The 72,089-nt window shown below is 38.6% G+C and overlaps 3 pseudogenes; 2 read left to right on the top strand and 1 right to left on the bottom strand.

Moving 5' to 3' along the window:
• The first annotated feature begins 13,973 nt into the window (after nucleotides 1-13,973).
• Nucleotides 13,974-71,074, top strand: LOC139040364 (mitochondrial adenyl nucleotide antiporter SLC25A24-like; annotated as a pseudogene).
• Nucleotides 19,317-21,103, top strand: LOC139040416 (transcriptional repressor CTCF-like; annotated as a pseudogene).
• LOC123277568 (small ribosomal subunit protein eS6-like) lies at nucleotides 51,740-52,480 on the bottom strand (annotated as a pseudogene).
• Nucleotides 71,075-72,089: the final 1,015 nt, after the last annotated feature.

The following is a 72,089-nucleotide window of genomic DNA, read 5'->3' as shown; positions in this document are numbered from 1 at the left end:
GATGTGTGTGTGATACCAGCATCTAGTGGGTGAAGGCCAAGGGTGCTGCTACTCCAATGGAGAGGATGACAAAGAATTGTCTGGTCCCAAATGTAAATAGTATTGAGGTTGAGAAACCCTGATTTATCCCAACCCCAAGCCCCTATCATTCCTTGCTTTTCTCTTCCCGTGGCTGGACTGCCCTTCACTTCAATGAGTAAGCAGAGGTGAACTGCCTGGAACGCCTTCAGACTTCTGGCCCTCTCATAAAGCTTCCTCAGCTGTAAAATGGGGATAGTAGTAGTGCATATCTCATAGGATTGTTACAATGATTAATGAGCAAATAAATGAAAAATGCTTACAATTGTTTACTGAGCTTAAAGCAGTTAGTAAGCCTCCATAAATGTAATACATTGACTATAACCTTACCATTATTTACACCCATATTTACTTTCTTTCCTCCAGTCTCAGGGAATGAGGTGTTTCTTCTCATTTTCTAAGTTGGTTCTTCTAGTAACATTACTGACCTCATATCGTCCGTCTCCTTTAAAATAGGAAAAGTACAACTTCTATTATTCCCTTTCTTTGTTCTGTGTTTTCAAGCTTTTTCTCTCTAATAACAGTGATCCTCCTGTGGCTCTGGCCCCCTATCTAGATATTGGCCTATCTCCCCTCTGTGCAGTCAAGGTCTTTGACAGCTAAGTCTATGCTTTCTGCCTTGACTTCTCTTCCTCTTCTCTTGTCTGTGATGAGGCTTCTGCCTCGATTCTTCCCCTCTCTGAAAGGTCACTAAAGACTTCTGCATTGCTGCACCCAGGGCCTCTTTCCAGTTATTTGTTCAGCCTATCTGCAATGTGGAACACTGACGATGACTCCCATATCTTCTCCCTTGGCCCTCTCTCTCTGCCTTCCTACTATTGCTTTTCAGATCCCTTTATGGACTCTTTTTTGGTTCACTCCTCAATGTGAACCAATGTGAATGAGCTCCAAGGTGACTTTTCAAGGCTCCAGCTAGCATCTTAGTGGGGTGACTTCTGAGTCTCTCCACTTCCTCTGTGATCATGGTTTTGGTTAAGTGTTCCACCGCCAAGTCACTCTAGATTCCTCCTTTTCCTTACCCCAACGTCCAGTTAATCACAGAGTCCCGTGTAATTCCTTAATATGTCTCATAACCAGTTCCCTTCCTCTCCATACCCGTTGCTCCTGATAAGCCCATGCTCCCACTCTCTCTCGCCTAAGTTACTGTGACTGTCTTAGAAGCAGTCTTCCTCCCCTTCCTCTCACCATTTCTTCCTCCACACTGACACTATATGACCCTTCTAAAAGGTACATCTGATTGTTTCATGATCCTGCTGAAAATTCTTCCGGGGCTTGACAATGTCAGTGGGAAAAGTCCTAGCCTCTTAGCATGGTATATATATACGGCTCTTACTGATTTCTCGGTAGGTGTTGAGGTTGGTGGGGCAGTTCTCTGCCTTGCAGTTGTTTGGGGATCCAGGTTCCCTCCCTCTTGTGGCTCTAACATTCTCAAGGGTTTCATATCATTTGCATTCAGCTGGTGAAAGTGGAATGAGCATGAAGGAGTACATGTGAGAGGATTTTATTAGCTTGGCCTAGAAGTGATACACATTTCTTTCACTCATATTTCACTGGAGAGATCTTCATCACATACCATGCTTAACTGCAAAGGGAGACAGGGAAATGTAATCTAGCTGTGTGCCCAAAGAAGGCGAGAAGGAATTTTGGTGGCTAGCTAGTGGTCTCTGCTACATCCCTCACATCCTTGCTTCTTCATTTGCTCACCTTTTGCTATTCATTTTTACCCTCGATCTTAGCCAAAAAGCTGAGAAGCGATTGCTATTCATTTTTAAAATATTCCACTCGAGTCACTTCTATGAAGATTTCTCTCATCCCCATCCCTCCTTCAGAGCACTCGCATCTTTGTGAACCTTGAACATTTTCTATCATAGTGGCTTTAGTATCTTCCCTATTAGCCTATGCTTCTCCAGGGCAGGAACTATAGCTGATTCTGTTTCTCAAGCATTTAGAGCAGCTCCTTACACATTTACTGAGCGAATGAGTAAATGCATGAGTAAAAGGGCATTCTGACCTTTCTGCCTCTGCTCCCCTGAAAGCAGGAAATAAACCTCCCCTGTGAAGGGTGCTCTCCCTGCGTGCTCATCAGCGGAGCTAGGGGATTCATGGCCCAGAAGGCTGTGTAAACAAACCTTGCCCATTGACCACCTCAAGCCTAAACTCTGCTGAAATTCCTCACTAATTACATCCCTCAGATCTAAGTTTCTTTGCCCTGTCAATTCTTCACAAATTTACTGTTTCTTTGTGTAACAGATATATACACTGCCTGCTTTGTTCACTCTCTGAGCATCATTTCTTTATGATCCCCAATAGGTACGTATTAAACTGTTTTTTCCCATCAATCTGGTCTTGTGTCAGTTTTACTGTTAGTCCAGCCATAAGAGCACAACAAGGGAAGAAAGGAGATTTTTCCCCACCCCAAGAGTTTAAATGTTTAAACACTATAATTTGTAATCTAGCTTGTCTGAATCTGTGTCTCTAATATAATTTTTCTCTCTTATAGATAATTTTAAAATCTATTGATATTAACACACGTAATCTGCTGAGCTTTGGCACATTTATCCAGTACCTTAAAGATAATGAGAAAAAAATGAAGTTGACTTTTAGGAGTTTGGACACAAGTAATGATGGTTTGTTTTTATACGTTTTCAAATAAATATATCCAAGAATTAACTATGCTGTAGTAAAAGTTTATTATTATATATTTGGCTTCCCTGAAAGGTTATTAAAAACTCATTTATTTAGTTCTGTCATTTGTTTTACTGTTATTACTTCTAAGGTATAATTTTAAATGTTGTAGTTTTTATTTACATACTATTTTTCAAAAATAAAAACTACCAACAAAAAAGGCTGTACCCTCTGAACAATATGCTTTTTAGCTAAGGGTCTGAGGGATATTTATAGCATTTCGATAAGGTTTTTACGTGAAGCTCCAAGTGGCAGTGGTGGTTAAGCTGAAAAGATCTTTTATTCATCTTTCAGCTAAGTGAAGAGTGGGGAAGAGTGTTCCCGGCAGAGGAAAGAGTTTATTAGGAGGCTGTGGTCACCCCAGGGAGCAGGTCATGTCTGGGGAACTGGAGGAGGACCAGTGAGTCTGAAGCCGAGAGCCAGGGGAAGTGCCAAAGATGAGGCTAGGAGGCTGGCACCGGCACCGTCTTGGAGGGCCTTGAGGCCTGTGAAGGTTTTTGGACTGGATCCTAAAGGGGAATGAGGTGGGAAGCCACTGAAGAGTTTTCAGCAGGGGGAGTAACACCATGATATTTGTGTGGAGCATGGATTGGCAAATGTGAACTCCGAGGGGACTGTGGTGATGAGAATAAACGAGTTGGGAGATATTTAGGAATAGAACAGATCACATTTGCTGATTGAATGTGTGGGGTGAGGGAAAGGAAAGAGGCAAGAATAACTGGTTTGAGCAATGTTGGAGCAATGTCTCCAGTCTCTTCTTCTTGTCTTGGCAAGTAAAGAAAAAATTGAGATATTGGTGTTTTATGAAATGTTGCAATAATGCACTAAATACTGCTTGACTATGTGCCTCTGCATCTTTTCACACCTTCTAGTTAATCCTTATTTTCTTCATTGCTTTAAAGGACTGATTGATACTTCAGAAATTATAGATGCTCTCAACTTAATAGGTACATATATTTCTGAAAAAAGAGGCAGTGAAGATTCGTGAAAGGTCAGTCTGTATATATGTATATACATTTTTAAGTTATTTTTTATTTTCTTTAAAACCCTTTTCGTTATAAAAGTGACAGCTGTGGAAAATTTAGGGAAATGTGAATAATAGCTTATAATTATTGAGCACCTGTTTGCTAGCACTCTTCTAAGTACTTCACGTATTTTTTGTTGTTGTTAAAGATTGGCACTGGAGCTAACAACTGTTGGCAATCTTCTTTTTTTTCTGCTTTTTCTCCCCAAATCCCCCCAGTACATAGTTGTATATTTTAGTTGTGGGTCCTTCTAGTTGTGGCATGTGGGATGCTGCCTCAGCATGGCCTGACGAGCGGTGCCATGTCCATGCCCAGGATTGGAACCAGCGAAACCCTGGGCCGCTGAAGTAGAGTGCGCGAACTTAATCACACGGCCACGGGGCAGGCCCCAAAGCACCTCACATATTTTATCTCTTTTAATCCTCACAAGATTTTAGAGGCAAAGTCTACTATTTTCCCCATTTCACAGATGAGGAAATTGTTGAATAGTAGAGTTAAGTAACTTGCCCAAGATCACCATAATCCACTACCCATATGTTAACCCACTGATATAATTTTAGTGCATATATTTCTTGCTTTTTGTAAGATCATATACTTTTATATTATTAGTCAGTCAGTCAGTCAACCAATCAATCAAGTTATCTATCAATCAAATATTGACTGATCGTTTTTGCCAGGCACGTGGAAGCCAATGAGGATTCAATGGTAAACAAGATGGTCCTGGTGCCTGCCTTTGCAGAACCAACAGTCCATGGTTGGGGATTGGGGGAGTACAAACAGTAAGTGGGCAGTTGCAGTGTGGCAAAGGTTATGATAAGGATGTATAAGAAAACAACAAGGAAAGCTATCTTTTATCCAGAAAGAGTACTGAATTTTATCAAACTGTACTGCTTTTTTCATCTGACCTATTTATATAATGAATTATAATAATAGATTTTCTGACATCAAACATTCCTGGGATAAGGCTAACTTGTTGTGAACTTATGAATTACAGCAAAACATACAGAACAATAGAGAATAACATAGCAAACAACAATACCATCCCTGGGTTTGTCATATTTAACGTTTTGACATATTCGGTTCAGAGTTTTTCAAATGAATAAAATATTATAGACAGCTGACATTTTCAGTTTATTCTTTAAACCCATTTCCTTCCTCCTGCCAGAAGTAACTACTATCCTGAATTTATCATTCCCATACAGATTTTTATCTTTGTGCATATTTTACTATATACAGACTCTTAAAATATGTGTTATAGTTTCTCATGTTTTAAGACCTTATGTAAGTAGTGGCACACTGCATATTTTTTAAAATTACTTTTTTCTAAACCTTCTATTTTTGAGATTTGTTGATGTTGATGCATGTAGCTCTAGTTCAATCATTTTAGCCACTGTATGGGTTCTATTTAATAAATATAATTCAATTAATTTACTTATGAGTTCTCCTGATGATGGTTATTTAGGTTTTGAAAAAATTTTGTTACTAGTACAAAACAATGTTGCCATGAATATTCTTGTGTACATTTCCTTGTATATTACTTGCCCTGGAGTTGCTTATAGGGTATAGGGTATGCAAATAATTGACTTGAATTGGATATTCCAAATTGTTCTTCAAAGTGATTGCACCAATTCAGTGCAATACTTTCCAATACTTGATACTGTAGTATTCTAATATTTTAATGTTTTCCAAACCTGTGGGTCGGAAATGTTGTCCTGCTGTTTTAACTTAGTTTGATTTAACTTAGTATATTACTCATTTCTAGTGAGTCTGAGTATCTTCATATATTTGTTGGCCACTTGGATATTATTTTCCTATGAATTATCTAGTAATGTCTTTAGCCTACTTTTTAGCTAGATTGGTTCTTTTTCTTAATGTCTTGTAGGTGTTCTTTCTAAATTCTGGCTATTAATCCTATGTTGGTTATATACGTTGCAAATGTATTTTCCCAGCTTGTTTCTTATTTTTAAATTGATTTTTAGGTTTTTTCTTGTCATTGTGCAGAAGCTTTAAATTTTAATTTAGTCATGTTTGTCCGTCTTTTTCTTTTACAGATAGGCTTTTAACATCTTGAGAAACTCTTCCTTGGGACATAAAGATATTAATCTCTGTCTCATTTAAAAAATTTTGTATTTTGCATTTACTTCTTTAATTCATCTGTAATTGATGTTTGTGTATGGTGTGAAATAGGGGTCCAATTTCACTTTTTTCCGTGTAGCCAGCTGTTCTATCACCATTTACTAACTGGTCCATTCTTTTGCCACGGATTTGAAATGCTTATTTCTGTCATATATTAAGTTTCCATATGTGTATAGGTGTGTTTCTGGTCTCTTTGTTCTATTACATTAGTTGTTGTATATTATGCACCATGACCAATGTCTTAATTACTATCACTTTAGAATACATCTTTGCTATCTGGTCTTACTTTCTTCATCTTCAACAGTGTCAATGCTATTCTTGGCCGTTTGCTCTTCTATATGAATTTTAGAGTCAGCTTAATTAGTTATGTACACACATGTGCACATGCACACACATACCCACACCCACACACTCACATAACCCTTTTGGAATTTTGATTGCAATTGGATTGAATTTATAGATTACTTGGCGGGGGGAGAGAACTGATATATTTATAATGCTAAATCTTTTGTTCCATGGACATTATATATGTCTTCACTTATTTAGATCCTCCTTTATGTCTTTTAATAAAGTCTTATATATTCTCTATAAAGGTCTTGTATAACTTTCATTGGGTTTATTCATAGAAGCATGGTTTTGTGGCTATTATATGTATATTGATGAATTTGATTTGCTATAATTTCATTTAGAGCTTTTGTATTCATATTAATAAGTCATGCTAAACCAAGGGTTCAGATGGAGCACTGAAACCTTTCCGTGGTCTACAGGGCTCTGCGTGGTCTGGTCCCTGCCTACCTCACTAGCCTCATCATCTCTACAACTCTCTTTCCACTCTGTGCTCCAGGCCAACTGGGCTTCTTTCAGTCTTTAAAAAACTGTGGTGTCTCTTTCCTCCAGGCCTTGTACAAACTGTTCTCTCTGCCTGAAAGACCCTTCCCAGCTTCTTCATTGACTATCTTCTACCTATTTCTTAGTCTCAGTTTAGATGTGACTTTAATCTCTGGAACTTCTTTATTCTTGCTGGCGTTTGCTTTTACAACAATTTTACACAGGCTTGTTTGTCATGCTCCGTGTTCCCACCAGACTGTAAGCTTCATGAAGACAGAGACCAAGAAATATCCCTTGTTTTACACTCGGTGCCTAACACAATGTGTGGCACATACTGACAGATCAGTATGTACATGTTTTCTGATTGATTTAATGTTGTCACAAAAGCCAAGGATGGAGAGTGTCAAATTTAACAGAGAGGACCAGCAACATAAATAGTGAAAAATATCCATTGGATCTGGCATTTGGAAGATTTCCGGGGATCTCAGTGAAAGCAGTTGCAGTAGGATGATAAAGGGTTAAGTCAGATTGCATAGGGCTATTGAATGAGTGAGAGGGGAGGATATGGGGACTGTGAATGTGGTTTGCTGATTAGGGAAATTTAGATAAGAAGGAGAAGACAACTAAGCAAGTCTTTAAAAAATTTCTTTGTATTGTTTTTTTAAGGATAGGACAGATTTGTGGAAAAGTGGCCATCAGAGAGGGACCTGTTGGATGTGTTGTAGAGAGAGGAGATACTGATTGGGAGGGAATGAGACCAACAGCTAAGAGAGAGAGTTAGAGAGAGAGAGAGAGAGAGAGAGAGAGAGGGAGTCCTTGAATAGGAGTCAACATTTCATCCTCTAAATCTAGAGCACAGGAGGTAAGGATGAAAGTGGGTAGAGAGAAATTTATTCATTCACTCAACGAATATTTACTGAGTGCTCGACATTCATCTAGCTGCTAGGGATATAGTAGAGAAGAAAACAGGCAAAAATCCCTGCGCTGTGAAGCTCATAATAAATAGGAGGAGAAAACAATAAACTAGATAAACAAACTATGTTAGATGGTGATAAGTGATAAGGGGAAAAATAAAGCAGGGGAGGGAAACAGTATGTGTATGTGAGTGGTAGGGGGCTGCAATTTTAAATACGGTGATTAGGAAAGGCCTTAAAAGTGACATTTGAGTGGAGATCTGAAAGAGGTGTGAGAAGGAGCCATGATGATCTTTGGGAGAAGAGCCTTCCAGGCAAAGGAAATAGCAAGAGCAAAGGCCCAAGGTGGGCAGTGTATCTGACAGGGTTAGGTCATTGAGAGGAGGCCAGCCTGTTTGGAATGTAGTGAAGGAGGAAGAGGGTAGGAGCAGATGAACTCTAAGAGGTAACGGGAGTCAAATCACATAGGATCTTGTGGCAAATTGTAAGGACTTTGGTTTTTACTGTGGTAAATCATTGGATGGTTTTAAACAGAGGTGTAACAGGATCTATCTTAGGTTTCAGCAGTCTCGTTCTGGCTGATGTATTGAGTGTAGTTTGTTGGGGACAAGGGTGAAAGCAGGGAGACCAGTCAGGACAGTTTTGCAATAATACAACATTTGAGGGTGGCTTGTACCAGGATGGAAGAGGTAAGCAGTGATTGGAGTCTGGATGCATTTTGAAATGCCAACAGGATTTACTTCTGGATCACGTGTGGGGTGTAAAAGAAAGAGAGTAGTTCAAGGATAATGCCAAGATTTCTGACCTGAGCATCTAGAAGAATGGAGTTACCATGTATCGAGATGGGTAAGACTGAGAAAAGCAGATTTGGGATGGGGTGGGTATCAGAGTCCAGGCCTGTTTTTGTTAGTTTCAGATCATAATCAGACATCTAAGTAGAGATGTCAGGTAGGCAACTTGAAGTAGGAGTTTGGAGTTCAGAGGAATGCTCAGGCTAGAGATTTGGGGGTCTAAAGCCATGAGACTGGAAGAGATGACCAAGGGGAGAGTGTAGTACATGGAGTCCTGGTATTCTCTAATGTGAAGAGGCAGGGGATGTGAGAGGAAACTAGTAAAGGAGACTGAGAAGGAGCAGCCAGAGTGAAAGGAGGAGAACGAGGAGAAAGGTGTTCTGGAAGCCAAGTGAAGAAAATGTTTCAAGGAGGAGACAATTCTCTTTGTCAAATGCTGCTGATAGACTAAACAAAAGGAGAACAGAGAATGGACCAGTTATTTAGCACCTTTGAGGCCACTGATGGAGTAATGGTGTTGAGAGCCTGATAGGAGTGGATTCAAGGGAGAAGGAGCGGAGAAATTGGAGACAGAAAAGCAAAGAGAGATAAACAGTGATAGTGGAGAGCTTCAGGTCAGGAGATTTTTTTTTAAAGATGGGAATGCTTGAACACTCATGTTTTGGGGAGAAATAGAGGACAGCATGGCCTGAGAGTATCAGGAATTGATTTGGTGGCTTGAGGAGATGTAAGAAGGTTAGCAATAGTCATTGAGGAAAACGAGAAAGGGAGCTGGCTGAGACAAGAACTTGAAATTTTGGGAAGCTCACACTTGGCAAGCAATATATTTCACTATCTTTCTTCAAATCCTTAATTTCATTCAGGGATTTGAGAAATTCTTTGATAAGAATTCTTAAAATTCTTTAAAATTATTAAAATTTGCTTGATTACTATTATTTCATATCAATGGAAATTATCTTTCCATGGATATTTGGATTTCTTGCGATATTTTTGGTGTTGGATGTTTCATATCTATAAGAATGGAAATTGTCCTTTAAGATCCATAACCAAAAAGGTTAATTGTCAGTCATCATTCTATTGCTAGAGGAGTTACAAGATGAGGTTACAGGATAGGAAGAAGGGGAACTGTTTAAGAAGAAATACTAGAAGATTTGGATGCAGTAATACTGACACACAGTTTTTCGGTTCTTTATAATTTACAATGCCAGTGTACATGTAATTTCATTTAATACTCAAATAGCTCTGTGTTGTAGAAATTATTCCCAATAAATTGAAGTTTAAAGATGTAAGAGGCAATCCCTCCATCTCAAAAGTATCAATGAGCAGAGCTCAACTGTAACCCAAATTTTCTGACTTTAAGAATAGAAGGTGTCATTTTGATAATGCTTTTTGAAATTTATGAATCATAATTTATATTTGAGTATATTCTTTTTTAAATATACAGTATGGATACTGATGCATCAATGACAGTAGACTGGGATAAATGGAGGAAGTATTTTTTATTTAAACCTGCAAAAAATGTTGAGGAAATTGCCCGTTACTGGAACCATTTTACTGTAAGGGGTCTATTTTTAAATATTTGTATATTTTATGCCATGAGTCATGGGGATAAAATGTAATCCATTATAAACTGTTAGAAATTATGGGGCCAAAAAGTTAGCTAGTGAGGTTTTGTTGATTAAATAAGTGATATTATAGAAGGCTCTTTCCTCAGAAATTTGTATGATGTCAAATGTCAGAAATGGCATATAATATCTACTTTAACCAAAGTATTAACTTGCTAAAGGCACCCATGTGTTGAGAATAACTGTATGCTTAAGCTCCTGCTCAGCACCATCATTCTGCATTATAACTGCTTATTTTCTTGCCTGAGAGTGGGGACTGTGAATTGCTGATTGCTGTGTCATACAGTACTTTCCTGATAAATATTTGTTGAGTGAATGAATAAACTATAACCGGAATTCTTTTGAAAGAATGCCAAGGTTCTAGTTTTTCTCATATTCAAATATATATCTCATAGTTTGCATAGCTCTTTTCTACCAGTGTACTTAGAAATCTGTGCTTCATAGTTTTTTAAAATTCTCAAAATTTCTTGCAATTTTTGTTTCGTAACTCCAAATTATAATCTACGCTGTTCTACAACTCTTTGAGGTAGGGATTATCTTTCCTACATTATGGATAGGAGAGGTTAAGTAATTGACTTTCTTAGAGGTAAGGAGGCTAGTGTAACATTTAAAGATCATGAGCTCTAGAATCATATTATCTTGGTGTGCTTCCTAGTGCCCCACCTTATTAGCCCTGTGACTTTTGGGAACATCATTTAACCTTCCTAAGCCTCATTTTTTCAGCTATAAAGTAAGGATGGTAATCATATTACGTACCACATACAGTTGATGTGAGGATTAATGAGACAATCCATGTAAAATACTGATCACAATGCCTGGCAAATAGGAGGTCATCAATGAATGCTGGTAGCTGGTCAAGAATAAGGACTCGAGCTAGTCTGCTTGGGTTCAGAACTTGGCTCCACCCTTACAAGCAAGGTGATCTCTCCACCTTAGTTTCCTAATGTTTGTAAAATGAAGCTAAGGATAGTACGTACTCCTTAGGTTGTTGTGAGGGTTAGCCTAGCTAATATACGTAAAGCACTTAGAACAGCATCTGACATATATTAAGCACCGTATGCATTAGCTGTTGTCTTTATTATTGGTAGAAAATAAGGAACTTTGAAACGTGTATTTCAAAGCTTGTGACGTCTATTTTTTTTTTTTTTAACCAAATCTCTATATTTCTTTCTTTCATTTTTATTTAACACTTGGACTTTCTTTTAATAGTTTGTGTGTTTAAGAAAAAAGTTACAGTAAATAGCAATCTGGCCCATTCCCTCTCTCAAAAGCCCCTCAATCCCAAGATGCCAAAATGAAATGTACAAAAGCTAAGTCTAATCTAACTGCTTTCACCTGCCTTCTAAGGAAGTTGAACTAAGTGAAAGAGTTTTGTATGAGGCTCTGCAGCTTTTCCTGTGTCTGTAAGATTCCTAAGTGAATAATACACATTATGATTGTTACGCCATCTTGATGACTCAACTCTCCTAACATTATAAAATGTCTTCCTGGTCTTGAAGTCTACCCTGGCTAACGTTAATTTGGCTATTCTTGTGTGTGTGTGTGAGGAAGATTAGCCCTGAGCTGACATCTGCCACCAATCCTCCTCTTTTTGCTGAGGAAGATTGGCCCTGAGCTAACTAACATCTGTGCCCATCTTCCTCTATTTTATCTATGGGACACCTGCCACAGCATGGCTTGATAAGCGGTGCATAGGTCTGCACCCAGGATCCAAACCTGCAAATCCTGGGCCACCAAAGCAGAGCACACAAACTTAACCACTATGCCACCGGGCCAGCCCCATCTTTATCTATTCTTTTACTTTTAACATATTATGTATCTTTATATAGTCATGTGTCACTTAATGATGGGGAAACACTCTGAGAAATATGTCAGGCGATTTTGTCATCATGTAAACATCATAGGGTGTATGTACACATACCTAGATGGTATAGCCTACTACACTCCTAGGCTGTATGGTACTAATCTACTGGGACCACCGTCGTATATGCTGTCTGTAGTTGACTGAAAAGTCATTGTGGAGCACACGACTGTATTTTATTTTTATAAAAAGTATATAGTTGGGTCTTCTCTGTTTTGTCTTTGAATTGGAGTGTACAGAATATTGTATTTAATGTAATTATCAATATGGTTAGCTTTAAGTCTAACATCTTATTTGTTTTGTTTGTCTGAACTGTTCTTTTTCCTTTTTTCCCCTTACAATGTTTTGGATTAATTTGGTATTTTTTAGTATTCTATTTTATCTCCTCTTTTGGCTTATTAGCTACAACTTCATGTTTTTTCCAACGTTTGCTCCAGGGTTTCTGGCACAGATTTTCAGATGTATGCTACTTCACATATAATACAAGAGCCTTTAGCAGTATACTTCCATGTCCCCTCTCTTATCCTTTTTATTATTGCTGTCAAACATTTTACTTCTACATGATATAAGCTCCACAGTATATTATTATATTTACTTTTGACAGTTAATTATCTGTTAAAGAAAGAAGTCTTTTATATTTATAAGTGCCCAGCACTTACAATATTTTCTAAATGTTTTTTAGTAGCTTTCTGTTGTATCAATTCTTAAAACGCATTCATTTAAGTAATACATATTTTATGACATTTGCTCACATCTTTATTGCAGCACTTAAGTTGAATTGTATTTGTTTACAAACCTAGAGCACACTAGATGGTGAGAATCTATGAGAGCAGGTTCAACGTTACTTTTATATCTCTAGCATTTAACAAAATATCTGGTATAAAAAACTATATGAAATAAACAACATCTTAAAATATATCTAACTGTTATTTTAAGCAATAAGTGAACTTTACTCTGTGGTCCAAGATTTGGGGTTTTATAAGAAAAAGTATTTTTTAAAACACTGATCTGGGTCTGTCTTTAGACTGTGCCACTGACTTTCAAAGGATGTGACCAGAGATTGAAGACACAAAGGTTCACTGCAACAAATTACACACAGAACTAGGTTTTTAGATGATCTCTCAACTCTGTTTCCTGCAATTCTCTAGTGCCTCAACTTGAGAAGATCTCAGGTTCCTTTTCGGGAGCCTGTAGGAGAGGCTGAGGAACGGTAGAAATGTGTGGTGTTCCAGAAGACAAAGGAAAAGGTGATTCAGGACGGAGGGCCTGGTCAACAGAGTCTACACAGGACTGGGATTAAATAAGGCAAGGATTTTAAAGTGTCCTTGGGATTTTGTGACAAGGAAGTCCAGTAAGGTAGTGATGGTGGTGGTGGCTGAGATGAGACTGCAGCGAATCTAGGAGAAAAGTGGGAGGTGAGGAGGAGGCGGGTTCTTGGGTTTCCAGGTTCGGTGAGGCAGGGGTAGAGAGAGAGATGAACTGAGGGCGGAGGCTCCTCTGGGCGGGCTGGCCTCTTCAGATCTCCCCGCAGAGTCTGCGGGATCCCGACTGCAAGGCGATGACCTTCCCGGAGAGGAGGGGTGGCCCCAGGGCACTGGACGCTCACCTCAGGGGTCCGGGCCGGAGTAGCCGGGCCCGCCGCAGGCGCTGAGTTTGCGCCCCCGGGAGATCCTAGCCACCCGAGCGCTGTCTCGACGCCGCCTGGGGACTGCGCTCCCCTTCCCCGCACTCCCCTCGGCTCCCGGGTTGACAGCCGCATTGTCCTGCGTGCAGGTTGCCACCACGTTTGACGCCCCCACTTCCAACATCCAGGGCGGGCCGACCCCCGCGTGGCGCCTCGGCCGGGGTCCACGAGGCGCGCCCGAGAGCCCAGAGGCGCGGGTCCCCTTGCCCCGGGCGGCTCCGGCTGGTCGTTGACCCGCCGCCCTGCTCAGCCGGGGCGTGGTCAAGGCGACCGTAGCGGGCGCGGCCGGGACGCCCGCGCTTGGGCTGGGAGGGGAGGGGAAGGAGGCCTTGCGGCCCCCGCCGCCGCGGGCCAGCCCCGGCCGGACCATGCTGCGCTGGCTGCGGGGCTTCGTGCCCCCTGAGGCGGCCTGCCAGGAGGACGATGACTCCTTCCGCTACGAGAGCCTCTTCCGAGACTTGGACCGCCACGAGGACGGGGTGGTGGACATCGTCGAGCTCCAAGAGGGGCTGAAAAACTGGAGCTCCTCGTTTGACCTGCACTCGGAGACGGTGAGTGACGGAGAGAACGTGGCCCCGGGGACGTGGAGAGACGCCCGGCAGAGGGTGAAGCCTAACTTGCGCTTTCCAGAGCATCTTTCAAAGCCCCATGGTGTAAGGGTGGGATTCTCCTCCGTGAGCCTACTCACGCAGGATAACGCAGCCCGGAGAAACACATTCTCAACTTTCTCCACAACGACCAAAGCCTTCTCCTGGGCTTTTTAGGAGATGCTGAGTGGGTTTCTGGTGGCTCTTTCAACACTGAGCCCGCACGGAATTTCAGGGACGGTGCTAGCCTTTGTAAATGCGGGAGGAAGAGACCACCTCTTTTCTCAGGACGTTCACGGCCCAGGGCTCATGCTTCGGGGTCTTCTCCAGAAGACAGGCACAGATGGGTGACCCAGGGCTGCTCTTTCTGACGTCCGCACCTCAGGTCTGGGGGAGACGGACCTTGATCCATGGGCTTACACCTCAGCTGATGTTTTAGCGCCTCCCCTAAATTAGGGATGTCCTCCTCTAGACTGGTCTTGACTTGATTATTTTAAAACTATTTAGAAGGAAGTTTCACGATATCAAGAGAAAACAATTATTCTATTTCTCCTCCATCACTGCTAAACAGTCTTCAGATAATACCCGACTTGTTTCAGCTTTCTGCCAGTGAGGTTTTTGTGTATGTTTGTGTTAGAAGTCCAAACCATTCCCATTGCTTAGGAAATTCCTTATGAGTTCTGTGCTCCAAAATCTATTGCTCTGATTTGACTTTTATCTCATCTCCTACCTGTATCCTCCCACTCTGCTTAGTCCCTTCAGGGTGATGACTTAATCAAACCATCTACATGGTTTTTATTTTTATTTTGTCCCTGGGCCCTGTCTCCGGTTCTGCTTCCTCCTCTTAGCCCGGAATTACAGGACACTGCACCTCAGCCGGTCAAGCATCTCAGGCTCCTGCTCACCTGAGAAGGGACATCAGAAAAGAAACCTGAGAGAGAGGCAGCAATCAGACAGAAGTGGTAGGGATATCGGAACGTTAGCACAAATACTGACTTAGGGTGTCTACTATGTCTTCGAGAACTGGATACCATTCTCAAAGGGTAACATCTCTAAGCTTCACTTGGAAGAAAACCACTTATTTGTTCTGTCACTATATTAGGCTAGCAGCTTCTGGTTGGTGCTGTATGTGATAGGACTGGTGAATCCTATCGTCATTCTACATCCCTTTTGCTGTATAATAGGACCTTCAGTCCAATGCAATGTAATGCATGATCCTATGTCAAAAGATCAAATACTCTTTAACGGTTGAGTTGTCCTGCTGGCTGAGGCTCTGCAAGCAGGTGAGGCAAAGCCATACCTAGAATATGTGTCAATTCCAGTCACGATGACACACTGCACCTTTCAGGGTGGAGTCATTTCCGAGTAATCAACTTGCTGCTTGGTGAGTAGAAGCTCCTGCTGTTTGGGGCTTGGAGAGCCTCTGTCTCCACCACCATGGCTGCTCCATTCATGAGCCCATTGTGTCAGCCCTTGTGTTCCTTATGTCAGCTGATGAAAGAGTCGGGCTGACTTCAACTGGCTGAGGCATTCTGTCTACTTGGTTGTTGGGTACCTCTCCCATATAGTGACCATACAATATAAAAATACTTTTACTTTGTGTCTATTCCCATGGATCCATCTTCATGCATATTCCCCAGATCTCTTTGTGTCTGATCTTACAATCTTTTCCTTTTAGGCCACTGATCATCCAACCAAGCTATTCCTAACTGTCCATGAGTCTATATGTATTGTTATCGCTGGCCACTTCTGTTTCCACACAATGTGCATGGTCAGATACATCACTTGAGATTCTTCTCACTGGGCAGATTTCCCCTCATTGCTGTCTTTCAAGATTATTCCTGAGTGGTGCTGTAGTGCCTAACAGGCCATTTTCAATTTGCACTCACATACTAAGTAATCCGTGCACAAACCAAGCTTGTCCTTTTTCCTCCTGTGTTGTCTGGTCATGCTGAACCCCCAGGTAGTTAAAGGTGTGAGTTTAGGGAGAGGTGACGCTATAGCAGTGGTGGGGCATGGAGATCTGGGCCACTCTTTGTGTAACCTGCTTGTGCTTGATCTCAGATGCATTATTCCATCACACGGATCGCTGCTGAGTTCACCAAAACTTATGATTGGGTGGGTCTGAGAGAACCCAACTCATGACAGGCAACTCTGGCTGTATGGTCATTTGATGTCCCATATTTAAGCACTCTGTCTGTCAGGGCCCCATAGCATGCTAGGAACTGTGACAGTCTTTTGCTGCATATTTTGCTTCTGGGGCTTGTGGTAAACTCTATGCAACATCTTTTCCTACCTCTGATACTTTTAATACCAAAGAGTCTGCTGGATCAGGTGGCCCAAGAGGCAGGGCTGCTTGCATCGCTTGGACCTGCTGAAAAGCTCTCTCCCACTATGGTCCCATTGAAAGCTGTCAGCCTTTCTTGTTTCTCAGAAATGGGTCAGAGCAGTTTTCTCAGTTTTCAAATATATTACCTCCAGAACTTAAAGCGACCTCAGGTGTTATGTTTCCTTTTTAGGAGGTGTGAGATCGTTTGCCCTTTATTTTGGTGGTGCGGGAGGGCGTGTCCTGACCTGCCCCAGACCACTACTCCTGGAAATACTTAACTGATGCAGTAGACCCCTGAGTCCTCATTGATTCTGGAGTGCATGTATCTTACTAAGGCCTCCAACATATTGCTACTTCTTGTTCATCTAGTCCAATTAACATCATGTCATCAGTATAGTGGACCAGTAGGATGTTCTGTGGATGTGTGGATGGACCAGGTCCCTTTATGACAGAGGGAAGATTTAAATGTATATTACTGCCCATCCCATGTGAATGCCCACTGCTTCTGGTCCTCCTTCTTAGTAAATGGAAAATAATGCATTCACCAGCTCAATGGCCATATTCTATGTCCCTCAGGCTATGTTAATCTGCTCTAGTAAAGATACCACATCTGGATCAATAGTAGCAATTGGCTCTTCTACTATGAGGTTGAAGTAGTGCACTGTCACACTCCACTATGATCCATCTAGCTTCTGTAAGGCTTAGACTGGTGAATTATATGATGGGAAGCACCACCCCTGAATTTTTTTTTTTTTTCTGTGAGGAAGATTGACCCTGAGCTAACATCCATGCCAATCCTTCTCTATTTCACGTGGGACGCCGCCACAGCGTGGCTTGACAAGTGGTGCTAGGTCTGCACTTGGGATCTGAACCCGTGAACCCCAGGCTGCTGAAGCAGAGTATGCAAACCTAACCACTACACCACCCGGCCGGTCCCAACCCCTGAAATCTTTAGTAGGTCTTTAAAAGTGGCACTAATCTCTGCTGTTTACTCTGGGATGTGATATTGGTTTTTTTTTTTTTTCCAATTTTTTTTCATTGTGGTAAAATACAGATAACATGACATTTACCATCGTAACCATTTTTAAGTGTACAGTTCAGTGGTATTAAAACATTCATAGTGTTGTATAACCATCACCAGCTTTTCTCTTCAGAACTCTTTTCACCTTGTAAAACTGATCTGCACAGTTCTTCCCTCCCTCCAGCCGCTGGCAGCCACCATTCTACTTTCTGTCTCCATGATTTTGACTATTCTAAGTACCTCATATAATTGGAATCATATAGTATTTGTCTTTTTGTGACTGGCTTACTTCAGTTAGCATAATGTCCTCAAAGTTCATCCATGTTGTAGCATATGTCAGAATCTTTCCTTTTTAAGGCTGAATTATATTCTATTGCATGTACATGCCACATTTTTGGTGCTATTTCATTCTCAGCCTTTCACTGATGGCCTCCAGCAACATCCATCCAATTCCATGGTTCTTACAATCAGTATTTCTCCTGAATTTCTCAAAAGCTGAGATAGTGCATCAGCCAGTGTGTTCTCTTCCCCACTCACCATCTGTCACAAATGATGGTGTCTCATTGTGGAGACTGCTTCCTATGACCATTTCTGGTGCCAGGTGTCATAGGTTGTGTTCAATGAGAACAACCTCTAATACTCAGGCTCGTGTGCAAGAAGTATATTAGGGAGTGCTCCCAGGGATAATATCTGTGAAGGCTGAAGGAAGCAGGAGTGGGCAGAGGGAAAAGTTGAACCTTGATGGAATCACAACCAAGGCTTCATGCAATTTAAGAGGAGCTCTGGATCTGGGATAGCCTTTCAGAGTTGTCCTGCCTTTACTACCTGCCTCCTCCCTCCTTCACTGCCTCCCCCCAATTATTAAACATAGGCTGCCTCCAGGAAGTGACTTTTCAGCCCAGGGCAGCACGAAGGGAGGGGCTCAACTGAGAGCTATCAATCACCAATACTCCCAGCTACTCTCAGTCCTGGGGAGATGTGGGCAGTGCATCACAGAATCTACTAATAGAGATATATAATAGTGATAATAGTGAAATATTTTGAATGTAGTACTGATAGAACTAGTTGATTAATTGGATTTGGAGTGTGAGGTAAAGGAAAAATTCAAGAATGACTCCAGGAGTTTTGGTTTGAACAACTGGATGGATGGTGGTGCCATTTGCTGAGATCAGGCAGAATTGGAGACTTGTGAGGTGGGGCCAGTGGTTAATCAAGAGTTCTTGGTTTGGACACTTGAGGTTTCTGCTAAACATCCAAGTGGATATATCAAGTAGTAGTTTTGTATCTGGGTCTAAATGTCAGGGGAGATGTCACGGTTAGAGATATGCATCCCCAGCATTATATATGTAAAGCTTTGACACTGGATGCGGTTCCCTAGGGAGAGGGTGTGTATGGAGAAGTGGTCTGAGGACTGAGTCCTGGATCACTGCAACATTTTGAGGTCGGGAAGAGGAAGAGCCCACATAGGAGACTGAATAAAAGCAATGAATGAAGTAGAAGGGAAATCAGGAGAGTATGGTCTCTTGGAAGCCAAGGAGGAAGTTATTACATAGAGGTCTGCTGAAAGGTCTTGTAAGACGAAGACTGCATTTAACTGTGGGATTTGTGGAGATGGAGGAAGTGTCCAACCTTGAGTAATTTTGTGTATGTGTGTACCTTATTGTTGGTGTGTCTCTGAGGAAAGTGAGAGGGCCAGGATCCTGAACTGCTGAACGCTTGGCCACTTCCTGTGCTAGTATACACGTTCAAGTCATGAGGGATAGACAATGCAGAGGACTCTCCGAGCTGGGGCTTTGGTCCCAGATCCCTATTCTATTCCTTTCTGTGATGAGAGAAGCTGTGCTGGACTATAGGTGAGCTTCCATCTTCTTGCCTTCTGACCTAAATCTAGGCCAGTGTGTCTCAAAACTTGAATATATATGCCTATATAATACCTTTTAAAGAAAAACTATTCTTGTACTCCCAAAGGTTGAGTTAAGTAGTTCTCACTTTACATCTGTCTATAAATATAAAAGAAAGTATTTAATGAGGTAAGACTTTTAGTACAGTGAGGACACATAATAATTGTCACTTAGTAAATGTTAGCTGTTATTATTGCACCAATTTAGATCCCTAGGATTGGAGGGTGGTGGAAACAGGGCAAAAAGATTTCCGTTTTTACAGGCTTTACCGGGAGTGTGGGAGATTCGGAGATACTGGAGAGGGAACGTGGCTGGGGAGGGTCGGAGAAGACGGGCGGTGAGCGCGGCTCCCTCCCTGCAGCGCTTCCTGGGTGCCGCCGGGAGGCGCTCGGAGTCCCCGCCGGGCCCCGCGCAGACGCGCTGCGTCGCTGCCGTCTCGGTCCGCAGCCGCCGGGCGGCAGAAAGGTGCGCAGGGTGGCTGGGCTCGCGGCGGCTGGAGCAGCCGGGTGGGCGTGGAGGCGCGCGCCCCGGAGGGTGGCGGGGTGAGGGGGTGGCGGGGTGAGGGGGTGGCGGGGGGCGCGAGGAGCGCAGGGTCGTCCCGCCCGAGGCCGCGAGATGTCTAAGTGAGCATCAAGACCCCTTCCACCGTGTCTTCCCTTTCCACAGAGTAACTTTGCAGGCGTCGAAAGGTAGTGCTCCTAAAAGTTCCCGCTGCGACATGGCCTTGGGGATCAGGGGGCAGGCCACGTGCCCGCGAGAGTGCTTTCAAGCGCTACGAGTGCCGCACGCCCTTGGGCGAGAGGACCTCCTGCCGGGCCCTGGGCTGCCACGCCGGCAGGGACAAATGCAAGCTGAAGAGGCACATGGTCACCCACCCGGGCGAGAAACCCGACGAGTGTTCCATTTGCCACACTTGGTTTACCCAGAGTGGTTCCATGGAAATGCACATGGCTCAGAAACACACTAAGAATGTGGCCCATTTTACTGTCCGCACTATGACATAGTCTTAGCCCGAAAACACGATTTGGGCGCCCATTTGCGAAAGCAGCATTCCCCGATGGAGCAGGGCAAGAAGTGCCCTGACTGTGCTTCCGTGTTGCTCCAGCTACGGGAATGCCTTCTGCCAGCACCAAATCCCGTGAAAACGAGGAGCGCTTCAATTGTGACCAGTGCCATTATGCGTGCAAACAGAAACGGCACACGGCCTTACACAAAAGAACCCAAACTGGGGAGAAGCATCTTAACTGTGGTCATTGTGACAAGGCCTTCCACAATGTCAAGCTCCTCAGAGTGCGCATCAGACAGCACCACGGGCCCGCATTTACCCCTAGCCGCTCCCCCTCTGCTGGAAGTGTGGAAAAATGTTTACATCCCGGAGCAACTTGGCAAAACACGATTGTATTGGCCCCCGTGACATAGAAGGGGAGAATGGAGGAGAAAATAAGAGTAAGTGTGTCACAAAGAGGAAAATATCCCCTAAGAAGGAGGTCTTCTTAAAGAGTGACAGCCCTGAGCCGGTCCTGGCCCACAGTGAGGAAGTGGTTATGTTTGAGCAAGTGGGAACCACAGGTGCAGCCGGGGACTCAGTGAAAAGGGATGCTGCCAGCAAAAGCCGCTTTCCCGCTTAGCCCTAGCCCATGGATGTTTTTTCCAGGCTGAAAACCAGGACTCTGAGGCAAGGAGAGTGTAATAAAAGAACCTGATGCAGAGACGGAGGTGGTGAAGAGGCGTAGCCTCATGGCGGAGATTTTTAACCCTTCTCTCCAAGGCTTCATGGTGAAGGGGCGGTGCTTGTTCGTTGATACGGGGGGGATTGTCTTTAAAGAACTCAAACATAAATTATTTTTCTTTCCTTTTTAGCTTTGGTAGATGCATCCTTTAGTCTGTTTTACCAAACCTGCTGAGGTCTGTTAGAAAAATGTGACTTTTCTAAAGTTTACTCTCTCATGTTAGCAAATAGCCTATTAGGATAACCCTTTTACTTAATCATTTACTGTGAGTTGCTTAGGATAGCAGTACATTGATCAACCGATGTGGAGACATTTATAGCAGCCATTCCATACAGGTGAACTGCTCTGTGACTGACACACAATTTCCCAGATATTTACTTCTGCTTCCCAGGACAGTTCCTGTTGGAAAATACAGACTTGAGAATCGTTACACTTTTATTTTTTTAACTTTTAATTTGTGTACAGACACTTAAAATGCTTTCTTTATCCTAAGCTGTTAATTTTTTGTGTTATTGATGTTCATTGTTTACCCTGTTTCTAAATGACTCAGAGTGACTACAAAAATGATTCTTATGGGTACCCTGGTAAAATAGTGGATCCATTTCTAAAACCGTAAATTAACTTACAATATTAATTATTTGATGCTAAATTCCAGAATTAAAAAAAGATATCTTACAACTTTTGTATAGCTCTTGTTTATCATCTTTTTAATTCTTTTAAGGAAATTTCAGGTCCTGAGAGCCTTTGATTGCATACACAATCACGTGCACACACCACTTTAAAATTAGTTGAGTGTGAAAAACTCACCCACAACTTCTTGAAATGACATACATGGTATAAAATTTTGAATTAGGGCAGCCTCTTGTCCAATAATGTTACAAACCATACGGATAAGCCACTGGCTAGTCATATGACCATTGACAAAGCAGGCAGAAGAGTGACAGAACTAGCATTTATTGGTCATTTACTTTGAGCTAGGTACTGCCTTAGGTACTTTATTTACAATTTCCATTTCATTTTAAATTTATGTTTTCTGTGCCTTGTGTAAAGAATGAGAGAATAAAAGAGAGTGTCTAAGTTTGCCTTTAATAAGAATTCTGATTCTACGGGGCTGGCTCCATGGCCTAGTGGTTAAGTTTGGTGTGCTCTGCTTCAGTGGCCCGGGTTCAGTTTCTGGGCATGGACCTACACTGCTCATCAGTGGCCATGCTGTGGTGACCCACATACAAAATAGAGGAAGATTGCCATAGATGTTAACTCAGGGTGAATCTTCCTCAAGCAAAAAGGGGAAGAGTGGCCCTGGGCTAACATGTGTTGCCAATCTTCTTCAGGAAAAAAAAATTCAGATTCTAATTTGAATTCTCAGAATAATGTAAATCACCTGGAGAAATGAACCTCACTGACCCTTGGAGAAATTAGCAAACTCTTATCTTAAAAACAACTTAAACTTCTTCATTTTTATATGCCTTAAAAAAGTAAAACTGTTGTCCTTCACAATAAGATTTTCTTGTACGACTTCAAAAAACTTTCCTCATTTTATCCTCTAGTTTTGTTTCTTGTTAGCAAATGTAATGGATAGGAAAGCATGTGGTTCCCATACGTGTATTCTTAGCATTGATGTATGACTTTATTCTACCGTAAAAATGTGTTGAGGGAGAGGTGTGATTATCAGTGGAATGCAAATAAGGTATGACAAAAAATTACTCATTGATTAGAATAGTTTCTGGAAATTTAACAGTAGTAGAATAAAAAAGCATTTATTGGCAAAGGAGGAAGTTGAAGCCAGTTGGTAGAAGATGCTACTTAACAATTCTGATATAAAAGCATTTAAAAGGTTCCAGTGAAAGAAAATATGTTTTGATCTATCTTACTCCAGCAACCTCTATGCCCATTTAAATTCCATGGTGTTTGCACAATGTAGCATCTTGGGAATGCTACAAATTGACCTGCTTTCCAAAGGAAAAAATATATGTACATCTTGGAACTTCATTAAACAAACACTACAGCAGAAAGTTGTAAATTGCTTTGGAAGACTTGTCCAGCAAAAGAGATGGAAGAGGGCTAAGTGAAATTGGTAGAGGAGGCTTAAAAATTACAGGAAAATGAACAAATAAATGGAAGAAAAATTCCAATCTTATATAATACTATTTTCTTTCAGCATTATAAATATATCAAGCATACATTTATAAAGTATGGCAGAATTTAGGGACAAACTTTAAAGTTTGGCTGTGATATCCTAAGAGTTAATGTGAAATTTAAAAATTTGAGAACTTTAGAGTGACATATAATGGTAATTTTGCCAATTTATTTTTATGTTTTTCTAGATGTTTTGGATTTCTAAGAAGTTTGCCGAAATTTAAAGCAAAGGAAAAAACTAGTTGAAATGTGTTTTGTTTCACTTAGCAAACAAGAAACAAGTATCATGATACTTACCATATCATGATAAGTAACAGGATGCTTCGCCTCTTTAAAATTAATTTTAGTAGTATATAGCATGAGGAATCAATGAAAGACATTCTAAATAATAAATCTCCTCCCCCTTCACCTCTTAAAAGTAGAAAGACTTAGTTATCTTCTTATGCTATGAGAACAAAACATTATTCCAACAAACTTTCCTACTATATAAATGATGTGTACAATTTTTTCCCCCTACATCTTTGTTTTCCTTAGAACAAATTTCTAGGTGAATAATTCAAAGATCATAAGGTATGAATATTTTTAAGGATCTTAATACATAATGCAAAATTATTATCTAGTTAGATTGTACCTATTTGTTGCCGTTTTTGAGAGTGCTTGTTTTCCTACACTCCCATCAACAATGGGTAGTTTAAAAAAATTATTTCCAATTCAGTATGACAAGCAGCATGTTAATATACTTTATGGCTATAATTTCAAATGATATAATTACTTTATCATGCCATCTGGTCTTAATAGCAGAGGTTACTTTTTGCTTATAATGTTTTTTGACCTATATTTTTTTTTCTATTCTTCTGAATATGCTCAAATCTATCAGTCTTTTTGATTTGGTTTCTTTTGTTTTATTTTGGTTCAATATAGTTAACTTTAAATGTCAACAGTAGTTTTTAACCTTCCTGTGTAATTTTCACCCTTAAGTGCTTTGCATCCAATTTCTACCTGTACAGGTTAGTAGGTTCAGGTATGGGAAATAATATTTAAGCCAACAAACATGAGAAGATGTTTGATTTCATTAATAATGCAAATTGAAATAAGGAAACACTTTAATTTCTCCTTCCTTTCTCCCTTTCTTGTCAGTAAGATTGGCAAACATTTGAAAAGTTTGCTAGTGTTCAGTATTTGTCATAATATGAGGAAGCAGGCACCCTAAAATTTTTGAGAGGAACATAAATTGGCATTCCCTTTTTGGATGGTAATTTGGCAGTATCAAACTTGAAAATGTACATATCCTTTGATTCAATTCTCTTTCTAGGAATCTATGTTACTAATAATTGAAATTCAAAGATTGTAATTTCACAAAAACATTCATTGTAGCATGTTTTGTAGTAGTAAAAATTTGGGAATAGGTGAACCATTCTTAAAATGATTAAATAAAATCCACAAAATGTATTTTCTTTATACTGTGTCTCCCTCCACATTTTAAAACTTTATCCAACAAGTGTTTATCAAGTGCCTGTTGTGTGTTGGAAGCTGTTCTATGTGCCTGAGACGGAGCAATGAACTAGACAGACAAAGTCCTTATTTCTTGGAGCTTCTGTTTTCGTGAGAGAGGCAGGCAGTAAACAGATAAACAAGGTAATTTTATAATGCTGTCTGACTACATATGCCTCTCTGACCTCATCTCCTGTTATTCTTCCATCTCCCACTCACTCTCTCCTTTGCTCACTTATTACTCTGCTCCATCAGTGTCGACATTCTTGGTGTTTCCAACACATACTAGGCAGGCTCTTGCCTAGAGGCCTTTGCAGTTGCTGTGCCGTCTGCCTGGAATTGCCCTTCCCCAGATACCTGCACCGCTCTCCTCTCTTTCAGATGTTTCTTTAAGTGTCACCTTCCTGTGGAGTCCTTCTTTGACTCACCATTTAAATTGCTAGTCCCCTTCCCTCTCTCTGTTCTTTCCTTGCATTATTTTTCTCCTTAGCACCCTTCGTTGGCTAGCATACTATGTATTTTACTCATTTACCTTGCTTATTGACTGGCTTCCCCATTAGGATGTAACCTTTATTAGGGAAGGACTTTTTGTCTGTTTCGTTCGTTGCTGTGTCTCTAGCACCTAGAGCAGACCCTTGCACATAGTAGATGCTGAATAAATATTTGTAGAGGGAATGAAAAAAAGCCAAGAATGTAGTGTAATACAGTTGAAAGGGACTGGGAGGGATGCTGTTTACATGGGGTGATTATGAAAAGTCTCAACAAGAAGGTAACCCTTGAGCAGAAGGCCGAGTGATGACAAGGAACTGGTGGTGTGAAGATTTAGGGCAATCGTCTCCAGGCAGAAGAAACAGTGCAAGTTCCTGAGGTGGAATGGGCTAGGAGGGTGTAATAATGAGGGGAAAGTGGTAGGAAATGAGGTCAGAGAAGCAGCTGAGCTTTTTGGGTCATGTAAAATGATTGGATATTGTTCTAAAATCAAAGCTCTTAGGGGTGAGGAGACTGACATACTCTGACTGGCATCTTTGAAATATTCTGGCTGCTGTATAGAGGATAGATTATAAGAAGGAAATGAGTGTATTGGAGGGGAATGGAGAGAGACGGGAGAACAGTTAGGAAGCTGCTGCAGAAGTACAAATGAGATGATGATGACTCGGACACAGGTGGTGGCAGCAAGAACGGAGAATGGATTCAGGATATATTTTATAAATATGGCAGATAGGACTTACTGGGCTTTTTTGAGGCCAATTTTTTTTTCTTTGAGGAAGATTAGCCCTGAGCTAACATCTGCTGCCAATCCTCCTCTTTTTGCTGAGGAAGACTGGCCCTGAGCTAACATCTGTGTCCATCTTCCTCTACTTTATATTACTTTATATGTGCGATGTCTGCCACAGCTTGGCTTGACAAGTGGTGCGTAGGTCTGCACCCGGGATCCGAACTGGAGAACCCCGGGCTGCTGAAGCGGAATGTGCATACTTAAGTGCTGTGCCACCGGGCCAGCACCAAGGCCAATTTTTTTTTTACTGGCCAATTTAATCTCTATATATGTACAGTATTTCACAAATTATAAGTGGATTGACAATTATATTACAAGCTCATGAGAACTTACATAAAGCTACTGCTCTAGATTTTGGTGCATTTTGTGCCAGGTGCTTTAGTAAATATTACAAACATAAAGGAACTCACTGCTTCAATTCATGAGCATCAGCTTTGAAAAAAACCGTATGTGAGCCAATCCTGATGGCCTAGTGGTTAAAGTTCAGCACACTCACCACTTTGGTGGCCCAAGTTCGTTTCCCAGTCATGGAATCAGACCACCTGTCTGTTGGTTGCCATGCTGTGGCAGTGGCTCACATAGAAGAAGTGGAAGGACTTACAAGGATATACAGCTGTGCACTTTGGGAGGAAAACATGAAAAAAGAGGAAGATTGGCAACAGATGTTAGCTCAGGGCTAATCTTTGCCTGCCAAAAAAAAAAAAAAAAGCATATGTGTCATCTTGTAGAAGATTTAATATGTCAAACCCAAGAAAATCAATAACTAAACTAGAAAAGAAACACTATTAAAGAAAAGTTGGTAATAAAAGTGTTAGGTTAAAATATTAGGTTTAAAAATTTAGCAATTGGACTTAGGATCCAGAAAGTGTATGCATAGGATCCAGAAAGTGTATACGAATTGGGAATTTTAAGAAAAGACCCCCAAGTTCTGCTTCATGATTACTACTACAGTCCAAAAGAATAATTCTGGGTTGCTATAGTGTCTTCCCTGCTAGTATAAACCAGTGTTTCATAGTTCTAAAGAAACAAGATGGTAATTCACATAAATGGGTTTTAAAATAAGATTCTTCTCATTCAAAATAAAATAAAACTAAATGTGACCTCCAGCAAATTACAAAGAAATCTTATCAAAATGTTGACCAAATAAAGAAGTCAGACCACCCAGTTACCTTCACTGACTGCCTCAGAGCGCAGAGCTGGCACAAGGAAGGGGAGACATGAGTGGAGTTGTGGCTCTGCCCCTACCCAGCCTGCAGTGTGAGGGGGACAAAAACCCTTCAGCTTCCCTGGGGTTTTGCTTCCTCAGGGATAGAACTGTGGGGAGAGGGCGGGCTTGATGACTTTTAAGAGACCTTTCAACTAGAAGGATCTAAGTCAGCTTGAGATCCCATGTTTGAGCAGACATTTAAGGTGGCAAAGAAATGGATTAAAACTGGTGGGTGAAGAATTTCTTACCTTTTGATCCCATCACTCAGAATGATTCTGCACTACAGTCCAAGGAAATCTTTGCCAGATACTTTCATCTAATGGCTGGTACTGCTAAAGGGTGAGCAAATGAGGCATCTGACAATGAAATGTTTGATAAATATATATAAAGGCCGTGCCAAGTTTAGGTGGAAAAATAATGCACCACCACGTCACATCAGCAGTCAAGACTTCCTGCCTCTGAATTTTGAGAACCATGAGTCTGGTCAGGAGATGCACCTTCAAGCTATTCAACAAGATCTAATGAGTGCACACCTGTTAACAATACGTTTCCTGAAATCCTCCCAGGAAGGCAACTTGAATGAAACTGATTCTAAAAGCAAGGATGCAAGAGACTTAAGTGCAGGGTAGGATTTTTTTCTTTACAGAACAGAAAGATGACCCAAAGAGAGTGATGGCTTCTCATTTTCTGTCCCCTAAAAAGAATATAGGCATAGTCTTCCTCAAGCAAAAAAATGAGAAAGGTTGGCAACAGATGTTAGCTCAGGGCCAATCTTCCTCACCAAAAAAAAAAAAAAAAAAAAAATCACTTAAGGTACTTGGCCTTGCAACTGTGACTGAAAAACTAGGACAATGGATGCCCATGGAAATCATAATTAGTATGAGTGAAATGTGCCAATGTTAGCATGGTATAGTGACTTGACTTGCAGTATGTCTCTGCAATGAGTTTCTTCTTTCTTGTAAGACATTTTTAAAGCTGGAGATACCAACAATGATTCAAGATTGGACTTTGAAGAATTTGTGCAGTACCTTCAAGACCACGAGAAAAAAATGAGGCTGGCATTTAACAGTGTGGACAAAAATAATGATGGTGGGTGTGCGTGTTTTATCCACAATTAGCTTAACACGAGTAATAACTGTCAGTACTAAAGAATAATTTTAATATTCCTTAATAGTCTTTAACTCCTATTTTCAAAGAGTCAGTTATTTTCATTACTTGTCTACCAGTAATTTTTTAATTTCTAAGAATAATATATATCGTATTTATTAGTATTATAATTTATTACCATCTTTTTAATATAATAATTTTTGTCCTCGGAATTTAAAGCTTCTTGGCTTAGTGAGTAGGCGTCTCTACTCTTTTGCAATATATTAGCTGAAAGTATCATGGTAATTTAAAAAATTACGTTTATTGTTTTTTTGCTGATTTTGAAAATATTTCAGTTTCAGGAAGGTTAGATAACACAGAAAAGCTCCTGAAAGAAAGCAAAAGTTACATGTAACCTTGCTGTCTAGAGATAAACTTTAGCATTTGAATATATTTTTATATTTCCTTCTAGACTTGTTGTCTGTTTCTTTCTTGGTTTCTCTCTTTTTCTTTATTGAAATTGCAATCACACTCTACGTATAGTTGGGTGTCCTACTTTTTTCTTTTAATGTCATAATGTAAGCATTTTTACTTCATTTAATATTCTTCACAAACATAACTTTTAATGACTCTGACATATTCCATTTATGAGTAGACTTATCTACTCATTCTCATATTGTTAGATATTGGATGTTTCTAGTCTTTTACTCTTATGCTAGTACTGCGATCAGGATCTGTGCTGATCTGCAGAGGAAAGGTATACTCTGTTTTGTTACAAACCCTTAAATCAGAGAGACTGAATGTAAAAGTAGAATACCACTTCTGTATCCATAAGTGGCTAATCCACTGTGGGTAATTAGAATCTAATTATACCCTATTTAAGAAACATATATGTTAATTTTTAAGTTTTATGAAATCTAATTTTTATTAATTGAAAAATTCGAAGTGTACCAAAACAGCTATTTAAAGGATTCTGCTGATGGATTCTGGGGTAAAACAAAGTGTAACCTGAATGTCAAGGCTTTAGTGTACCTGTGAGCATAAAAGTGATTACATTTCTCTTATTGCAGGGCTCTAAGCTTCCCTTTGTTTTCCAGAAGGAAGTTGAGGCCTCTCTGGGCCCTCGTGCTGAAGCAGTACCCAGAAGCTTTAGAAGTACTGCTTACTAATGTCTGTAAGCTAGACCTGGTCATCCTTTGCTGCTGATCTAAGACTGATAGTTCTGCTCTTGTGCTCTTCTGGAATTTCACTCTGTTGTTGATGGTTACCACTGTGATCATCATTTGTAAACTGAAAATCCACTTGGTCAGATAATCAGTGAAATCAGAGTGCTATCAGTAAAAGTATAATGCTGCTATTGTCCTTGCTAAAACTGAAAATCAGTGCTTGTAGGTCTTGGTAATCATAGAGAATATTCCTTCTGAGGCAAGATGGACATCCCAAAGTAATAGTGATTAGCAATATAGATCTTTTAATTGCTGCCTCAGCTAGTCACACTGGAACATCACAGCTCAGCCCCCAAAGTCCTGCAGAAGTACTGTTGTGGTATGGCTACTGTCCAGATTCCCGCGGGCTTCATTTGTTTGGAGCGCCTGAGCTGTGACAGTAGCTATGAAGCTCTCCTGTTGCCTCACCTGCATGGCAGAGCTAGGCTCTGAAGCCCTGCGGAGGCGCTGCTCTGGTTGAGCGGCCTGCTCTCTGTGTCGTCATTGCTGCTGCCTCAGTGACCACCTTTGTGCAGAGCTCAGTCGATTCACCTTGGCCAGCAGGCTTTTTGTGGGTGGGAAAGGCAATACCTCCTCTGTTATGGGTTGAATTGTGTCCCCCTAAAAAGATATGTTGAAACCTTAGCCCCTAGTACCTCAGACTGTGACCTTCTTTGGAAATAGGTCTTTACAAAAGTAATCAAGTTAAAATGAGGTCATTAGGTTATGCCCAATATCTAAAATGACTAGTGTCATATTCAGGGGAAATTTGGACACAGAGACAGACTCGCACACAGGAAGATGATGTGAAGTGGCTGTTTGATGATGGAGTCAGGAATGGAGTGAGGCATCTACAAACCAAGGAAGATGTAAGGCTGCCAGAAGCTGGGAGAGAGGCATAGAACAGATCCTTCCGCAGCATCTTCAGGCGGAGTGTGGTGGCCCTGGTGACACCTGCATTTCAGACTTCTGGCCTCCAGAACTGGGAGACAACAAATTCCTCCTTTTCTAAGCTACCCAGATTGTGGTGCTTTGCTACAGCAGCCCTAGGAAGCTAAGACACTCCGCCCTCTTGTCATGCTTAACCAGAAAGTGTCTATTTAATATCAGAATATTTTGGTCTTCAAAGTACAGCTTTTTCAATTCATATGAACATGCGGCCACTTCCTCCCAGAATGTACAAGCGTATCCCGAATTGGCTGGGATAGGGTAATTTCTGGTATCAGGTGTGTGTCGTTGACCTTGGAGCCATTTCCCCCCAAATCCTATCACTGGATCTGGCTCACTGCGTCAGACGTTTTCCCCTCTTGTCCTTTCCAACATCACTGTTCCTCTTAGGACTCTCCCAGTTCATCACACGTTTGTATATGTTAAATATTAATATAGACAGGATTCAGTGTTTACCACCCCCTGTCTATCCCCCAGGAGGCTTTCCAGGCCTTATGCCGATCAGTGGAGGCAAGAGGATGCATGTGGGCTGGTTTAATATCAAACTCACTAGCTGGAAGCGTTTAAGCCCCAGTGGGAACTGATCTGTTTAACTTCTCTCACCAAGAAGAATCTGAGCCCCTGCTCCTGTTCAGCCAAAACGTTCATGGAATGCTATTATAAATATGTGAATGAAGTAGTTATTAAACATAATTTCATCATTAAGATTCTTTTTTGGATGGAGTCTTTTGGAGATTGAGGAAGTGGTGAGAAAGGAACTGACATTTATTGGACTCTTCTGTCTGCCATGTCTGTTTAGCTACTTTATCTTCTAAGTCTTATTTTTGTCTTACACAATCCTCACAGCAGCTACATTTTACAGATGAGAACACCTAAGGCTGAGGAAGGTTAAGTAATTTTGCTTTACGTTGGCTATCCAGTGAACCACATCTCGCAGGATTTCTGCCTTTGTGTAGCCCTGAACCACATTGACCTGGGCTTGGCCATTTGACTTACTTCAGCCATTGGGACATTAGCAAGGCTTGATAAGTACTTGCTTGTTGGGGCTTGTCCTCTTGTAATACTCCCTCCTGAATACCCTGAGGCACCAGAAAAGAGGTCTAGCTACTCAGCTGGAAAGACTACACGGAGAGAGATGCCCAGTTAGTCTCCAACTGTTCCACATTCCCTTCTCAGGTCACAGACATGTGAGTGAAGCCAGCTTGGATTTCTAGCTACAGTTGAACCTCCAGATGATTGAATTCGTGTGAGTGACCCGGGCAAGACCAACAGAAGAATCAATGAGTTGCACCAAGCTCAGATTGCATAGTCATGGTCAAATACATTCTTTTTAAACCACTAAATTTTGGGATGTTTGTTACTTACCAACAAATCACTGGTACAGGAAGGGAATATTTTGTATTTCTCCCTGGAATTACAGTCCTCCCAGGAGGGCTGTTAGTGCTGGAATGGTTACAATCCTCCTCTTCATCCATCTACTATTATTCCACTAGATCCATTTCAAGTCCATTTTCTCAATGAAAGCTTGTTGCATATAATTAAAGACAACATTGAGTCTTCCCTTTCAGTCCATAGGCCTTGACTATATGTTGGATCACGTTACCTAATTTTTTTCTACATTGTAGCTTGAATTTTTTTTTTTTGAAGATTTTGTTTTTTTCCTTTTTCTCCCCAAAGCCCCCTGGTACATAGTTGTATATTCTTCGTTGTGGGTCCTTCTATTTGTGGCATGTGGGACGCTGCCTCAGCGTGGTTTGATGAGCAGTGCCATGTCTGCGCCCAGGATTCGAACCAACGAAACACTGGGCCACCTGCAGCGGAGCGCGCGAACTTAACCACTCGGCCATGGGGCCAGCCCCCGTAGCTTGAATTTTTAACTTTTTTAGGGTAAGGAGTACTTAATATATTTTGGTTCAATGAGGTAAACAGTTTTTGAGCAATGTATGTGAACTAGTGCACTAGGAACTACGTTAACCAAGGTCTTCAGAAGCACACAGTTTTGGGTGAAGTAAGAATAAACATACATAGCTGTACAGAAGGTAGACTATGATCACTGCTATAAAAGTGATACAGGGAAAGCTTAATTGTGCCCAGGGGCAATTTGTATTTGTGTTGGGTCAATATATAAATAATTGAAATGAAAGGGTTTCATGAACAAGGAGAATAGCTTTAACAAAGGCAGAATTGGGCAATTGCCAGACAAGGTCAGAGCTGGTTAATATGGCATTTCAAGTTTGACCCTAATTTACTATTTTTAGTGGAAGATTTCATTGATATGTAGCATATATAACCAAGTACATAAATTATAAGTAAAAGCTCCGTGAATTTTCCCAAGATGAACATACAACCTGAAAACAGCATCCAGATTGAGAAGTAGAATATTACAGCATCTCAGAAGCATCTCTTTGGTATCCCCTCCAAATCCCTACCACCCTCCAAAGTAGCTATTATCCTGCTGCCTCTCCTGATTAGCTATGTGTTTAAAGTTCCAGGAGAATATGGAATACTTAATTTTTCCTTTACAACACCAAGCAGTTCGTTAATGTAGCTAACATAGGATATAGTTGTGTTAAAAAGTTTGGTGTTGTATTTTATTTTAAGTATATTGTTTCTGTTGAAGCTTACCTTATAAAATGTTGAGTGGCCTTATTTTCGTGCCCCTAAATCAGATCTTCATTACTAGCTTTTTAATTCTTTCCATGTAGGTACAATAATCAAGATCTATTATAGATATGCAATCTCCTATGGAAATCCTTGGGGCTGGATATGTTTAGAAATTTAGAATTTGGATATTAGAAAAGCAATACAGTGCATGTATGATATATTATGTAATACTCCAAGCAGAGGCTGGGGTATCACTGTGCAATTATGTACATGAATATTTCTTCAATGGAACAAATGAATAATCACACTAAATTAGATAAATGACTGAAATTAACCTCATATCAGTTTAAACCAAGTTTTGCCACCAAATGAATTTTGGTGCCAAACTTACAAAACATCTTTTAGTTTTTACAGCTTTTTAAGCTTTCAGTTGTGAATATGGGATTATAGGCCTATAAAACATGTATGCTTTTTAAGACTACTGCATTCTAAGTATATTTTGCCTTTTTATCTTTTCAGATACTTTAATGTAACATTTTTCACTTTTTAAAGGAGTAATAGAAACTTCAGAAGTAATTGCTGCTTTGAAATCATGGGGTATGAATATTTCTGAATCTCAGGCAAAAAAGATTCTACAAAGGTCAGCCCTTATCCTTATTTTTAATAGTTTTTATTTTTGTTTAACATTCTATGTTAGAAAATAATTGCTATAAATGTAGCTCCTTCATTTCTTCTTAGGTTTGATAACATCAGCTTTTATTGACAGTGTTAAATGAAAGAACTTTAAGAAATTTATTGAACTGTGAGAATGCTGCTGACTAAATCACAAAGTGTTCTCTTTACAAAGTCCCCAGGATAAAGTTCTGCCTGCTTCTAGTTCAAAGAATAGTTGTAATTCTCTTAAGCAATTGATTTAAAAAAAATTTTTATTTTTAGCTTTTTTTGACATACAAAAAAACTGTACATAATTAATATATACAACTTGATGAGTTTGGAGGTAAGTGTATACCAGGAAACGATTACCACAATCTATGCCGTAAATATACCCATCACTTCCAAAGTTTCCTCCCACCTTCTTATTTATTATTATTATTTTTGATAAGAAAACTTCCTTTTTGTAGTTAAAACAATTTTTAAAAAATTTTGATTGAGGTATAATTGACATCACATTATATTAGTTTCAGATGTACAACGTAACGATTCAATATTTGTATGTATTGTGAAATGGTCGCCACAAGAAGTCTAGTTAACATCCATCACCATACATAGTTACAAAAATTTTTTCTTGTGATGAGAACTTTTAAGGTTTATTGTCTTAGCAACTTTGAAATATGCAGTACAGTAGTAAAACTATAGTTACCATGCTGTACATTACATTCCTATGAATTATTTCTTTTATAACTGTAAGTTTGTAGCTTTTGACCCCTTCACCCATTTTACCCACCCTCAATCCCTGCGTTTGGCAACCACCAATCTGTTCTCTTTATCTATGAGCTCATTTTCTTTTTAGATTCCACATATAAATGAGATCCTATGATATTTATCTTTCCGTGTCTGACTTATTTCACTTAGCATAATGCCCTCAAGGTCCATCCATGTTGTTGCAAATGGCAAGATTTCATTCTTTTATGTGGCTGAATAATATTCCATCCATGTGGTATACATATATTTTCTTTAGCCATTCATTTGTTGGTAGACACTTAGTTTCCATGTAAGATCGACCCTCTAAGCAACTTTTTAAGTATACAATAGCTTAGTCTTAATTATAGGCACTATGCTGTACAGTAGATCTCTAAGACTTATTCATCTTGCATAACTGAAACTTAGTACTCTTTGACAATATCTCCCTGTTTCCCCCTGCCCCCAACCTCTGGCAATTATTATTCTACTCTCTGGTTCTAGGAGCTGACTACTTTAGATTAATTATCTAAGTGGTATCATGTGGTATTCATCCTTCTGTGTCTGGCTTATTTCACTTAGCATGATGTCTCTGGGTTCATCCGTGTTGTTGCAAATGGCAGGGTTTCTTTATTTCTCATGGCTGAATAACATTCTATTGTATGTATACACCACATTTTCTTTATCCATTCATTTGATAGCAGACACTTATATTGTTTACATGTCTTGACTATTGTGAATAATGCTGCAATGAACACGGGAATGCTGATATCTCTTTGAGATAACGATTTCATTTCTTTCAGATAGACACCCAGAAGTGGGATTGCTGGATCATATGGTAGCTCTATTTTTAATTTTTTGAGCAACCTCATACTGCTTTCCATAGTGGCTGCACCAACTTAAATTCCCACCAACAGTGCACAAGCGTTCCCTTTTCTCCACATCCTCGCTTGTTACTCGTCTTTTGTGTTTTTTTTGATAGTAGCCATCTTAACCAGGTGTGAAGTGGTGTCTCATTGTGGTTTTGATTTGCATTTCCCTGATGATTAGTGATGTTGACCACCTTTTCACATACTTGTTGACCACCTGTATGTCTTCTTTGGAGAAATGTCTGTACAGTTCCTTTGTCCATTTTAAAATCAGGTGTTTTTTTTTTTTTTTGCTATTGAGTTGTGGGAGTTCCTTATGTATTTTGGATATTAACTCTTTATCAGATATGTGGTTTGCAGATATTTCCTCCCATTCTGTAGGTCACCTTTTCATTTTGTTGCTTGTTTCCTTTGCTGTGCAGAAGCCTTTTAGTTTGATGTGGTCTCTCTTATTCATTTTTGCTTTTGTTACTTGTGCTTTTGCTGTCATATCCAAAAAATCATTGCCAAGATCAGTGTCGAGAAGATTTGCTCTGTTTTCTTCTAGGAGTTTTACAATTTCAGATCATACATTTAAGTCTTCAATTCATTTTGTGTTAGTTTTTCTGAATGGTGTGAGATATCAGAACTTCACTCTGCTGCATGTGTTTATCAAGTTTTCCCATCATCTATTGAAGAGACTGTCTTTTCTCCACTGAGTATTTTTGGCTCCCTTGTCAAATTTGCATTGATCAATATGCGAGGGTTCATTTCTGGGCTCTTGGTTCTGTTCCATTGGTTTATGTGTCTTTTTATACCAGTGCCATACTGTTTTGATTACTATAGTTTTGTAGCATACTTGAAATCAGGAAGTATGATGCCTCCAGCTTTGTTCTTCTGTCTGCTTTGGCTAGCTGGGGTCTTGTGGTTCCATATGCAATTTAGGATTGTTTTTTCAATGTCTGTGAAGTGTGCCATTGGAATTTTGAGATGGATTGCATTGAATCAATCTATAGATGGCTTTGAGTAGTGTGGATGTGCTAACAATATTAATTCTTCCAACCCATTAACATGGCATGTCTTTCCATCTTTTGTATCTTCTTCAACTTGTGTCATTCAATGTCTTCTAGTTTTCAGTGTACAGATCTTTTACCTCCTTGGTTAACTTTATTCTGAAGTACTTTATTACTTTTGATCCTATTGTAAGTGGGATTACCTTCTGAATTTCTCGTTTAGATATTTCGTTGTTACTGTTAGAAATGCAACTGATTTGTGTATGTTGATCTTGTATCCTGCAACTTCAATGAATTTGTTGATTAGTTTTACAGTACTTTAGTGGAGTCTTTAGGGTTTTCTATATATAAGATCGTGTCATCTGCAAACAGAGACAATTTTACTTCTTTCTGATTTGGATGCCTTTTTATTTCTTACTTGATTGCTGTGGCTAGGACTATGTTGACTCGAAATGGCAAGAGTGCGCATCCTTTTCTTGTTCCGGAGTCTAGAGGAAAAGGTTTTAGCTTTTCACTGTTGAGTGTGATATTAGCTGTGGACTTGTCATATATGGCCGTTATGTTGAGAGACGTTCCTTTTATATCTAATTTGTTGAGAGTTTTTATCATGCAAATGCATTAAATTTTGTCAAATGCTTTTTCTGCATCTATTGAGATGATCATATGGTTTTTATCCTTGATTCTGTTAATGTGGTATATCACATTTATTGATTTATATATGTTGAGCCATCTTTGTATCTCAGGAATAAATCTCACTTGATCATGGTGTATGATTCTTTTAACGTACAATTGAATTTAGTTTGCTGTTATTTTTGGGGGGATTTTTGCATCTGTGTTCATCAGGGATATTGACCTGTAATTTTTTTTCTCGTATTATCCTTGTCTGGCTTTGGTATCAGGTAATGCTGGCCTCATAAAATGAGTTTAGAAGTGTTCCCTCATCTCCAATTTTTTTGAAAAGCTTGAGAATGATTGGTAGTAAATCTTCTTTAAATATTTGGTAGCATTCATCAGGGATATCATCTGGTCCTGGGCTTTCTTTGTTGGGAACTTTTTGATTACTGATTCAATCTTCTTCTTCATTGTTGGTTTGTTCAGATTTTCTATTTTTTCATGAATCAGTCTTGATAGGTTGGATCTTTCCAGGAATTTATCTATTTCTTATAGATTATGCAGTTTGTCAGTGTATAGTTGTTCATAGTAGTGTCTTATGATCCATTGCATTTCTGTGCTATCAGTTGTAATGTGTCCTCTTTCATTTTTGGCTTTATTTATGAGTCTTCTCTCTCCTTTTTTAGTTAGTCTAGCTAAAGGTTTACTAATTTTGTTTATCTTTTCAAAGAGCCAGCTCTTAGTTTTGTTGATCTTTTCTTTTGTTTTTCTGGCCGCTATTTCATTTATTTCTGCTCTGACCTTTATTATTTCCTTCCTTCTGCTAATTTTTGGCTTAGTTTTTTCTTCCTTTTCTACTTCCTTGAGGTGTAAAGTTAGGTTGTTTATTTGAGATCTTTCTTTTTTCCTTAATGTAGGCGTTTATTGCTATAAACGTCCCCCTTAGAACTGCTTTTACTGCATACCATAAGCTTTGGTATGTTGTGTTTCCATTTTCATTTTTCTTAAGATATTTTTAAATTTCTCTTTTGGTTTCTTCCTTAACCCATTGGTTGTTGAGGAAAGTGTTGTTTAATATCTACTTATTTGGGCATTTTCCAGTGTTTCTCCTATGATCTCTAGTTTCATATCATTGTGGTCAGAAAAGATGCTTGGAATTATTTCAGTCTCCTTAAATTTGCTAAGACTTGTTTGAAGACCCAAGGTATGATCTATCCTTGAGAATGTTCCATGTAAGCTTGAGAAAATTGTGTATTCTGTTGTTGTATATATCTATTAGGTCCATTTGGTCTAATGTGTAGTTCAAGTCCAATATTTCCTTCTTGATTTTCTGTCTGGATGATCTATCCATTGTTGAAAGTGGGGTACTGAAGTCCTGTACTGTTATTGCCAGCTGGGAGCAGCCATGGTTCTGGGGTATGTGCAGGGTTATGGGGGTGGTGGCCCTGGTCCTGAGTCTCTGCAACAGCAACTCCTATTGGGAGGGGGTGCAGCAGTGTTTCTCTCCCCAGGGGGTCTATGGCAGCAATGGCTGTGGGGTACATTAGTGGTGAAGGCTGCCAGTGTTCTCTGCAGAGCAGTCCCTGGGGTCTGCACCAATAAACACCTCAGGTTCCTTCACTATGAAAGCTGTGGGGAGTCTGTGGCTGTTGCAGGGACTGTAAAGGCTGCTGGGGCCCTCCACAGAGCAGACCACTGGGAACCATGATGGCACCTGCCATGTGGCTGATAAAGTCAGCCCCCACCATTCTTCTCTGTTCCTTGCCATCTCCAGACATTTCAGCTAAGCCAGTCTCCCCAGTGATCCTTTCTGTGTGGTTATTCTCCATTGTTTGCCTTACTGTGTTGCAGTAGATTCTTAATTGGACTCTTGAGCCCTCTCAGGGCTGTTTTCATTTGTGGATAGCTGTCTAATTATTGTTTTTTTGGGGGGGAGGATGGCTGGTGTCTCCTGCTCCACCAGTCTGCTGATGTCACTAATCTCTCCTTTTGTTGAAAGAAAAGGAATAGAAAAGGCAAAACTCACTACAAAAATCAAAAGGGGAATTTTGTAACGTTAGAGGTTTAATTCACCTAAATATATAACAATTCTACATTTGTGTGGATCTAATAATATAACCTCAAATTTATAAAGCAAGAATTGATTAAACAACAAAGAAAAATAGATGAATCAATGATTCTAGTAGGAAAGTTTAATACAGACTTCTCAGTAATAGCTAGTACACACAGACAGAAAAATATCAGTGAAAACAGAATATGTGAACAATACCACCATCAATCTTTACCTAGCAACATACGTAGAATATTGCATTCAACAACTACAGGGAATGCAATCTTTTAAGAACATATAGAAAATCTACAAAAATCAACCATATGGTGGGTTATAAAGGAAATGTAAAAAATTAAATAGAATTGGAATCATACAGGATATGTTCTCTAACCTTAATGCAGTTAAACAAGAAATAACGGGGTTTTTTCCCAGTAATTTTATTGAGATTATAGTAGTTTATAACATTATATAATTTTGGGTGTACATTATTATTTATCAATTTCTGAATAGACTTCATTGTGCTCACCACCAGTAGTCTAATTTTTGTCTGTCATCATACATATGTGCCCCTTAACCCCTTTCGTCTACCCCCAACCCCCTTCCCCTCTGGTAACTACTAATCTGTTCTCTTTATCCATGTATTTGTTATCTTCCACACATGAGTGAAATCATGCAGTATTTGTCAGAGAAATATCTGGCTTATTTTGCTTAACATCATACTCTCAAGGTCCGCCCATGTTGCTGCAAATGATACGATATTGTCTTTTTTTATGGCTGAGTAGTATTCCATTGTATATATGTATACACCACATCTTCTTTATCCATTCATCCGGCACTTGGGTTGCTTACACGTCTTGGCTATTGTGAATAAAGCTGCAATGAACACTGGGGTGTATAAACCTCTTTGGATCATTGATTTCAAGTTCTTTGGATAAATACCCAGTAGTGGGATAGCTGGATTGTATGGTATTTCTATTTTTAACTTTTTGAGAAATCTCCATACTTTGTTCCATAGTGACCACACCAGTTTATGTTCCCTCCAGCAGTGCATGAGGGTTCCCTTTTCTCCACATCCTCTCCAACATTTGTTGTTTTTTGTCTTGGTAATTATAGCCATTCTGATAGGTGTATGGTGATATCTAATTGTAGTTTCAATTTGCATTTCCCTAATAATTAGTGATGTTGAACATCATTTCATGTGCCTATTGGCCATCTGTATATGTTCTTTGGAAAAATGTCTGTTAATATCCTCTGTCCATTTTTGATCAGGGTGTTATTTTGTTGTTGAGTTGTATGAGTTCTTTATATATTTTGCAGATCAACTCTTTGTTGGACAAATGATTTGCAAATATTTTCTTCCAGTTGGTGGGTTGTCTTTTCATTTTGTTAAGGGTTTCCTTTGCTTGGAAGAAGGTTTTTAGTCTGATGTAGTCCCATTTGTTAACATTTTCTTTTGTTTCTCTTGCCCCAGTAGACATGGTATTTGAAAGATATTGCTAAGACTGATGTCCAATAGTGTACTGCCTATATTTTCTTCTAGCAGTTTTATGGTTTCAGATCTAACATTCAAACCTTTAATCCATTTTGAGTTAGTTTTTGTGTGTGGTGCAAGATAATGGTCTGCTTTCACACTTTTGCATGTGGCGATCCAGTTTTTCTGGGCTTTCAGTTCTGATCCATTGATCTGTGTGTCTGTTTTTGTGCCAGTACCACACTGTTTTGATTACTATAGCTTTGTAGTTTATTTTGCATTGAATCGGTAGATGGCTTTAGGCAGTATGGACGTTTTAACTATGTTTATTCTTCTGACCCATGAGCATGGAATATCTTTCCGTTTCTTTGTCTTCAGTTTGTTTCAATGATGTCTTATAATTTTCAGTCAATAGCTCTTTCACCTCTTTGGTTAAGTTTAATCCTTAGATATTTTATTCCTTTTGTTGCAGTTGTAAATGGAAAATAAGGTTTCTTACAATAAAAGTTTTTTTTCAGGATTGATAAGATAGTTTGATACAATCTTGGTAGTTTCATCAGTTTATGTATTTTTTTATTGATGTGACAAGAGACGTTTTATAAACCATTATACACTAAATTATATCTTGCTACATTGTTTGGAAAATTGGAAATTCTAAATCATACTGCTAAGATATGCTGCTAAGTCATACTCTAAGATAAATTATAGATTTCCAATAGCAATGATTTATCCAAAAGTTATTTATATAACTTCCGTAAACATTAGTTATAGCTCTAGGTGCAAAGGATGCAGTTGTGAACAAGCCAAAGCTCCTGCTTTAGGGTTTCTGGCCAACAGGGGAGCTAGTACCAGCTGATTACAATACAGCGTCATAAGTGAAAGCAGGATGAGGGGGTGCTGACTGCTCACTAGTGAATTCTGTGGTGGTTATTTTATTCACTTGAAAATATCTTTATTTCACTTTAATTTTTTAAGGAGATTTTGTTGTATATAGAATTCTAGATTGACAGCTTTTTCTCTTTTGGTGCTTTAAAGTTATCATTAATGATGTTTGCTAGTATGCATTGTTTCTGGTGAAAAGTCAGTGGTTGTTTTTTCCATTTCCTCCTTGTATGTAACCCTCTCTTCCTTCTTTCCTCTCTCCCTCCCTTCCTTCCTTCCTCTCTTTCTTGAGCTCCAACATTGCTCACATAGAGAATTTCCATTAAGCTCACAGCCCTCCAGTAGTTATTTTGGTCAGACTGATGGAGTCATGCATAGCTTAGTATTTGGCCAAAGTTGCAAAGAGATACCTGTATAGTTTTGGAGCATCCTCCAAAATTTGCTGTGCAAATTCCTGCCCTGTCAGCAGCCCTCAGCTCTAATCTCTTTTTATTCTAGCTACTTGCTCTCTGTTTAGGCTTCTACTCTTTGTGCTACAGTTTGGAAAGTGGCCCCAGACAGGACCAGAGTGAATGGGGAGCTAAACTCATGGGTTTTCCTTATCTCAAGTATCATCACCATGTCCTGTTTGTAGTCCAGTGCCTGAAAGCAGTTACTTCATATATTGTGTCCAGTTCCATAATTGTTGATAGTGGGAGGATAAGTTCTACACCCATTATATCGGCTTGGCTGGAACTGAAAATTGTACTAATCTTTTTGTTGAAAGAATGGAATTTGTTTTTTAGACTTTCCATTCAGAAAAATGCTATTGAAAAAAGCATTTCACTTAATTCCACCTTTTACTCAGACTGTAGAAACTACATCTAATGCTTTTTGTGATTTGAGATGCTTAAAAGTTGTGTAAATCCTGAATTTTGCATGGTAAAAGTGAGTCTTCTTTTTAAATTCATAAGTAAAAGATTACTTTAAAATTGACTTAAAAGCTTAAGTAGGGAGAAGAGGGTCAGAGGAAAAAATGCTACTAGAAGAATCAAAAGCTATAAGGTTGACCTTCAGTGAATTTTATTCATTTATTCATTCATTCAGCAAACATTTATTGAGTGCTCAGTGCTGGAGATATAAAGGTGACTTAGAAATGGTCCTTCTCCTTAATAGATTATAGGCAAGTTTGAGAGAAATATATACAAGTAAATAATTGAAAAACAATACAGAGTAAATTCCATTAGAGGGGCATTCTACAAAATATCTGATCACTTCTCTTCAAAACTATCAAAGCTGGTAAAAACAAGGAAAGTCTGAGAAACTGTCATAGCCAAGAGAACCTAAGGAGACAGGATGACTAAATGGAATGTGGTGTCTCAGATGGGATCCTAAAACAAAAAGGACGTTAGTTAAAAATTAAGGAACCCGGGGCCGGCCTGGTGGCGCAGTGGTTAAGTTCACACGTTCTGCTTCTTGGCAGCCTGGGGTTCACCGGTTCGGATCCCGGGTGCGGACATGGCACTGCTTGGCAAAAGCCATGCTGTGGTAGGCGTCCCATGTATAAAGTAGAGGAAGATGGGCATGGATGTTAGCTCAGGGTCAGTCTTCCTCAGCAAAAAGAGGAGGATTGGCAGTAGTTAGCTCAGGGCTAATCTTCCTCAAAAAAACAAACAAACTAAGGAACCCTGAATAAAGTGGGAACTTTAGTTAATAATAACATATCAAGATTGGTTCCTAATTGTAACAAATATACGACAATAATGTAAGATGTATCATTAGGGGAAACTGGATACAGGGGTATGTGGGAACTCTGTTCTCAATTTTCCCAAGAATCTAAACCTGTTCTAAAAAATAAGGTCTATTAAAAATATGGAAAAATAGCAATATTCATGAAGCCCAAAGGAGCAACTTCTATAATTAATATGTAAGAAGCTTTTAATTAATTTTTATAATGGTGCTAAATTTGTTATAAATGTTATAAGCACTATTTTTTTTAAAAATTTCAGCATTGACAGTGATGGAACAATGACAGTAGACTGGGATGAATGGAAGTACTACTTTTTGTTTCATCCTGCAACAACCATCAATGAAATTGCTCGTTTCTGGAAGCATTCTACTGTAAGATTACTTTGTGTTTTACTCTGTTTTTATTTTGCTGTAAGTGTCATAGGCATTATTGTGATCACATAATCCCTATAATACTTCCAGCCTCAGTGGCTGAAGTAACAGTATTCTCTCCTAATAACGTTCTACTGATTTAGCAAGGAGTGTTAGTATTATAGATAGAAACACAGCTCGGATTTCTTTGTTTGCTAAAACCTAGAACTTAAAATAGATACCCATCTGCTGAAAGGGCCTACTTTGTGTTGAGAATAAATTACTTTGATATAGTTAACTGTTCTAGAAAAGTGGAAAAATAATATACTTTTTTCCCCACAGATATGATGTACTCAATTCAGCCTTCTATCATAGGAAATGTAAAATCAAAGATTAAGATTCCCAATTTTAGAATCAGAAAGGATCAAATATATAATCTACCTACTCTTTTTATGTAAGCACTTGACTAGAGGAACAAATGAGATTTTGTAATTAAAAACTTTTTTTTCTTTTTTAGATCTCGGATGCAGGGGCTTAAGTGAATCATTCAATTCATGGCGTACTGTTTGCATCCACCCTCGTGACTTTTTGTCTCCTCTTCATAGACAATCTAGGGGAGGACTAAGAACGTAGGCTTTGGAGTCAGACTGCCTAGGTTTCAATCCCACATCTTCCACCCACCAGCTATATAGGCCCTCTGTACCTCAATTTCCTCAATTATATACTGAGGATGATATGGTAAGAGTTTTGATAATTAAATTAGTTAGTACCTTAGTGTATTTAGAAAAAGGCAGAGCAGGTAATATATATATTCAATAGAGATGTCACTTATTATGATAGGCACCTATTCTGTTCCATCTGTGTTCTTGAACATGGATATATTCTTAGGAGTCATATAGTATTGTTTCATGTGTGTGTCTTTAATTTATATAAATGGTATTGTGCTAAAGGTCATGTCTGATTTCTTGCTTTGCTCACTCAACATTATGGTTTTAAGATTTGTCCTTGTTGTTATGCATTCATATAGTTTATTGCTTCTAACTACTACATAGTATACATTTAACACATCTTCCTTATCCATTTCCCTAGTAATAGACATCTAGGTTTTCTCCAACTCTCCACCCACAAAAAATGCTCTTCTCTCATGTACCTTAAAGAATTTCACATGGATTTCTGAGTCAAGACGAATGTGCATTTGTAAATTTTACTAGAGTATCCATTCTTTTTTTTTTTGAAGATTGGCACCTGAGCTAACATCTGTTGCCAAATCTTGTTTCTCCTTCTTCTTCTTCTCCCCAGAGCCCCCTGGTACATAGTTGTATATCCTAGTTGTGCGTGGCTCTGGTTGTGCTATGTGGGACGCTGCTTCAGTATGGCTTGATGAATGGTGCCATGTCTGCGCCCAGGATGCCAACTGGTGAAACCCTGGGCCACCGAAGCGGACCGCGCAAACTTAACCACTCAGCCACAGGGCCGGCCCCTAGAGTATCCATTCTTAATTTTATAAATTATAGCCATGTTGTTTCCCAGAATGGCTTGCATATCAGCTTACCCTCCCACCAGCAATTCATGAAGGTTCCTGTTTTTCTACATATTATTGTTGCTTGGTATTATCCAATTTTCTAATATTTGCCATTCTGTTGTATATAAAGTGGTATCTTGTTGTTTTAACGTGCATTTCTTTGATTCCTAATGCATTTTAAACATCTCTTCATAGAAATATTAGATATTCACATGTTCTTTTCCATGAATTGTCTGTTTATATTTTTGTCTATTTTTTTCCAGATTTATCGAGATATAACTGACATATAACATTGTGTAAGTTAAGGTGTACAACATGATATTTGATACACTTGTATATTGGGAAATGATTACCACAGTAGGGTTAGTTAACATCTCCATCATCTCACATAATTACCATTTCTTTTTTGTGATGAGAACATTTAAGATTTACTCTCTTAGCGACTTTCAAGTATATAATCCCGTATTGCTAACTAGAGTCACCACGTTGCACATTAGATCCCCAGAACTCATTCATCTCATAACTGGAAGTTTGTACTGTTTGAACAACATCCTTCTGTTTCCCCCACTACCCAGCCCCTGGCAACCAACATTCTACTCTCTGTTTCTATGAATTTAGCTTTCTTAGATTCCATATATAAGTGAAATCACACAGTGTTTGTCTTTCTCTGTCTGACTTATTTCACTTAACCTGATGCCCTTAGGTCCATCCGTACTGTCACAAATGGCAGGATTTCCTTCTTTCTCACGGCTGAGTAATAATCCATTGTATTTATATACCACATCTTTATTCATTCATCCATAGATAGACACTTAGGTTATTTCCATTTCTTGGCTATGTGCATAATGCTGCAATGAACATGGAGATGCAGATATTTCCTTGAGATCCTGATTTCATTTCCTTTGGCTATATACCAAGAAGTGGAATTGCTAATCATATGATCGTTTTATTTTTAATATTTTGAGAAACCTTATACTGATTTCCATAGTGGCTTTACCAATTTATTCCCACCCACAGTGTACAAGGGTTCCCTTTTCTCCACGTCATTGCTAACACATCTTGTTTTTTAGGTAAAAACCCTACTAAGAAGTGTGAGTTGGTATCTCGTGGTGGTTTTGATTTGCATTTCCCCAATGATTAGTGATGTGGACCATCTTTTCATATAAATTTTGGCCATTTGTATGTCTTCTTTAGGGAAATGTCTATTGAGTTCTTTTGCCCATTTTCCCATCAGAGTGTTTTTTTTTTAATTGAGTTGTACTAATTCCTTATGTATTTTGGATGTTAACCCTTCATCATTTATATGATTTGTAGATATTTTCTCCTATTCTGTGGGTTGCCTTTTCATAGCGCCAATTGTTTCTTTCACTGTGCATAGACTTTTTAGTTTGATGTAGTCCCACTTATTAATTTTTGCTTTTGTTACTTATGCTTTTGATGTCATATCCGAAAAATCATTGCCAAGACCAATATCAAGGAGTTTTTCCCTATGTTTTCTTCTAGGAGTTTTACAGTTTCAGATCTTATGGTTAAGTCTTTAATCCATTTTGAGTTAATTTTTGTGAGATTAAGGTGTAAGATAGGGGTCCAATTTCATTCTGCTGCATGTGATTATCCAGTTTTCCCAACACCATTTATTGAAGAGACTATCCTTTCCCCATTGGGTATTTCTGGCTCCCTTGTCAAATATTAATTGATTATATATGTGAGGGTTTATTTCTGGGCTCTTGATTCTAGTCCATTGGTTTATGTATCTATTTTTGTGCCAGTGCTGTTCTGTTTTGATTACTATAGCTTTGTAACATAGTTTGAAATTAGGGAGTGCAATGCCTCCAGCATTGTTCTTCTGTCTCAGGATTGCTTTGTCTACTTGGGGTCTTGTGTTCCACGTGCATTTTAGGGTTGTTTTTTCTATGTCTGAAAAACGCCATTGGAATTTTGACAAGGATTGCATTGAATCTATGGATGGCTTTGGGTAGTGTGAACATTTTAACAATATTAATTCCTCCAATCCATGAGCGTGGCGTAGCTTCCCATTTATTTGTGTCTTCTTCAATTTCTTTAATCAATGTCTTATAGTTTTCAGTGTACACATTTTTCACCTTTTTGGTTAACTTTATTCCTAAATATTTTCTTGTTTTTCATGCTATTGTGAATGTGATTATTTTCTATATTTCTTTTTCAGATATTTTGTTGTTAGTGTATAGAAATGCAACTGGTTTTTGTATGTTGATTTTGTATCCTGCAACTTTACTGATTTTGTTGATTAGTTCTAACAGTTTTTTTGTGGAGTCTTTAGTCTATGTATAAGATCATGTCATCAGCAACAGAAACAGTTTTACTTCTTCCTTTCTGACTTAGATGGCTTTTATTTCTTTTTCTTGCCTGATTGCTGTGGTGAAGACTTTCAGTACTATGTTAAAGAGGAGTGATGAGAGTGGTCACCATTGTCTTGGTCCTGATCTTAAAGGAAAAGCTTTCACACTTTCACTACTGACTGTGATGTTAGCTGTAGGCTTGTCATATATGGCCTTTACCATGTTGAGGTACATTCATTCTATACTCAGTTTTGGGGGAGATTTTTTAATATGAAAGAATGTTGAAACTTTTTTCTTTCTGGGAAAGATTTGCTCTGAGCTAACATCTGTTGCCAATCTTCCTCTCTCTCTTTTTCTCTTCCCCAAAGCCCCACTACAGAGTTGTGTATTCTAGTTTTAAGTCTTTCTAGTTTTCCTATGTGAGCTGCCACCACAACATGGCTACTGACAGACGAGTGGTGTCGTTCTGTGCCTGGAAACCGAACCTGGACTGCCGAAGCAGAGCACCCTGAACTTTAACCACTAGGCCATCAGGGCTGGCTCAGGATGTTGAATTGTGTCAAATGCTTTTTTTGTATCTATTGAGATGATTATATGATTTTTATCCTTGATTCTGTTAATGTGGTGCATCACATTTGTTGATATGTATTTGTCATTTCTCGAATCTGCCATGCTTATGGAAGCCTTAGAGCCTTACACTTCCTTTTCTCTCTGCATGGAATGCTTTTCTTCCAGATTTGCATGTCTCTCTCCTTCACTTCAACCAGCTTTCTGCTGAAATGTCCACCTTCTCAAAGAGCCCTTCCCATTTGCCCAATCTAAAATACCTATCTCTGCTGTCTTAGGGTGCAGGCTAAGCTACTGTAGTAAAGAGACCCCGAAATGCAGTGGCTCAACTGAAATAGAGGTTTATTTCTCTCTTGGGTAGTTGTGAAATCTTCAACATATGGCTTCCAAGGTTGGTTTAGCTTTGCCATTTCTCAGGCATGTACTTGTACCTACCCCTAAGATTTCCTTTTCCGTTTCCTGTCATAACAAATAGATGTTTCCACTTTTAAAACTGAAATCTCTCCCGAACTTTGAATCCCTTTTCTCTGCTTCTCAGAGGCCTTATTCTCTCCATTATTCCTTTATTTCTTGTATTTAAATATATTGTCTTAAAAACAAGATTTAATATATTTAAGTCAGTACCATTAAAAAAAGTATAATTGTACTGATGTCCCCTCTAGACACCTTATCTTTTTCTTCTCTCTTCACAGCTGCACTTCCCATTCACTTCTCAACCAACTACAGTCTGGCTTTGCTTTCCCCACTTCATGGAAATTTATTCACCAATCCAGGCTCCCTATTGTTAAGTTTCTAGATCTTACCACTCTCCTTTTAAATGTTGTCTTCAGCTGGCTTCCTTGATACTGCATTCTCCTGGTTATCTTGCCAACTCTCTGTTTTACTGTTCTGTCTCCCCTGAGGATCTTCTTCCTCAGTCTGTCTCTTATATATTAGTGTTCTTCTATGTTCTATCTTCAGCTTTCTTTGTCTCTCACTCATTTTTTTCTCAGCAATCCCACTTACTTTCCCAGGTTGAATTACCAAATATAGGCCAATTGATTGCTCAAAATCTTATGTCTCTAGACCATACCTTCCTTCTGCATATGCAAATATCTATTGGGCATCAATTGGGACACCTCAGACACAAACACAACATCATCTGTCCCCCAAACCTTCTTTTCCTATTTCATTGAATGTTACCACCACCTTCCTGGTCGTCCAAGCTGGAAACCTCCATGTTATTCTGAGACCTTGAGCTTTCCTTTACCCTCCTTCCACCCCTGAATACAGTCTTGCAGTTCTTAGAATATGTAACATCTTCAAACTATTTTCTTTGCCTAGAACATCCCCTTGGTTAATCCCTCCTTCTCTAGGGAGATAATAGAGTATGAGGGACAAGAAGGTAGCCTCTGAGCTCGGAATACCTGGATTCATGTTGAGGCTTTGCTACTTGTAAGTCACTTTACTTGCTACTTCCAAGTCCCTGACAGTTCCACTTATTTCCGCACCCTCCCGCCCCGCTGCAAATCTACACTCCATTAAATGCCTCTGTACTGTGTTCTTAAGACACTTTCTTTCTACCCTTGTTATTGTACTTGTTACTCTGTATTATATTGCTTCTTTCCTTTCCTATCTCTCTTCTTACACTGTAAGCCCCTAGAGGGCAGAAACTCACTTCTGCACCTTATATTACTAATACATAGCTGAGGGGCTGGCATGTTAATTTATTCATTCAACAAATATTTATTGCGCACCTTTATCTCCAATGACCAAGGTGCTAGGTTTACAACAGTGCACAAGGGAGACCAGGTTATGCTCTCTTCAGGCTTACCTTCTAGAGGAGGAAGCAAGCAATGGACAGAAATGAACTAATTAAGACTGTGCTAAGTATTATGAAGGAAGCCATGGAAAGAGCCAAGGAGAAATGTTGTAGGCAGAGGGTAAATCAAGTACAAAAATCTTGAAGTGGGAGGGTGCTAGGAAAGGGGGGCATTCAATGAATGAACAAATGAAGGGTGGGAAAACTAAGAAGCAGAGAAGTGACTTGTCCACTATGATGAACAAATGATGGAACCCAGTGCCTCTGAGTCCAGTTTGGCACTCTTGCCTCTGAGCCACAAGACCTCAACATTTAGCAAAAGTGGATAGTCTTAGCAAAAGCATGTACAGTTACTGAAAATAAAGTGAAATGCAAAACTTGTTAGAATGCAAATTTTTAAGAAGAAAATTGACTTTTGAAGGAAGAATCAATGTAAATAACAGAGAAAGAAATGAATCAAAGTGTATAAAATGCTAGTCTTGAATTCTGACTTAGGCTAAGTAAGTGCACAGTGGAGCTTGAGAGAATTTGGAATAAAGTAGGGAAAATTTATTAAGCATTTATTCATTATCTATTATATGGCAGGTGCTGTAGTGTGTGACTGAGACGTGGTTTCTGCACTGGGTGTTTACATTTTTCTTGGAAGAGATTAATCTAAATAATTTGAGAATTCCCTAAATAGTTTGAGAATTTTAAATTAATAAGTAAACAATGGGAATTGATTTTACGTTAACTCTGTGTGTGAATGAGTTTTTAAAAATCACTTGGTCTGAGGCTGACCTGGTGGCATAGTGGTTAAGTTTGTGTGCTCCACTTTGGTGGCCCAGGGTTTGCAGGCCCGGAACCTGTGTCCAGACCTATGCACCGCTCGTTAAGTCATGCTGAGGTGGCGTCCCACATACAAAATAGAGGAAGGTTGGTACAGATATTAGCTCAGGGCCAGTCTTCTTCACCAAAAAAAAAAAAAAAAAACCAACAAAAGAAACACCTGGTGTAGCACAACTGGTAAGAAAATTGTTAATCTTCATTAACAGGAGGTGAGATAATGAAAAAAAATCTTTGGGTTTTTGGCTTTTGTAAAAAGTTATCCTTTCAATTTATCAAGTGTTTACACTTTTATTTATTGTTTTTTACATTTTATCGGATAATTGACATAGGGGAAAGTATAGCTATTCCAGATGAATTTACTGCACAAGAGAAGTGTTCTGGAGATTGGTGGAGGCCATTGGTGGCAGGAGGAATAGCTGGCGCAGTTTCAAGGATGTACACGGCACCTCTTGACTGCTTGAAGGTCATGATGCAGGTAGTGTGCACACTTCAGCTACCCCGTAAGCATTAAATTAACCTGAAGAATCCTTGATAATTTTCAAAAGAAATACTTTGGCACATTTCATACTCCTTCTCATTAAAGTTTTACATTTTTCTGAAAATGTAAATTTTCTTATTTTAATATTAAAAGATTTCTTAACTTTTTAAAGATGCTTATATGCTATTTAAATTAATTTTTGTTTGAAATAATAATAGAACCACTCTATTAGAAGTTTTTTCAGAAATATAACTAAATCTATTAAAGAAATGATAGGATACCACTAAATACATTGGTCTAATGTATTGGTTATCTCTGCTCCCTGACACCAACATAATAGCATGGTTCTACTCTGCTATTTAGGTACTAAGAATATTTCTAAGAATTGAAAAGTAAGTTATTTTGAGTGTGTTATTGACTAATATTCATTAGAAGTAATGTCTAATTACCTTTATTTTACTGAGTAATGGATTGTCAGCAGTTGTTATAAAATAGTGTATGGCTTAATTGGAGTATCATAATTATAATTTAATATTTGCTTAATACTTTCTCTGGAAGGATACAAAAATGATTAATCCACAATCTAATGAATTTAAATTTGTAATTAAATTTACATACCTGGGTGTTTTATTGTCTTTTGGTTTTTAATAACATTGGTGACATTTGTTAATGAATTATGAATAGTTTTTATTGGTTGATGTCTGATCTTATTTGTCTGTTACTCTTAGAAAATCTTGTTTTTGACTGACTCAGATTTAGAGGTGGGAGCTCTAAGAGAGGACAGCCTCCATTTTTTGGCATCTATTCCTGGCGTTTTTCTTCAACTTTCTTCATTCTCTTGGCCAAAATTTTAGCATATTCTGCGGCCTCTTCCTTAATTTTCTTAGTATGCTGTTTCTTCAGAGCAACATGCTGATGTTTGTGTTACAGGCTACGTGCAGTAACAGGATGCAGAATCTTGGGACTTCGGTCTTGGGTTTCATACCTTCTTTGTTCAGGGGCTTTCTGACAACATGCTGGTGGGCATCATCTTCTTTGGAGAGATTGAAAAGTTTGCGGATTCTGCGTGCTCCTTTGGGCCCCAGGCAATGAGGCACAGGAGTATGAATTACTCCAGGAATTTTCTTCTCCTTGTTGTTTACAATAACCAAGTTGAGAACACTCAGATTGGCATCCACAATGCAACCCTGAACAGACTTGCACTTTCTTTCTCCAGTTCTCCTTGGTCTATAACAGAAATGCCCCTTACTCAGTAGCAGGTGGCCACGGCCATGGGGAAGCTTTGTTTGTTGTTCCTCCGTGTGATTTAGGCCACGTAACCCTTCCATTCTTCACCCAGAGCATCAGCAGTAACTTCTGTGGGCTTCTCAGAAACTTCCGTACACTTCTCAAAAAAAAAGTGCTCATCATCCACTTCAATGAGTTTCCGGCAGCCAGTGGCTGGGAAGGAGACGTTCAGCTTCATCTTGAAGCAGCTGATCACCTCCGAGGTGCCACAAAAGAAAGCTGAATAGTTGTTATTATACTATGTGAGTTAACTGTATAATAACTGTAATGTCTATCAGGGAAAATAGATAATTAAGCAAATAGTAATAAAATGTGATATAAGTGCTGTCTACCCACACAAAGGATACACGTAATGCCAGGGAACACCAAAAAGGAATAAATATCACTTCCCCTCTGCCTATTATTTCTCACACAAATATATGGTGATATCTTGCTCAGTGCATCCAGTGGAAGTAAAGACCTTTAATTCAGTGAGGTAAGTGTAGAGAACACACTTTGAATGGTATGAGACAGTAAGACAGCCCACCATCCTTCTGCATGTTTGGGTGCATGTGTAACCTATGTTTTATTCAGTCAGGTGACTAAATTCAGTTAGCTGTTGGGAAAGAACAGGAACTAAAAATCCTCTTTTGCAGGTAGAAATAGAAAATCCAGCTTCCTCGGTGACTGGGCCTGTCAGAAAATAAATAATGAGGTGTAAGGGAAAAATATGTGGACACAGTACAGAGCTACCCAGGGATGGAGACATATAGGGAGATGACAAAGATGGGAAAGGGATCCAGAGGAAAAATAAGGAAAGAAAATGTATTTGTTCTGTGCCCATCCTATGCTAGATGTTGGATGAAAAGCATATTTCTTATACTCCAGAACCTTACAGAGATATGAACAACATATCTGTGTGATGATGGTGATACTGAAAATAATAATTGTCATGTATGAGTGCTTACTATGTGCCAGATAGAAAAATATATATGGGTATTTTAGGGACTCAAGGTAGGGGTGATCCGTCCTCCACGTGGATGAAAATAGGTCAGTGGATTAGGGAGAGTGAAGAAGTATGGAGCAAATAGGGGGTAAAGGACTGGTGTCCTTGTAAAAAGAGGAAATTTGGACACACAGACTTGCACCGAGGGAAGACAATGTGAAGAGACCTAGCGAGAACATGGCCATTTACCAGCCAAGGAGAGAGGCCTGAACAGAACTTTCCCTCACAGCCCTCAGAAGGAACCAACCCCGCTCACACCTTGATCTCAGACTTCTAGCCTCCAAACTGTGAGAAAATAAATTTCTCTCATCAAAGTGATACTTTGTTACAGCATCCCTAGCAAACTAACACAGGTCGTTTTAATGTCTTCCTTCATATTTTCCTAATGTATTATTTTATAGTCAAAAAAATGTTATTTTAAGAAAGTGAAATTATGACGTTAATAAAATACCCACCTGTCTAGAATAGAATAATAATGGGAGAGCAAGGTGAAATGTACATTCTCATCTCCTGTGGGTAGAAAAAGTCTGGAAAACAACTTAATATATATACAGCCTTAAAAATGAACATTTAGTTACTTAAACTTCTAGGAAGTTCTTTCTAAACAATTAATCCTAAATATGAAAAAAGATTCATAAACAATGGTATTCATCACTGTGTTGGATTTTAGGGCCCACTTTAATGACCTTACTTTAACTCGATTGCCTCTGTAAAGACCCTATCTCCAAATAAGGGCACATTCTGAGGTAATGGGGGTTAGAACTTCGACATATGAATTTGGGGAGATACAGTTCAACCCAGAAGGATCCATTGTCAGAAGTTTGGTGTATTTTCATCCATTCTGTTTTCAGTGCATATTTCAGTGCTCTCTGTCATAATCTTGTAATATTTTGGCAGCAACAACACATCTTGTGAATGCAGAAGTTCTCTGGTAACTAAGTTATTCCTGTTTTCTTTAAGTTAGTCTTCTTTTCTGTGATGTATTAGATTAATTAAAGTATGTATTTGGAGACAACAAAAAATAATATATCAATTTCATATGTCTCTAAAGGAAAATGAAAATGGTGTTGAGGATCATAAATTTATACATATATGTATCATTATTTTATCAGCAATAATGATATCAATGCCATAATACCAGAAAAATAAGTAAATTGTCTGTTAATTTCAAGGTTCATAGTTTAAAGTCAAGGAGAATGAGATTGACTGGTGGGTTTGAGCAGATGGTCAAAGAAGGAGGGCTTCGTTCTCTTTGGCGAGGAAATGGTGTAAATATTTTTAAAATTGCACCAGAGACGGCGCTTAAGATTGGAGCCTATGAACAGGTAAAATGTTATTGTCTGTGTTATTTTATAACAAAGAGTCCATTTTAAAGTTAATTTTAAAAAATTTAAGCTTTCATGAGACAGAAAACTGGAGTGTGCATAAGCAATAGATGTTAATGTAAATGTAAGTGACTTTGTTTATTCTCATTTGATTATTTTTGCTGTTTTCACGTTGCTTTTGTTTACAAGAGACGTTTCATGGATTATATTATATTATCATAACTGACGTCTACCAGTAGTCTTTTAATTTCAATGTCACAGTGTAAGAAGCCCTCAAAAAAATTTTGATATTTGTTTTCCTTTAAACAATTGTAATATTTTATTTAAGATTTGTTAATATGACTTAGGGTATTACTTTTGCTTAAATAATTCACTTTGAGATGAGCTATATTTATTTTCAAATAGCTAAGTTATTAGCATCACATAAGGGTCAAAGAGTGCTCTGTGTGCATCTCAAGTTTTCCATTTTCACTGTAAATCTCATAGTAATTGTTTTTTCTTTAAACATTTTATAGCATATAGCAGTAAAGTGCTTCTTTTTTTAAAACATTTTATTGAGATTATGATAGTTTACAACCTTGTGAAATTTCAGTTGTACATTATTGTCTGTCAGTCGTGTTGTAGGTGCACCACTTCACCCTTTGTGCCCACCCCCGACTCCGTTTCCCCTGGTAACCACTAATCTGTTCTCTTTGTCCACGTGTTTAACTTTCACATATGAGTAGAGTCATACAGAGATTGTCTTTCTCTATCTGGCTTATTTCACTTAACATAATACCCTCAAGGTCCATCCATGTTGTTGTGAATGGGATGGTTTTATCCTTTTTCGTGGCTGAGTAGTATTCCATTGTATATATACACCATATTTTCTTTATGCAATCATTAGATGCTGGGCACTTAGATTGCTTCCACATCTTGGCTATTGTAAATAATGCTGCAATGAACATAGTGGTGCATGGGACTTTTAGAATTGCTGATTTCACGTTCTGTGGATAGATACCCAGTAGTGGGATATCTGGGTCATATGGTATTTCTATTTTTAATTTTTTGAGGAATCTCCATACTGTTTTCCATAGTGGCTGCACCAGTTTGCATTCCCACCAGCAGTGTGTGAGGTAAACTGCTTCTTTTGTGGAACCTTGGTTCACGAGGTCAGAAGACCTCAAAATTTTAAGAAAATATAAAAGATTAATAATGTCCTTTCTCAACCCAAACAGTTGAAAAGCAAGTAGATGGATGAGTAGAACCCTAGACTTATTTGTAATGCTTATCTTAAAAACATACATCTTACTTAAATGGGGATTTGCTTACGCATTCAACAAATATTTCTTTCATCAACAAATGTTTCTTGAGCACTTAATGTGTTTCAGACCTTGTTTGAGGGGCTGGGGGTAGAGCAGCAAACAAAACAGAAAAGAGAAAAAAAGCCTACCTGCCTCCATGGAATTTATATGAGCGTATAAATTGGAGGAGACAATAAATAAACTAGTAAAATAGCTGATATATCAGAATGTGATCATTGCTATGGGGAAAATAGAGGCTAGAAATTGGAGATAGGAAGAATCAAGAACTCTTTGAAGGAGTTTTGCCATGAAGAGGAGAGGGAAATGGAGTGGTAACTAGAGGGGACGTGGGATCAACAAAGAGTTTCCCAAACACGAAAGAAGCAACAGCCTGTTTGTATGCTTAGGGGAATGATCCAGTAGGGAGGGGACCATTGGATGATAGGAAAGAGGAGAGAGTAGTGCAAGGAGATTATCCTTGAGTCTTTGAGTGGGTGAAGGGGATGGGAACTGGTGCTCATGGGAGGGTTTGGCATTGGCTGGGCACTTCATACATACTTAGAGGAGAAGCGCTACTAAGTGAGCAGGAAGGTTTGTGGAAGCGTTCTTCCTAGTGCTTCAATTTCTTTAATGAAATAGGAAGCAAGGACATTTTGGAAGTATGAGGAAAGAGGAGACAGTATGAAATAGTATTCCAGGAAAGTGGGAAAGCAAGTAGATAGAGGAAATGAAATAAGATTGCTGGCAGTAAAGGGTCCGGGTGAAATTCTTTTATCTGATTACAAAACAAACAATACCCTCGTCTGTATTTATGTATTGCTTGACTGTCTCCAATTATCTTGCCCCTAAGAAGGCCAGGGTAATTAGACATCAACTTATCCCTGTGGGTCAGGGTTTGCTGGTTGCAACTCTGGCCTTGTTGTCTCTTAAGATAATTATATTTATCTTGCATCTGATGGTTAAGTGCCACCACTTAACGACCTGCTCTTCTGGAATTTTCCATCCCCATTGATACTAGTGAACCTAGTTCTATGGCAACATCTCCTGCTGTCAAACCTGGAAACAGCCATCACTGGGTCTCTCAACAAAGACTCTTTTCTTATGCTAGAAACATAGTCAAGTGGTAGTTTCTCCATTTTCAGGATAAAATTCATTCTAATATTTCCACCTTCCTAAGTCTACTGATCCCTTCTTCAATAGTCCATCAGGACTTTGGCATCTTCACTTCATTTGCTGTCAACCATAATTATGTCTAAGCTTTAAAGAGCCATCCTAGCAGTATACGAGCTCAGGTTTCAGGTGTCCTGTGTCATGGGAGAGTGCTTCACATCGAAAATTCTCCCCTAGACAGCATTATATTCCCCTCCCTGTACCCCCAACTGTTCAACACTCTTATGACCCACTCCCACACATGTTTCACTGGTTCCTTCCAGTCCATATTAGCTAGGTCCTCTAACTCTTTGTTCAGAATGCTATTTTTTCCCAGAACATGGATTTTATTTCTTCATTGGGCTATCTGAGGCCTGACCTATAAAAATTATTGGTTGGGAGGCAATAAGAGGAGGTGGGGAGCAGATTGTGAGGAAGACAGATATCATCTTGTTAAGTATCTTCCTGTCTGAGGCCTTTACATGGCGTCTGGACGAGGAGAGGCTGCTCTGCTCTAGCAGTGGGAAAGGGACAACTTTTTGCCAAATTGGAGGATGCTGGAGAATTTGCGAGTTCAGCTTCCTCAGGCACATACACCCAAATGTCCCCATCACGTGTGTCAGGGTCCCACTCCTTCTCAATGAGGGTCCTCACTTTAGCATAGGAGACCTTTTGAACCTATGTATCCAGTTTCCTTTGTGACTCTGTTACTTTTACGTTTATATGCTGGGGCTGATTTTCAGCAGTCTATTCTGTAGCTGCAGGAGATGAGGGTCTCTTTAAATGCTGCCATGAAGGCCTTATAATGTTCATGATACATTTTAAGGTGATAATTGGTTGACCTGACCTTGACATTCTCTTTCTTCAAAGTTCTAAGGCAGTGAATAAGAGCCAGTCAATTCCACAATCCTTGTAATTGTCCCCATACTGTTCAAGTATTACAGCAACTGCATAATGTAATGGTTTCCTTTCTACAGTACTTCATCCCAAACTGCCATGACTAAGAATCTTAGTAATTGTAATGCCATAGAATATGATAGGTTATCATCCCATTTGCCACGAGCAATGGGGTCTTTGGTGTCAAGTGACTGGTGAGTGATCCATTTCCAGATCCATCAGCAGACTTACTTTCTAGGACCACATTTCGAAGAGCCAGCTTTTGGTTTCATTGATTTTCTCTATTGTTTCCCATTTTTAATTTCATTGATTTCTGCTCTAATTCTTATTTCTTTTCTCCTACTTACTCTGGATTTAATTTGCTCTTCTTTTTCTAGTTTCCCAAGGTGGAAACTTATTTATTTTAGATCTTTCTTCTTTCCTAATATATGCATTCAATGTTATAAATTTCCCTCTAAGTACTGCTTTTACTGCATCCCACTAATTTAGGTAAATTGTGTTTTCACTTTCACTTAGTTCAAAAAATCTTTTAAATTTCTCTTGAGCTTTCTTCTTTGACTCATTTATTATTTAGAAGTGTGTTGCTTAATCTTTACATATCTCGGTATTTTCCAATAATCTTTCTGTTACTGATTTCTAGTTTAATTCCATTGTGGTCTGAGAGCAGATGTATGATTTCTATTCTTTTAAATTTGTTAAGGTGTGTTTTATGGCCTAGAATGAGGTCTATGTTAGTGAATGTTCCACGTGAGCTTGAGAAGAATGTGTATTCTTCTGTCGTTGGATAAAGGAGTCTATAGATGTCAGTTACATTCAATTGATTGATCATGTTGTTGAGTTCAGCTACGTCCTTACTGATTTCCTACCTGCTAGATCTGTCCATTTCTAATAGAGGATGTTGAAGTCTCCAACGATGATAGATGGATTCATCTATTTCTCTTTCCAGTTCTATCAGTTTTTGCCTCATGTAGTTTGATGGTCTGTTGTAAGACACATACACATTGATGACCGTTATGCCTTCTTAGAGAACTGACCTCTTTATCATTATGTAATGCCCTTCTTTATCCCTGATAATGTTTTTTGTTTTAAAGTCTGTTCTGTTTGAATTAATAGATCTCTTCCTGGTTTCTTTTGATTGGTGTTGGCATGGTATATTTTTATCCATTCATTTACATGTAATCTATGTGTGTCTTTATATTTAAAGTATATTTCTTCACAGAAATACAAAGGATCATAAGAGATTACTATGAACAATTATATGCCAACAAATTTGACAACCTAGAAATTGATAAATTCCTGGAAATGTACAACCTACAAAGACTGAATCATGAAGAAATAGAAAAACTAGACAGACTGATTATTAGTAAGAAGATTGAATCAGTAATCAAAAACTTCCCAAGGAACAAAAGTCTAGGACCAGATGGTTTCACTTGTGAATTCTGCCATACATTCGAAGAAGAATTAATACCAATCGTTCTCAAATTCTTTCAAAAGATGGAAGAGGAGGATACCCTTCTAACTCATTTTACAAGGCCAGCATTACCCTGATACCAAAGCCAGACAAAGATACTGCAAGAAAAGAAAATTACAGGCAATATCCCTGATGAAGATAGATGCAAAAATCCTCACCAATATATTAGCAAACGAATACATTAAAAAGATTATACAGCATGATCAAGTGGGATTTATTCCAGGAATGCAAGGATGCTTCCACATCTTCAAATCAATCAGTGTGAATACCACATTAACAAAATGAAGGATAAAAATTACATGATCATCTCAATAGATGCAGAAAAAGCATTTGACGAAATTCAACATCTGTTTACGATAAAAATTCTCAACAAAGTAGGTATAGAGGGAATATACCTCAACATATATGACAAGCCCATAGCTAATATCATACTTAATGGTGAAAAGCTGAAAGCTTTTCCACTAAGATCAGGAACAATACAAAGGTGCCCGCTCTTGCCACTTTTTTAAACATAGTTTTGGAAGTCTTAACCAGAGCAATTAGGCAAGAAAAAGAAATAAAAATTATCAGAACAAGATATGAAGAGGTAAAACTGTCACTTTGCAGATGACTTGATATTACATATAGAAAACCCTGAAGACTCTACCAAAAAACTTACAACTAATAAATGAATTCAGTAAAGTTGCAGGATACAAAATCAATATACAAAAGTCTGTTGTGTTTCTGTATACTAATAACAAACTATCAGACAGAGAAATTAAGAAAAAAAACCCATTTACGATTGCATCAATAAGAATAAAATATCTGGGAATAAATTTAACCAAGGAAGTGAAAGACCTGTACACTGAAAACTTAGAGAAAGAAATTGAAGAAGACACAAATAATTGGAAAGACATTCCATGCTTATGGATTGGAAGAATTAATAGTGTTAAAATGTCAATACTACCCAAAGCAATCTACAGATTCAGTGCAATCCATATCAAAATTCCAGTGTAATTTTTCACAGAAATAGAACAAACAATCCTAAAATTTGTGTGAAACCACAAAAGACCCAAATAGCCAAAGCAATCTTGAGGAAGAAAACAAAGTTGGAGGCGTCATGCTCCCTGATTTCAAACTGTATTACAAAACTATAGTAATCAAAACAGTATGGAATTGGCAAAAACAGACACAGAGATCAATGGAAAAGAATAGCCCAGAAATAACCCATGTATATATGGCCAAGTAACTTATGACATAGGAGCCAAGAATATACAGTGGAGGAGCTGACCAGTTGGTGTAGTGGTTAAGTTCGCGTGCTCTGCTTTGGTGGACCAGTGTTCACAGGTTTGGATCCTGGGTGTGGACCTGTGTACTGCTTATCAAGCCATGCTGTGGCAGGCATCCTGCATATAAAATAGTGGGAGATAGGTACAGATATTAGCTCAGGGCCAATCTTCCTCAACAAAAAGTGGAGGATTGGTGGTAATGTTAGCTCAGTGATAATCTTCCTCAACCAAAAAAAGAATATATACCGGGGAAAGATCAGTCTCTTCAATAAATGTTGTTGGGGAAACTGGACAGCCACAAGCAAAAGAGTGAAACTGGGCCACTATCTTACACCATACACAAAAATTAACCCACGATAGATTAAAGACGTCAATGTAAGACCTGAAACCATAAAACTCTTAAAGAAAACATAGATGGTAAGCTCCTTGATGTCAGTCTTGGTGATGATTTTTTGGATTTGACGTGAAAAGCAAAGGCAACAAAAGTAAAAATAAGCAAATGGGATGGCATCAAATTAAAAAGCTTCTCTATACAGCAATAGAAACCATCAACAAAATGAAAAGACAACCAACTGAATGAGAGAAAATATTTGCAAATCATATATTTGATAAGGGGCTAAGATCCAAAATATATAAAGATCTCATACAATGCGGTAGCAAAACCCCAAACAATCCAATTAAAAAATGGGCAGAGGATGTGAATATTTTTCCAAAGAAGGCATGCAGTTGGCCAATAGGTACATGAAAAGATACTCAACATCACTAATCATCAGGGAAATGCAAATCAAAACCACAATGAGATACCACCTCACACCTGTTAGAATGGCTATTATGAAAAAGACAAGAAATAACAAGTATTGGCGAGGATGTGGAGGAAGGAGAACTCTTGTGCACTGCTAGTGGCAATGTAAATTGGTGCAGTGACCATGGAAAACAGTATCGAGGTTGCTCAAAAAATTAAAAATAGAACTACTATATGATCCAGCAATTCCATTTCTGGGTATTTGTCTGAAGAAAACAAAAACAGGAATTTGAAAAATATATGCACCTCCATGTTCATTGCAGCAATATTTACAATAGCCAAGACATGGAAACAGCCTGTGTCTACCCATAGATGACTAGATAAAATGTGGTATATAAATACAATGGAGTATTATTCAGCCATAAAAAAGAATGAAATCTTGCCATTTGCCACAACGTGGATGGACCTTGAGGGCATTATGCTAAGTGAAGTAAGTCAGACAGAGAAAGACAAATACCGCATGATCTCACTTATATGTGGAATCTAAAAAAAAAGCTCATGGATACAGAGAACAGAATGGTGGTTGCCAGAAGGGTGGTGGGGGAGTGAAATGGGTAAAGGTGTTGAAAAGATACAAATTTCCAGTCATGAAATAATAGGTCACGGGATGTAATGTATAGCATGGTGACTGTAGTCATTATGTATTGCATATTTGAAAGTTGCTAAGAGAGTAAATCTTAAAAGTTCTCATCATACGGAAAAAATTTTGTAAATTTTTACAAATGTGTGGTTGGTAATGGATATTAACTAGACTTATTGTGGTGATCATTTCATGATATATACAAATATCGAATCAGTATGTTGTACACCTGAAACTAATATAATGTTATATGTCAATTATACCTCAATTTTTAAAGAGTAGGTTTCTTGTAGACAACATGTAGTTGAGTCTCGTTTTTTGATCCACTCTGACAATCTCTGCCTTTTACTGGGTGCATAGGACCACTTTTGAAGTGGCACCAACTGTTTTAGTTTGGATTCCCCCAAAGCAGAGTCTGGGTGCAGGGAGTTTATTAGGGAAGAAGCAGGAGTGAGGAAACGGGGACAGTGAGACATGGAAGGAAGAAAAGCCGATAAAGGTACATAAATGAGGCTTCGGCTGTAGGCAGGAGGCACTTGATTCTGCTGGAACATCTAAGAAGTGTACAGAATAGCTCCCAGAATTGTCTGTCTGAAGGAAAGGAGTTGAGGCATTTATCTACCATTTCCTATCCCATATTATATGAGGATTGCTCTTGGAACTTTAACTTCCCAAGACTTCTGGGCTGGACAAGCTCCCATAGCTTTGGAGAAGGCCTGAGGCAGAAAAGTAGAGAGGTGAGAGGCTTTTGCTGTAGATGGGGCTCTGTCAGTGTGAGGCTGCACAGAACTGTCCAGATGTGATGCTGGGCTCTCGAAGAGTCTGCCATGGTGTGCTTAGGTTTGGGGGCCTGAGAGTTGCTTTAGAGATCAGTGAGGCACAGGATTCTGTAGGCTAGGCTTATGGGTTTTCTAGCAATACATTTCTTTCAAAAACTTCTTACATTTCTGGTCTGCTTCCAGTCAATACCCTGTGAAGTAACGACATCTAAAAATCTCTCTTCTGATATTTTATTTTCTAGCTCCTTTGCTCAGTTATTCCCTCTGTCTCTCATTTTTATAGCAGGTTACGTTCATGTCAACTGGAAACAATAGGCTTAAATCAGATGACAACACCCTTAATCTGATTTTTGCAGATAGGCAAGCTCTTTAGGACAATCTTATTTCCTTCGTTTGGGGTACGGAAGCAGGTGGCTCTTCCAATTCGGAAGCCCTGCATTTCTTGATTATCAAGCCAGGCGAAGAAAATCTCCTTAGCAGAGCTCTAATCTCCTCCGTCTACTTGCACACTGGCTTTGGAGAAGGCCTTGAGGCAGAAAAGCAGAGAGATGCTTTAGCTCATGTCTCATAAATCTTGCTCGAAGCAGCAAGGAGCTGGCAACACTGACCAACATTCTGGGATTTTGCAGTCAGTTTTCTCGGAACTTCAGGCTCAATAAGCACACAGTCTACCTTCCAAGTTATCCCACAGGAAGTTTTATCAAGCATTTCCACAAAGCTTGAGAAAGGCCATCACCTTCTTAGACTGTAGTATCTGTGTCCTAACAATAAAGCCAGTGATGCATCTTTTAGGTTTTATTATGGCAGCACCCTACCAATTTCTGTACTTGTTAGGGTTCATTCAAAGCTGTTGTAACAAAGAGATTCCAAAATACAGTAGCTTAAATAGGATAGAAGCAAGTGATCCAGGGCTAACTGTACAGATCTGCTGTCTTCAATACATGGCTTCAAAGGTTGCACCTGTCTTTGCCATTTCCCAGGTCAAGGAAGGAGGAGTCCAGGACAAGCATCTTTAAGGAGATGTCTCAGAATTTGCATACCCAACTTCCCTCATATCTCATTGGCCAAAACTAGTCACTTAGCCAGACAACCTAGTTGTAAGGCAGAAGAGGGAAATGTAGTTTGTAGCTGAGTCAGCTCTGTTACTAAAAGAAAGAAGATAACAGGTACTGGGAACAGATAGCCATCTCTGCCATATTGACTGAACCAATCGTTTCTGACGGGGAGTTAATGATATGAGAACAGAGTTAGTTCGTAGACAGTAGCTGAATCATATTGATGATAGACCACTAGAAAAGGCAAACGGAAAAACATCTTGCCTAGGGAAGTAACAAGATAGTCTGTTTGCTAAGGCCATGTTGGATCCTAAATGAGTTTTCAGTTTTCCATCTCCATGAAACTTGACTTACTTTAGTTTCTGAGAAGCCTGACCTTTAGGCTGATAGTTCTGTTTTCCTTACTTGCTCATGTGTTATTGCAATAATCTCCCTGTTACTTGAGCTAACGAGAGTCAACTGTTGTTCCTTGTAACAAAAAAAGCCTCTCACATTAAGTTCCTATTTCTGATTATCCAGTAACCAAAAGATATTAAGTACCTTCCATGTGTAAGGAGTGGGGCTAAAAAGAGAGAAAAGATACAGTCCCTGCCCCCTTTGTGTCATTTGCATGCCCTTTTGGACATACTACATTCATGAATATGCTAACGTGACTTGATGTTGCTAACTTATTCTACAGAAGAAGAAGGAAAACAGAGACCAAATAGAGGGGTCTTACTTATTATCTTAGACAATTAATTGCATAAAAATTAAAATCAATTATTCTACTAGATGCTAATGTCGGGTGTCTGGACTACTCTTTCAAATAATTTTATGCTACTAATTAATGTTACAAACTTAGAAACTATATATATTCCATTTCAGTAACATACATTTCAATACCTTTATTTATACAGTATAAGAAATGGCTTAGTTTTGATGGTGCTAAAATAGGAGTTATTGAGAGATTTATATCTGGCTCATAGGCTGGTGTAACTACCCAGACTTGTATTTACCCCATGGAGGTACGTATTAGTATAAAATTTTAACTAAAGTAATGCTTTTGATGCAAGTTAGAACTTTTTAAAGATAAATGAATTACCGACTAGGATTTTGTGCAATAAAAAGCTTTATAGCTATAGGATTTAAATCTCATATCAAGCGTTGGTTGTCCTTAGTAGCTTTTTTTTAGTTTGTTTAGGATAAAGGTAGTATTGTAAATGTACCAAGAAGCTAAACAGTTTCATTGATTGATTGTTTAATTGATTGATAGAATCCCTTATTTATTAATCAAATCAGATTTGTATTGCATACCCACTAGATTTAAGGTACTTTTCTAGATCCAGAGACAAGACAGATAGACATTTTGGTCATGGAGCTTATAGTCTAGAAGGGGAGATAAAACATGAACATCAATAATGATGATCCAAAATAGAAAATATAAACTCTAGAAGAGAGATCAATATAAAGTGCTATGGAAATTCAGACGGAGAGATTATTTCCAGTTAGGGATTTCATGAAAGACATGAACAGAATGTGGAGTTTGGCTTAGAATTTGGACAGTCAGAGATGCTGGGGAAGGGCATTTTAGGTGGAAATAACAACTGGAGCAAAAGCATGGAGGTAAAAGAGCAGGTAGCATTTAGGTGTGGCCTATCCATGGTATTGGATAATGAGTCGGGGCCCGATGAGAAAGGCTCTTGAATGCAGCTTAAAAATTTTAATTTTAATTTCTTAAAAAATAAGAAGCCATAAAGACTTTGGAGCCTAAAATATAATCTTGGTAAAATTTTTTAGGTTGGGAGAGACTAGAGAAATGAGATGACTAGATACAAAATATTGCCATCAGTCAGGAAAGTGATAATAAGGGCTTGAAATATCTTATTGACTAGGGGAAATTGATTCATGTTAGAGCTGTCTTCAGAACTGACAACTTGAGAAGTGGAAAGCAGGAGAAAGGGAAGGGAAGAAGGTGAAGTTATATCTGGGTTCTGTGTCTAAGTGTTTAGGAGAGTTATGTCTGGGTTATGTCTCTAACAGAGACAGAGAACGGAGGAAGTGAGCCAGACCCTGAGAGATGATGAGTTCAGGTTTGCGTTTGAGTTGCTGATGTACAACCAAGTTGTGATTTTCAGCAGATGTGATACTGAGATTTGAGAGGTTTCAAGTCTTGATGTGTCATCTGCAAAGAAGTGTTACTTAAAGCCGTGAGATTGCTTAGAAAAAAGTAGTGGTTTTGTTTTTTCTTTTTCAATGCTGAGAAGAAAACTCTTGAGAAGACCTTAATTTAAGGAGTAAGAGGGAAAAAACATGCCGGTGAGGCAGATAGAAAAGACCTACTTGGGTAAGAAGAAAATGCACTGCCCTGGAGAGGACAGAGGGTTTTAAGAGTGGATTATCCAAAGGGTGGGTTCCTGCAGAGAAGTTCATAAAACCAAGGGCTCCCAACTGACTACTCAGAGGCAGCTCCATCAAGAGACACAGTCTACCAATTAAGATGAAGTATTTACTGTTTTTGTCTTGGCTGTTTTAGAGAGCCATTTCTTCAAGTATATATAGAGCTCCCTTAAATTAAACTAATGGAAATTAAGAGGACAAGGAGTGAGGTTTATCAGCAGAATATACCTTGAATATAGGAATACTGATCACAGACAACCTGCTGAAGCCTGCTATTGCCTTCATAGCCCTGAAGCCTACAGTCATGCATCGCTTAATGATGGGGCTATGTTGTGAGAAATGCATCATTAGGTGATTTTGTCATTGTGCAAATGTCATAGAGGATATTTACACAAACCTGGATGGTATAGCCTACTACACACCTAGGCTATATGGTACTAATCTTATGGGACCACCGTTGTTGTGGTCCACCATTGACCAAAATGTTGTGGCGCGTGACTGTGCTTTATGAGCACAAAATGAGCCCGTCATATTAAATTACAGTTTATAGGCCTCACTGTTATAATTGTTCCCAGGGTATGTATTTTGAGCATATATAGAATGTTTTCTTCATATTGGTCCTTCCCTTTAACATGACCATATACTTTTTTTAAACTTGGGTTTTGGCTATAGTTGCTTTATTTTGAAGCAATAATGTTATCTCAAATGAATTTCTTTAAGAATATGTTGCCTTACAGCACACCAAAGGAGTTTGAGTAGATGTATCAATCAAAGCCACAATGATTAATTATATTTTCCTATTTAAGTAATTTGAAAAACTCTGTACTGTATCAGTTGTTCATAATTGAGTCAATTGTTGAGAAGTTAAAAATATGTTTATGATTGCTTTCTTTTTTTGATTTCTCTGATAATTAGTGAACATTGTGATATAATGCAACTTATTGGATAGCTAGATGAGTTGAGTGAATCTGAGCAATATGTTTTTATTATATTCTTTCACATTTAGGTTCTAAAGACCAGACTGGCTGTAGGTAAAACTGGACAGTATTCAGGGGTTATTGATTGTGGCAAGAAGCTTCTGAAACAAGAAGGTGTTAGAACCTTTTACAAAGGTTATATTCCTAACTTGCCAGGTATCATATCTTGTGCAGGCATACATCTTGCCGTTTATGAGGTGAGTTTATTCTCATAATACGACATTATATGTTAGATTTGAAAATTTGGTATAATAATAAGCTTTTATTCTAAAAATCTGATTATAAATGAATTTCATGAAATAGTTTCTGACCAAGAAGTGAATTGAATGGTTTTGTTTGGCATTTCATTTTATATGTTAATTGTCTGGTATTCTAATAATAATTTTTTGTTTGCTTTTTTTGTGAATTAGTTTTTGGTAATAATAATTATAGACCTAAATGCTGGTAAGATTGTAGTTTTCGACTCTGGATGCATATCAGAATCACCTGTGTCTGGATCTTTAAAAAATAAGATTCTTGGGCTACATGCCAAGATATTCTGATTGAATTATTCTGGGGAGAGTCCTGGGGTTCAGGTTTTTTAACTCCCTAGAAGAATGTGATGTACAGATAAGATTGAAAAAACTGAGATATTATTGCGCAGTTGTGAAAATGAGGATTGAGGAGAGGAGTAATTGGGGGTTACAGGAGGAGGGGCAGCATGGAGATAGGGCAAAATAGTATGGTGCTCATCAGGCAGGATTCCAGGTTACTCCCCTTTCAGCTGACCATTTCATTTTTATGACCATATATCCGTTTCAGGTAGACTGTCTTAACAATATATACCATGGGGTCCTAAGAATGAGGTGAGAGTATATGACTAGAGTAACTTAAATTCATCCTCAGTCCAGGAAGAACAGTTCTCAAGGCACAGGCCCAGTGGTATTTTTGGCAAGTGGTACCACCATCATGTGAAAGATAGCCAATTTCATTTAGCACTTAAAAAAATTGTGCTTATATTTTTTGTAGAAGTTCAAAGTATTGAATAGTATAGCATGCATTCCTTTTCCTTTTTGTTTTCTTGCTTCTGTGGTTTTATTAAAGTAATTCATTGCTTCTGTTAATGTTGGGCTCCCTCCTTCTTTTATTTCTACAGTTCAACATCTTCTGCTTTGCCGCTAGGGTGACATGACACATTTCTCTCTTTATTGTTGCATGACTGTAATAAATGTACACTGAATAAAGACATTTTGAAATTTGTTTTTTCAAAAGCATCAAATCATACGTTTCATAGTAATTGCCCCAGTATATAGTGTGAATTTGTGTTCTTTAATAAATGAACAATTCTAAGAGCATCTAGTGATATTTTAAACCCACTATTTCCAAATAATTTCTCCTAGCCGCTTTTATTCAAAGAACAGCAAATTTGAGGAGATTAATCTTTCTTAAAAGTTGAGAAAATGTGGTTCTGTTAATTTAGAGTGTATTATGCAGTCTTCTCTACAATAATCTGTTAATTCCTCTGAGAGTCTCCAGAATTTTGGGCACATCTTTGAATATCAGTACAAACCAAAACAATCAAGCAAAACAAAACAAACAAAAAACAAAATAAGCAAAACACACTCAGAGACACAAACTAGGAGAGTTCGAACTGAGGTTGTATGAATATGTTTATCTGAAAACATCTGTGTGCCCTGACCCAGATAGGACAGCAGGGAGAGCCCCCTCAGTACACGGAGTAGGAACAATCTTCTGTGAAGACTTTGGAGAGAACAGTTATTAAAGTCAAATGACCAAGTTCGACTTCCATTTATCACCCTGGTGACCTGATAACTTTGTCTCTCTGAATTAGTTTCTTCATTTATAAAATGTATAAAATAGAGCAACCATGTTGACTTGTCAAGTTTCTGTAGGAATTAAATGAGTAACATCTGTGAAACTGCTCAGTGCAATTCTTGAATCAAGAAGCTACTTAATAATGTTTATTGAAATTGAGTGAGCAACGAACTTTATTCTACTTAGATTTGCATCATAGTTAAAGGATATTTACTACTCTCTTCTCTGCCAGCGTTCGAAGAATTAGTGGCTAGAAAATTCTGCAGGAGACTCTGTAGACCCTGGGATAGTGATTTTGCTGGGCTGTAGTATGTTGGCTCACACTTGTGGTCAGATAGCCAGCTTCCCTCTCAACCTTATTAGAACTCGCATACAGGCTCAAGGTGAGGTGTTGCGTTTTTTTTAAGTGAAGTAATAACCAAGTTAAAAAGTTATTAAAAGGGGCCGGCCCGGTGGTGCAGCGGTTAAGTTCGCACGTTCCGCTTCTCGGCGGCCCGGGGTTCGCTGGTTCGGATCCCGGGTGCGGACATGGCACTGCTTGGCAGCCATGCTGTGGTAGGCGTCCCATGTATAAACTAGAGGAAGATGGGCACGGATGTTAGCTCAGAGCCAGGCTTCCTCAGCAAAGAGAGGAGGACTGGCAGTAGTTAGCTGAGGGCTAATCTTCCTCCAAAAAAAAAAAAAAGTTATTAAAATAAGTTTAATGAAATAATAAAAACTAGGTTAAAAAAGTTAAAATAACTAAGTTGTTTTAAATGAGTAGAAATTAATGATTTTAAAAACAGAAAAACTGTAGAATTCATAAATAAATCAAAAGCTAACTCTGATTTTTAAAGAAAGCATGAATCTTGAATTTATTGTTTCATTGTAGAGCCTTTTGTGAATTTTAGGTTTTATTTCTCCTCCAAAGTTCTGTTTGGAACTCTTCACATTTCCTTCAGTCACTGATGATCTCTTTAAGGAGTTTACAGTTAGGATGTACCATGCAGAACAATAGAAAAGATTTCGCTTTCTTCAAATTAGGTCAACTGTTACTCAATATGAACATGTGATTTTCCTCTAGCTCTGCTATCGTTGTTGTATTCTGCATCAGGAACTTAATACATTTGTGGAATTGAGTGCAATTGTTTTGTATTCCAATCCAATTAGCAAGGAGATATTAAGCAGAAGGAAAGGTATCTACTTTGTTCCTCTCAAGTGAAATTTAGGAATTTAGATTTTAAGAAAATATCTTTATCACTTTTCAAGAAGGAAAAACCCCACATAATCCTATTATTATCTTCCTGAGTAAATGTTTAAGGGGTCATGTGGTAAATGATATTCTTTTACATTCTTTTTCTCCTCCTCTTTTTAGTAAGATCTTTAGATTTAATTTATATTGCAATCCAGCTGGGGAGTCTCTCTATCCATCCATCACCCCTCCATGCCCCTATCAAACTATTTATGTCATACCCAATTCCTAGTGCTCCTTTGCGGTCCCTTGTGAAAGACTTTCAAGTGCTGTCTAATGGAACTTTCTGCAATGATGGAAATATTTTCTATCTGTGCTGTTCATACAACACTAGTTACACGGGGCTGTCGGGCACTTGAAGTATTGCTAGTGCCACTGAGAAACTGAATTTTTAGTTTTACTCAATTTTGATTAATTTAAGCGTAAATAGCAACATGTGTCTTGTGGCTACCGTATTGGACAGCACAGGACTGTTCTATAGGTAGGAAGAGAGGTATCCCCTGAAGTAGTTTTAACCTCTGTAAATTCTCATTAATCGTTGAACTATCTTAATGTATAAAGATTAAATATTGAATTGCACTGATTTTTTTCAGCTTATAGCACTGGAAGAAAAAGGAACAACAGCTTCTATGATTCAGCACATTCAGGATATATATAACAAAGAAGGAAAACGAGGATTTTTCAGAGGTCTAACCCCAAACATCGTAAAGGTGCTGCCTGCAGTAGGCTTCAGCTGTGTGGCTTATGAAAAAGTGAAACAACATCTGGGGTTAATTTAGAAGTCAAATTGTTGTCTTTACTGTAATCACTTAATTGTAAGATAATACCTGGGTTGTAAAGAGAAATTTGTCTTTTCCTAAAAGGAAAGAAGTATCACATAATTGTTAAAACATTTTCTCTTTATTTTATCTACTACAAAATCTATAAATTAAATAACAATTTTGGTAAAGTTCTTTAATAATTTAAAATCCTTAATATTCACCAAATTCTATTTACATTTCCCACTTGAATCTTAACTTGAAACTTGTTTTTATTGGGTTTGAACATACCGTAGTAACATCATAAAATATTTGGTCAATTGTAGCAGTTTGTGTTAACCTTTTTGTATTTAAATAATTTCTTACAAAGCTGAGCTTAAAAATGTTTTATATATGAAAAGAAAAATCAGTGCATTTAAGATTAATGTTATAACAAATGATCAGGGTCTGTTTCTCTTCTTTAAGCAAAATGGAAAGTTGGTTCCCTAACTCCTTCACAATTCCTTCTGTCAGATTGTGGATGGAATAATGATAACATAATAACATATTTCTTACTTCTCTGGGTACTTTTATTTGTAAATATAAGCACTGTTGGTTCATTTTTATTCTTGATATTTTCAGCTATTATGAGGAAGTCAGCCTTGAGAACAAATCAGCAATGGACAAATTTTCTTCCTGTTATCTTCTCGCTGAAAAACATTTGAGAGGAAGAACTTTTAAAATTAAATCCATTATTTCATACTTGTTGAAGCAATTCTTATTTCAACTTAGGAGTTGATTCAGTAAACCCTTTGAAATCCTAAATAGCTCTCCTCACTTTTATGAAAAAATCAATCCTATTCTCTATCAGAATTAAATAGGAGCGTGATGAGAGAGTGGTAATGGGCTGTTGGCCACAACAGGCCTCCCATAAAGAACTTCCTAGCTAAACTGACTGAAGTCCAGCCTGTGAGCCTTAGCCTTGCTGACCTAAAAATTTGACTTTATTAATTTCCTCAAGATGATCAGTTTCTTGGTGATAGATTAAATAAAACTA

This window comes from Equus asinus, chromosome 16, assembly GCF_041296235.1.
Source record: "Equus asinus isolate D_3611 breed Donkey chromosome 16, EquAss-T2T_v2, whole genome shotgun sequence".
In the NCBI taxonomy this organism is placed as follows: domain Eukaryota; kingdom Metazoa; phylum Chordata; class Mammalia; order Perissodactyla; family Equidae; genus Equus; species Equus asinus.
This window is presented reverse-complemented; position numbering and strand designations above follow the sequence as displayed.